Source organism: Coturnix japonica, chromosome 31 (genome assembly GCF_054131305.1).
Source record: "Coturnix japonica strain WE chromosome 31, WE-NBRP24, whole genome shotgun sequence".
Classification (NCBI taxonomy): Eukaryota; Metazoa; Chordata; class Aves; order Galliformes; family Phasianidae; genus Coturnix; species Coturnix japonica.
In genome coordinates this window covers 169,728-241,816 of record NC_140693.1, presented here as the reverse complement: position 1 = coordinate 241,816, position 72,089 = coordinate 169,728, and the positions used below count along the sequence as shown (strand labels likewise).

Sequence of the window (72,089 nt, the reverse complement as noted above, 5' to 3'; positions counted from 1 at the left end):
GGCAAAACACGGCGTCTGGTTGTGGAGCAGCTGGAGAAGAAAGATGCTGGAGAATACATCTGCGAGGCTGCTGGCCAGAAGATGACCTTCAAGTTGGAAACAACTGGTGAGCATTCGCTTTGGGAGCACTAAGCAGCTTTTTATGTGGCTTAGAGGAAGACTGGCTGTCTTCTACCCTGTGGGCATGGAACAGCCACAATTCCCCCCGGAACAACATCAATGACCCACACCACAAGTTGGATTCTCCTTTTTAATGTAGTGGTAGCGAGGTGAAAATCTGGCTGTGGAATATTTTTGACTAAGGAACTTCTACTTTAATTTCTAGATGCGCTGAATTACCCTCTGGAGTGTCTTTCTGAATATATAAGCAACCATGGGTGACTATGATCCTGATTTATATCTAGGTTCAGGCTTACTTTTTCAGTTAGGTTAGATCAATAGCTCCAGAGAAGATAGGGAAATACAGCAGTTCACTGATACCATGTGTCAGAAGAATGCAGCTCAGTGCTGGGCAGTTTGCTGCTTCATTCCCTCTTACAAGTTGCACCCAAGGCTGGAAAAGACCACTGAGATAGCTGAGTCCAACCCAGCCCACCCTCACTGGACTTACTAACCACGTCCCCAGTGCCACATACCCGTGGCTCTTGAGCACCTCCAGTGACTGCGGTATATCAGCGTGGTTGCTTCAGTTGTGGGAGTTTTCAGACACTGGCTGTTGTTCTAGCGAGACAAAAAACCAAAACTGATGGAACAGTGTCTATACAGGAAGCAACTGGCTGTCCTGATGGCTGCCAACAGTTATGCACAAGGTGTGTCATGCAAGCTTGCATGAGTCTGGTTTAAAAACTTGCTGTTCTGATGGAAGGAGAGGATGTTGGTACAGGATAACTGCGGGATTTGTGCTCTCCCGACATCCAGTTGCAATCACAGCTTATTGTTGCTATAGAAAACAGCTTCTCTGTAGACAAATTGAGTTAGTTCCAATAAGTGGCTGAAGCCCTAAGTGATCCAAGGTGAAGCATGATCCAAACTGGAATTTAACTAATTGTAGTAGGGAATCCAAGCCTTAATGAGATGAGTTATTTAAAATATGAGTCCTCCATCTAAAACAGCATTGAACTCTTACTCTGGTTTATGATAGAAGTGAGAGTTTAACAGCAGAAGTCTGAAGTTATGCTCCATATTTCTCATCACTCAAGAGAATATTTGAATATATGAATTCCTTTGGCTATGTTAGAGCTCATAATGAGGTCAGCTGATGTTCTTTAAATGCTCGGAGTCTAGCAATGTGGGGAAGTGGACTGCTATTTGCTGTTGAGCTTTAGGCTAAGAAGCCTGATTTTAGAGGACTGTGGACTTCCCCTTTCCCTTCCCCTCTCCTCCCCTTCTCCCTGGACTGATCCCACATGGTTTGAGAATGATTTCAGATCAAGGTAAATGAGGAATTGCCGTGTGAAAACCTGTTGTTTTACTGCACTATAAGAGACACTTAGTCAAAAGACAAGTGTGTGTTCCAAGCTTGAGATTGCAGGAGATCCTAGAAACAACTCAGCTGCTCAAACCTGTAGTCTGGCTGAATCTTTTATTGTCAGTTTTGGTCAGGAGGAGATGCTTGAGTAAGACAAATAAAAGGTCACGGGTAAGTTGGTCCTTCTTGTGATATACTTCTAGGCTTTCATCAGGGAGAAGCTTAATTAGTCCAAATAATCATAGCAGAAACCACACCAAGAGCATGAGAGTGAAATTTATACTTTCTTGACGTGAAGGAAAATTTTACCTGGTTCTGCCATTCCCCAAATATTTGTTTCCTTATGACAAGAAGAACTTTGCAGAAGTAATTTTTTTTTTCAGTCTTGCGTGCAACACAAAAAGGGGTAAAATCTAGGAGGCCACCTGAAATGTTTTTTCCATCTGGAAGGATCCATTTAACAGCACCCATGGACCTGGTTATGAACAAAACTAAGTTCCCAACTAAATCCACATTCTTCTTTCTCCTTCTCAGAATTGCCTGTGAAAATCAGCAAACCATTGGCAGACAGTAGCGTCATTGAGAAGGACAAGGTCACATTTGAGTGTGAGCTGTCCAGGCCCAACATGGACGTCAAGTGGTTCAAGGTATGGCATGTAATGGTATTTTCCTTTCTGACTTCTCTGGAAATGAATGAGAGCCTTTAATTTCACTTCCAAGGGATGCGAGTCTGAGCTTTTCCTTGATAGCTTTTTCACTGCTCTCTTTTCTTTATGCTCTTTTATTTGCCCAGATCAGCACTCTTTGTTATTATGTCCTGAGTTCATTTATCAAGTTGAAATTGAAGTTTGTTTTGGTTTTATTGTGAACTTTTTAGGTCATGCTGCACAAAATATTGTTGGTTGAACTACAGTACAGTCTTGAGCTTCAAGTCTAACACAGAAATTCTCAGCTGGGATTTTGTAGCCTTGTTGTGAACTGGGTTTTTGGGGTGAAATCTCAGTTTTCTTTGCACCTGACAGTGTGAGAATTTGCTCTGGCACTTTGTGTACCTCCCTGGTGCTCAGCTGTTCCTTCCCTTACTTGGGGATAACGTCATTTATTCAAGGTGATGTCCAAACAGGCTTGTTAACAGTCCTCCGCAGTGCTTTAAGCTGTCATAGGTCAGCCAGAATTTATGCATGTTCTATAGCCATTCCTTCATGTTGAAAACACTGCACTGTGCTTAAGCTTCAGCATATGTTCCAGTAAGCGCAGTTCCATTAATTCTAGGGGAGTGGGTGAATTAAGCATAGATCTGAAGGCTCCCTTTGCTGAGTGCAGAGATGGAAGGACTAATGGAGATCTGACTTGATATTTTCCCTTCTAGGATGGGAAGGAGCTCTGTCAAAGTAAAAAAGTGGGCATTACTTCCCAGGGAAATAAGAGAAGTCTCATTATTCACAAGTGTGAATATGAAGATCAGGGAACATCCACATGCTGAGCAGCCTAAGACAAGACATCAGCTACCCTAAAGGTTCATTTTATGTTTAACTGAAAGAGCAAATAAATCCCCTTGTGGTATTTTGCACCATGGGAAGAAATGCTTCATGGGCAGTTTGGGCATTTCTTGGTTAGTCCTTTTGGATACCTTTCTCTTTCTTCTTTATGCTCAAGACAGATTTTCCCTCCATGTGTTGCATTGGTTAAACCCCAGTTTGTAGCTCATCATTGGGCTCTGAAGCATCAGACTTGTTACTGAACACACGGGTCTGCTGTGCCCTGGTAGATGCCACCTTCCCAAGGGACGTATGAAAGGATGCTTTTTTCTGATTTCCTACTAGATGCTGTCCTCATGTGGCCACTTGGGTTCAGTGTTAGCATGAACATGAACATGTGTCCTGTCCCATGACTTTGGTGAACTCTCATTTTCTCTCTCATTCTGCAACCAGGTTGGGTTGCTGTTTCAGTACTGGCTGTTTTATGTAGCCATTCCATTTGTTCTGGTTTACGTTCTTTTTTATTTTCTTTTTTTCAGGCATCATTTCTATACAGTAGACAAAGCCAGCCTATTACATTTGATTTACAGTTTTTAGCTTTTGCTGGTAAGCATTTCAGCTCTCAGGCAGTTTTACCAACAGCTTTGAAGAGCTGAAATGAACCAGCCTGGACACGATGGTCTGTTTTTGTTGGTGTAATGAATTTATGAAGTTAAACTGATTGACCCCATAAGGTTTTACAGTGTATGACTCACGTCTGGCAGAGTTATCACAGCAATGAGTTTATATATTTAGCATTTCAGGAGGCAAATGGTTGGGGATACTCTTTCATTTGCTTGCGTCTCAGAGTGAATCACTAGTATGTGAACCATCCTTCATCTCCTTTGTATTGCTTTTGTGTGTGTCTGTGTGTGGTTTCCCCTGTGAATTTCATCCTCAAAAGTTCTCTTTTGAGCAGTGAAATTAGATGTTCCATCAGCAGTCATAATGGTAAAGCTGAGTTGCCACGTTATCTGTGTCCTTTCTGTCTGGCGTCTTAATAACTGCTGCCCCACCACAATATCTGTCTAATACTTCAGCTCCATGGATGCCTCCTTGTGCAAACTGAGAGCCTGGATTTGGTGTGCATAGATCTGGGCTTACATCTGTGCTGGTAAATGCACTAGTGCATGGGCTAAGCAGTCCTGCCTCCTGTGCTGTGGGCATTGAGATGGGGCTCCTACAAGCTGCCCATTGCAAGATATTTAGAAACTAATTGCTGCGGAGGTTTCCATCCTCTTTTCAGACTAACTAAAATTTGGTTAGTGGGATCAAAACAGAAGGGGCAGGGAGGGAGAGCTGACCAAGGACTACTGATGGAACAACTATGAATCCTTGGTTCCTCAGGATTCCCTGCATCAGCAGTTGGCAACAGGAGTAAGGGGGCTCAGGAGGACACTGTAGAGTAGTGTGAAAAATGAGCGAAGAGAGTTACTAATTGATGCCTCTTGGAAAGTAGTCCAAGAGTAGTCCTCTTCCTAAACTCTCCTCTTGTGTGTGGTTTTATCTTTATGAGGTGTTCATAACAAGTGATGTGTAGATCTCCCTTATCTCATAATGTCTTTTCCTGCCTGCAGTGAATATGCAGGATACTGGATCATATACCAGCTTCTTTGAATTACTGCTCATGTCAGGAGATAAAATCTGCCTATTCTTTGAACTAACACTGGCGAGGGTTAGTTATTCTGGCTACCGAGAGAATGACACAGCAGATTAAACTCTTTCATTTCCTTCTTTGTCAAATGCCTTTTCATCCAACTGTGTGTCCCATAGAAATTCAGAGCAGTGTTGGCTGAGGGAAGTGGAAATATTTATCTCCTGTGTGTATCTGCCACCCTATTTAGACATGCTGGCAGAGCGCAGAGATTGGAGGAGTTGGATTAGGCAGTAGTTTCCCTATTGCTCACAGAACCACTTTTTCTGTGGTCTCCCAGCTACCCTGTGCCCAGTGGCCTATGCAAGATGGAGCGGAAAAGGCTCATTTTATGAACAAACAGGAACCTTTCTGGTCAGATTAATACCTGTGCTCTTTTAGAGAGATTTAGGTACTAGAGATTTTAGGTACTGGAATAGGCTCCCCAGAAAGGTGGTTGAATCGCCATCCCTGGTTGTGTTTAAGAGCCTTTTGGATGTGGTACTCAGGGATATGATTTAGTGTAGGGTTTTTAGAGTTAGGGTACTGGTTAGGCTGCGATTGGACTTGATGATCTTCAATGTCTTTTCCAACCTGGGTAAATCTATGATTCTATACAGGAACTCTTCTCCTGAGGTTAATCCAAGTTGTATCCAGGCCCTTCAGAAGGAAAGGGATATAGCAGCACAGAAATATGGCCTGATTCTGACATAAATAAATGCAGACCTGGAGAGTTAAAAGGGGTTGTGTGATGTTCAAGGGATTTTGAAGCAAAGATGTCCCCTAGGTAAGATTTGTGGCTGACATTCCCCATACATTGTTTGTGGGCACACAAGCTAAGGAGAGACTAGTGATGAGCATGCAGAGAAGCCAATGGTTCAGATAGGTTTGTAGTGACACGACATTGTAGAGTTCTGTCTATTTCTCCTTGGCATAGTTTGGAAAATAAAGATGAGGTAATTGGTGGTAACCAATATGGCTTCCTCAAAGTCAAGCCATGCCTGACAAACTTGGTGGCCTTTCATGATGGAGTAACAGCATCAGTGGATAATGGGAGAGCAACTGACATCATCTACTGGGACTTGTGCAGAGCATTTGATCCCGTCCTGCATGACATCCTTGTCACCGAACTGGAGAAAAATGGTTTTGATGGATGGACCAGTTGCAGGATAGGGAACTGTCTGGATGGTCACACTCAGAGAGTTGCAGTGAGTAGCTGAGTGTCCAGGTGGAGGGTGGTGTTGGGACCAGTGTTATTTAACATTTTTGTAGGCAACATGGAGAGTGGAATCAAATGAACCCTCAGCAAGTTTGCAGATGACACCAAGCTGAGCGGTGCTGTTGATGTGCTAGAGGGAAGGGATGCTACCCAGAGGGACCTGGACAGGCTGGAGAGGTGGGCCCTTGGCAGCCTCATGAACTTGAGTGAGGCCAAGTACAAGGCCCTGCACCTGGGTCAGGGCAATCCCAAGCACAGGCTTAGAGGAGAATGATTTGAGAGAAGCCTTGACCCTGAGGAGAAGAGATGGTCTGGAGGGAGGTGTCCCTGCCTATAGCAGGGGGACTGGAACTAAATGACCTTAAAGATTCAGTCAGTTCTATTGTTTTTCTACCCTTAATTTTGCTTGAAAGGTTTTAGAATAAATGAGATTCTGGTTTCCATGAAAACTGTTTGCAGGGAGCTCCATTGTAGCTAGTAAGTCTGTCTTTAAGTTCAAGGGCAATAATGCATTGACTGTGTTGAAGAGAGAAATGACTCAGGAACGGATGATGGTTTAGAATAAAACATAATCCTACTTATTTTCTATGCAAATATGTGTAAGGAAAAGATGCTGCACTCAGTTCTGGAAATACCCTGACAAATATGTCTCTACTGTTTCACAGCTGGAGATATCAAGATTGTTAAACCACTGGAAGATGTGGAAGTGAATGAATATGGGAGTGCATCTTTTGTCTGTGAGATTTCACACGATGAGGTTCAGACCCAGTGGTACAAAGAGGACAACAAGCTGAAGGCTGATGACAACATCAGAATGCAACAAGATGGTAGGGTGTAAGCGGGGGATCTTTCTCCTGAGTGGGGGGTGGGTTGGAGATCAAGCATATAAGACATCTGAAATGAAGTGAAGAGGGTTCAGAAGTGAGTTCCCCTTTTGTTTTGGGACTGAGGTTTAGGTGGAACAAGTGACATGGTGGGATGCTTAGTGTGGGAAGTGTGATGCTATCCCACCATCCCACACTGCTGGGAGCAGGTAGGAAATGAGTGCAGTTATTTCCAAAGTGGGGGTGAACAGGGCAGTCAGTTCACCTCTCCAAAGAGGTTTTGTCTGACAGTGAGTGTGATCCTTCTGTATCAGGTACTTTGATGGTGACGACAGCCACATTCGGTCAGTCCTTGTAGAAGCCATGTTTAGATTCTGCTTTGGTCTGCTCCATTTCCAGTTCAAAGTCGTTGGACACTAAATGAGACAGCTGCATCTCAGTAAAAGATGTGTTTGAATAGCTGTGATGTGCTTACTATTCAGATTTACAGAGCTGAGGTTTTGTCCTTGGCTATAGCGAAGAAGTCAAATCAGGTGAAATTAATTGTATTTCTGAACTAGACAAGGTTAAGTTTGGTAGCACCTAAATTTGGTGCGGTTTGTCATTGATTTCATCTGAAAGAAACTTGCAGGCTTTTTATCTGCTGTTGTCCCCAGCGTAAGATTATCCATTCACATCCTAAAGTACTTGTTATATTTTCAACTCACTCTTATTTGAATAAAAGCCTCAACTGGGAGCAATTTAATAAGCACAAAACAAGAGCTGGACCTTGCATTTGGTAGATACTGTACAGTATTACTTCATAGAAATGTAGTCAATGGCATTCCCTATAGACAATCGTTTGTTTTATCTTTAGAGTCGTTCAAAGAACCAATGTGAACATGAAATTAAAGGGAATGGAATACACGCAAGGGACTTTCCTCTTCTTCCAATTGTCCTCATCCTTTCTTCTCTTCCACCCCTGCTTTGCAGATTACCATATAGAAATCACCAGGAAGTTGGAGGACAAGACAGCTTTGGAACGTCATTCTGTCATCCTGTCCTGTGACTTCAGGCCTTCTCCAAAGGTTGTGAAATGGTTCAAGGGCCGCACACCCATCGAGCCCTCTGAGAAGTACAAGATCAAGAGGGATAAGCATTCAGTAGAGCTCAGAATTCTGAAGCTGAAGCCCGATGATGCTGGTGTGTACAAGTGCAAGGCAGGAATTGCAGAGACTGAGGCCACGCTGACAGCTGAAGGTATGAGCAGGGAGGGTGGCCTCTTCCATGTCCTATTTCACCTCAGATTTCTCTTCTTGAGGTTGACTTCTGCCATTCTCTCCTGCTAACTTTATAAATGTATTATCTTCACATAGATGATTACACAAAGATCATCTAGTCCAACCATTCTACCACATCCCAGTATCATTTATAGTAACAGTGGTAACAGTTCACCTTGTTTCCCCACAGCCCGCAATGTAGAAGTAACGAAGCACCTGCAGGATGTAGAAATTGAAGAAGAGAGCTCCGCTGTCTTCTCCTGCGAGCTGTCCCATAATGACGAGGACATGGAATGGTTCCTGAATGGCAACCTCCTTTACACCAACAATTACAATGACATCAAGAACGTTGGCAATTGCTGCACACTGACAATGAAGCAGGTTAAGCCTGAGGATGCTGGCACAGTGACAGTGAAGTCAGACAAGGTGTCAGAAAGCGCACCTGAAGGTGATAGGTGGGTCTGATCACACCCCTCCTGGATGTAAGAGATGCTAAGGAGCCCCAGTTCATTCTATTGTGCAGCAGTCCTGCTTCTAAAGCTGACCTCTCTGGGGTGACAAGTCATCAGAGGCTTTCTTCCAGTGGAAGGTTCCATTGCAGCAGATATCAAGGAAGGAGGATGGTTTTGGTGTCCTGCCAAAGCATTCCATTGCTTTTTATCATCATTTTACTTAACACAAGGAGAGTTACAGGAGCAATTTCTTTTACTGCTTCAGTAACATGCAGTGTCAATGCTGTTGTCTCCAAGGATTTATGACTGAAGGAGAGATCATTCAGTGTGTGTTTTGCCTCTGGGATGACTAATGACCAGGCTGTGAGCAACCTGATCTAGCTGTGAATGTCCCTTTTTATTGCAGGGGAGCTGGGCTAGATGGCCTTTAAGGGTCTCTTCCAATTCTAAGGAACTTGTGCCTGAAGTGCAGAAGTGGATGAATTATACCACTTCTTCATATCCTCCCCATGATTACAGAGGAAATACAACAAAACAACATGCATGGTCTTACTGTTGTCATTTGCTTGAATACGAAGACGTCTCTTTTTTATGGTTGAGATTTTTGTTGATATGGGTCAGGAGGAACTCACACTTTTTAGCTTTCTCAATAGACAAAAGTTCCAGTTGCTGCAAGCCACCGAGGTAACCAATAGAGGGGCCCTGATCCCCCTTGTGCCATCGGGATGCTCTGGCACGGGATGTGCCTCAAATTCAAAGCTCCTTCCCACCTCCCAAGGAAAAGCAAAGCAACTCAAGCATCTCCAGCAAAGCTGCCCAGCAGACAGCAGGGAATGCAAACAGCTTCTGGCTGCTCCCCTGCACTCCTGTCCTAAGTAAGTGACCCCTCGAGGACTGGATGGGAAATCAGTGCATGACACACGTGAGTGTGCACAGCATTGTGCAAAGCAGTGGGGATCCGTGTGTGTGTGTGTGTATTTGTGCATGGATGGTGTTGCACACACATTTGTGTCCATGAGTGTACAAACCAGTGGTGTTGCTCAGGTGTGTGTAGGTCTGTGGGTATGTGTGCAAGGACGAGCATGCACATATATGTACGTGCACAGGGGTGTGCAGAGTGTTGGAGCTGCACAAGGACATTGTGGTACCGGTGTGTGCGTGCACTTTGGGAGTGAAAGGAAGGGGTTACACATGTGTGAGTGTGTGTGCGCACAGGGCTGCACTAAGGGATGTGGTTGTGTGAGTGTGTGTGAGCACATAGTGCGTGGATGCGGTGGCACAAATGTGTGCTTGCACAGGGCTGTGCTGAGGAGTTGGGCTGCACACAGGTGCACACAAAGGGATGTTTGAACCCTTTGCCCCTAAGAACAGTTTTCCAGTGTCCCTCGTCCAAGAATTCTTTGAACAGCCTGCAGCTGACTCTCCTGAAGCTCAGGGTCCTGACTTTGCTTTTTGCCAGGCCCGCATTCCTTGAGATGAGGAACTCTAGGAGGGCATGGTCACTACAGCCCTGATCACCTCCAGTCTTAACCCCTGCTGTGCAGCATGTCCAGTAATGCTTCCCTTCTGCTTGGTGTGCTTAATGCTTGGCCCACAAAGTTATTCCCAGTGCAGTCCAGCAGTCTCTCAGACAGCTTGCAGCCAGCCATGCTGATTTCCCAGCCTGACTGGAATCCCCCATCAAGTTGAGAGTCAGTGAGCGCAGTGCTTCTGGTAGCTGCAGTAAGCAGGGCCCATCAACAGGCTCCCTTGACCAGGCGGCCTGGAGCAGGCCCTCACCTCCAGAAGCCCATTATTGGCTCAGTCCCGAATTTTACCCGCAAGTTCTCAACGTGATCGTGGCTGTTCTTAGTCCTTTGCAGTCAGCTTCTTCATAGAGAGGGCAAATACCTTGCCCTCCGGAATTCCATAGTAACAATCATGTCTCCTTTATGTCAGGTGAGGTGTTTTTTGTTGTTGTTGTTTTTTGTTTGCTTGTTTGTTTGTTTTCCATTTTCTAGGTAGAAAATTTAATTTCTGAGCCAGGAGAAGAAGAAGTGCAACATGTAACAATCTTCCTGGCACTGTGCAGTTTGCATGAGTAGCCAAGTGCTCCTCAGGTAACGTGTGCTGCAGAGTTGACCTTGGTGGCAGGGGTTGTGTCCTCATTTTCTTCCTGTCATGTGGGAACATAAGAAGACTCTTCAGAGCAGGAGCTGCAGAGGAAGATGAACGGCATGAGAAGGTAAGGCTAGGAACCAAGGACACCTCCAGAAAGAACAGAAAAACTAAGTCATTTAAGATGCATGATGGCCGTGTGATACTGTCCGTGACTGGAGGAGAAGCACATGGCTAGGAATGACTGATGGCTCTGGTGGGATGAGTGCCTACGTGCGCCGTAAAGGAGAGTTTGTGGGATGTTCTGTGGACATGTGAAGGCTGTGGGAAAGTTAAGAGAGAAAACGTGTGAATTCACAGAAGTGGTATTAGAACCTGGAATAAACCATTTGGATCACTCACATCTGAGTCCGTGCCAGATTGTCGCACTGTCAGAACCTGAGGCCTGGGATTTTCCTTTAGTAGTGCCAACTGCCTGTTGTAAATGAGAAAAGATATTACTAAACATAGCTTCCCTCCTTGTAGTTTTGATATTTCTGTCTTTGCATTCCTTTAGCACCCAGGGTGTTGATGCAGCTGCACAAATCCGCTGTACTGTCCTCCTGTTTTGCATGGAAGAATGGTAAAATAGCAATCTCTGGGTGAAATTTTGTTCAGGCGTTTTCCTTTCTGTGCTCCTAGGAAGCAATGGCTTGGAAATGGCAGTGCCGCCTGGGAACCCACACAGCAACCCAGTATCTCATTGTCTGGGTCTGTGAAAAACCACAATGATGACAAAAGATGTTTCAATTCTGTCTGTGCTGTCAGTGCAGCCCTGAGGAGCGGTGTGGGCATGGCATGGCAGAGAGAAGGGATTTCCCTTCCAATGGGAATGTGCCTGTTCATGTGTTGGTATGTAACCAACCGCTCCATGGCCTGCCCCACGTGCTTCTGAATGGGCAGCTCAACTTTTGTGTCACTCAGGCACCTGTGGCAGAGGTCAGGATTTCTGCAGGTATGGGATATATCCCATCACTTAGTGCCTTACAAGGAGCTGAGAAGCTTTTCTTGCTCAAGTCCTGCTTAACCACCTACAATGAAGTTGATGTCATTTTTCTAGTGTCCTTCAATTCCGTGTCCGCATTTTCCCAAAAGCAAAAGAATTTGGAGGTAACCAGCTGCAGTGAAGTGAGCGATTTCAGTGCCCATTTCTGATGGTGGCAGTGAGTTCAGAGGTCACACTGAATTGACAGTGCCTGTCTCCATTCTGACAAAGGCTGTAGTTTCAGCTGACTTCCCGAGGCTGCCATACGTGGTGGTGACGCAGCCTTGGGCTTGTGCGTTTGCATGACTCCCACCTTTCCTTTCTGTGAATTGCAGGTCAGCTGGTGCTGGAAGCGGCCGGTATCTGAGTAGGAATGAAGGTGAGCGCAGGAGCAGCTGCTGAGGGGAGGAAGGAAGTCCATGCTAATGAGCTCTGAAACATCTGCGGGTCTGGTACCAGAATAGGCAGCAGTGATGCAGGGGGCTCCCCAGCAGGAAGCTGGCTGATCCAAATGCTTGCTGAGAGTTTGGAAGCCCAAACCCTTATTGTCTCTGTAAGGGTGGCTAATAAAAAGATGTTAACCAAGATGGTGGTAAATAGTCAAAGGTTATTAGCAAAGGGAAACTCACCAATATCGATACCTTGACCAGAAAGCTGAGGCAGTCTCAACTGGGGAGCAATCTCCAAGAGATGCTGCCTCAGTGGTGGTCAGCCTTTAAATGAGGTCTCAGAGGAGGTTGAGTCGAGGTCCACCCCTTCTGGGAGCACAGCTAGATTACTCTCACCTGTGCTCCCGCAGCTGACCCAACACTTGCCTCAGCTGATTAATCAGAGGTTCAAGCTGTGATTTCCCATACAGTCTCTAAGCTGAAGGCAGCATCTCCTTGATCTGATGGTGGTGTGCCTGAGTGAGGGAGTGATCCAAGCTGGATGCAGAAGAGTCGTCTTAATTTCTCTGCTATTTTACTTCAGATGACACCTATTGGGTGTTGGTTTCTTAAAATTTGGATCTAGGAGGTGGCCTCTCCCTTTGCTTCTGGTGAAAGCACAGAAGTGCAGCAGGAGTAGAAGATAAAGAGGTTTTCTTCGTGACAGGAACACCAATTATTTGATTCAAATGTGTAACTGATGTAGATGGTGAAGAACAGATCCGCCTCAAAGACATGCTTGATCACATAAGGAATGAGCATGTGATCCAAGACAGGCAGCGTGGCTTTAGCAGGGGAAGGCCATGCCTAACCAGTCTGGTGGCCTTCTATGATGGAGTGACGGAATTTGTGGACAAAAGGAAGGTAACAGATGTCATTGACCTGGACTTGAGCAAGATCTTTGACATGGCCCTCCACCACATCCTTATCTCTAAACTGCAGGGATGTGGATTTGACAGGTGGACCACCTGGTGGATAAGGGATTGGTTGAAAGGCCACAGACAGAGGGTGGTGATTCATGGTTCGATGTCCAGGTGGAGGCCGATAACAAGTGGTGTCATCCAAGAATCTGTCTTGGGACCAGTGCTTTTTTACATGGTTATCAGTGACACCAATGATGCAATCGTGTGCACCCTCTGCTGTTTGCTGAGTGTTACGGCTGACGCAGTGGAAGGAAGGGATGCCATTCAGAGGGAGCTCAACCGAGAGGTTGGCCTAGGTGAATCTAATGAGGTTCAACACAGCAAAGTGCAAGGACACTTCAGCCGGACAGCCTTTATACTAATGCACGGTGAAGTGCCTTTATACTAATGCACGGAGCCTGAGTAACAAGCAGGAGGAACTGGAAACTGTGATGCACTCTGAAAATTATGACATTGTTGCTATCACAGAAACATGGTGGGATGACTCCCACAATTGGGATACTACCATCGATGGCTATAGGCTCTTTAGGAGAGATAGGCGAGGTAGGAAGGTTGGGGGAGTCGCCCTTTATGTCAGAGATTGGATAAACTGTGAGGAGCTCCCCATGAGAAACAGTCAAGAACAGGTTGAGAGCCTGTGGGTTAGGATTAGAGATGGGACTAATAAAGGTCAGCTGGTATTAGGGGTATACTACAGGCCACCTGATCAAGGGGAGGCTGCTGATGAGGCTTTCTTGCTCCAGATGCGTGAGGCGTCTGGCTCACAGACTCTTGTCCTGGTGGGGGACTTCAACCATCCTGACATCTGTTGGGAAAACAGATGCTCGGTCGGAGGCCAGGCACGAACTGCTGGGCTGAGCTGCTGCGCCCGCGTCAAAGCCGGCGTGGCCTATGGGGTCACAATCCGTTGTTGCCTGGTGATGTCTCCAACCATGGCTTGGCCAAGCTGCTGGGCGTCACCTTCGCTTGACCTTCGCTTGGGTACATCACTGCCTGTCTCACAGCAATGCCGCAGTCCACTGCTGGGTCATCACAGTGAGCCGTCCTCACCCGCAGCACGTGCTCCAGCCCCAGCTCAAGTTTCTGGGCTTTTCCCAGTGCCGCTGCCCTCTCCCTTCCCCACATCTCATGTGCTTGGCATGGGTGTTTCCTACCAGAGTGGGGCCTCAGCCATGTGATCCCATGATCCTCCTCAGGTCTCCCTGGCCATTACACACATGCAAAACACGTATGGCGTGTAGTATTCAGTAAAAGTTCATGTTTGTCTCTGATAGATGGACGTGATGATCTTAGTGGCGATTTAACACGTCATGGACTTTGAGTGTCCTCTGTTTTCACGCACGTCAAGTTCTTTTGTAATTAGTAATTTCTGTCTTTTGTCGCATCCATTTCATTTGTCAAAAGAGTTATTAATCCCATCGGTTCTTCCAGTGGTTATCTTTGATGTCTATGGCGCTCCTTGTGTCATTAGCCCCGTTCTCTCATGAAATTCTTTCATTCCTACGAGCCAACTTCTAATGTTTTGCATGCCATCTGACACTCCAGTTCTTCAGGCATTGTTGCCTGTAGGTAATATGAGAAGTAGTGGTTAGTGGTTGTTGAATTGTTTCATTTTTGAATGAATTCTGATGGCAAACAAGCAGCGTTCCCTTTGATGAGACTGTACACCAGGCTATGACAGCTTGTATTGTGATGTGAGGTGGAATTAGATGGAAGAACATTAGCAGGGGGAAGATTGAGTGAGGGACTGAGTGAGTGTTGGAGCTCAGTATGCTTCATAGGGAGCATGGGAATGACGGTGGAGTTCTTTATTCCGTAGTGAGGCTGGAGAACTTTCTGTTCACCAGATGTGCAGTAAACCAAGGGTACGTACTACCGTGTTTAAGAACTAGCTGTGTTGTCTTAGGAACGTGGTGTGAATAGGCACGGAAAGATTTTTGTCTGGTTTTGTCTTCTGTAGAGACATTTCAAATGCCTGCAAAGAAGGAAGTGTATAGGTCCCTACTTAAGAGCGGTTGTACAGGGATGGGCTGCGGATCTGGAGTGGTAGAAGCGAATGGTCCACTCGTAATGGGAAGAAGTGTGTTGTTATCCCCTGTGCTGGGTAGCCCAGCTGCGGTCCCAGCGCTCCAGCTGTGACCTCCTCAGGGCTGAGCAGAGGGCGGGATAACCGCCCTTCACCCACGGGTGGCACCTGGCCTCACGCAGCCCAGGACAGCGTTCGGCAAGGCAGCCCGGGTGGGTTCCTTGCAGGTTCAGCCTGGTGTCCAGCAGGACTGGTGGTTCTGCTCCATCTGGCTGACCCCAGCTGTAGCACGGCCTGTGGATGTTGGTCCCCAGGAGCAGAGATTTGCCATTGCCCTCTCTGAAGCCCGTGGGGTTCGTGTCTGGAATGCAACAGTGGCAGCAGTTGCACGGCAGTAGGAAAAAGGGGAGAGAGCGTCAAGGATGGGGAAGCGTCAACAGCTGTGCCGTTATCAATACCAACACTCAATACCAACACTTTGTTTTTCAATTGTTTTCAATGTTAATTTATTGTTTGCAGTCTTTCTGTTTTCTATTTGAGGTTGAATTGGACGGTGATGACAATGGTCCGTTGGGGCCAGTGTGTGTCCCAGGTGCTGCCTGGCCCCAGCCTCCTCAGCTGCCCCATGGGCTCTTCTATTGCTGCTGGCGGGGTGGCCTCTTCTTTGATGGTGCTGAGGCCTGTGAGTCGCCGGCCTTCCTCTTCGGGGCTCGCCGGGTCCCCTCAGGTGGGCTGGTGCCGGAGGGCCCTGCCACAGGCTCTCCTGGCTCCTCCTGAGGCGCTGCCAGCTCTGTGGTGACAGTTGCAGGGTTGCCGTGTGGGCGGCTGGGATGCCCACGAACCTCTTGTGTTGCCCTGCCCAGCATTTCGTCCCTGTTGGAGCTGGCAGGGCTGCTGGAGGGTGCTGAGCCAGGGACAGGTGGCTCCTCTGGTGTGGCAGCTCTGGGCTCTGCTGCTGTGGCCTCCTGTGCCCCAAGAGCAGGGGGGATGTTGAGGTCCAGGAAGCGGCCTGCCACCCGGCTGCACCTCCGCACCGCAAAGGCGATGAAGTGCCTCACAAAGGTCACCGTGTGGCCGTGCAGGTCAGGATCCAGCATTTCTATCAGGATCCCCTCTGCCAAGCCTACGAGGAGCAGGGCCCAGATGACACTGTCAACCAGGATATTTGCCTGTGGCCCCTCGGTGCCCAGGATGCGGTGCAGGTTCTGGCGCAGCCAGGACCGCAGGGGCCGCAGCAGGGCCGGGTGCTCCCTGAAGAGGGAAGCCCAGGTGGCAGGGGAGAGGCCGCCCAGAGGATGCGTGGGCACTGCAGGCCATGGCCGGGCTGCGTGGTGGAGTGCGGGTCTCCGTGTAGCAACGGATGCCTGTGCAGCTGGTCTGACCTCCACCTCCTTGTAGTTGTCGTCCGCTTGCACGGAGTGAATGATGGTCTTCACATCCCGTTTGCACAGCGGACACTGGGGCCTGGTGCTTGTCCACCGCTGGATGCAGCGGAAGCAGAACTGGTGGCAGCAAGGCATGGCGTATGCTGCGCTGTCCCAGTTCTCCAGGCACACGGGGCAGCGGGTCTCAAACTCTGCCTCCATCCTTCCACCAGTTGCGGTGGGCCAGTGGGAGCAGGAGATGGTAACGTGCTCCCCAGCACTAACGCTGCAGCAGCAGCAGCAGGTGACACGCTGGAAGAGGACAAGAGACATTAGTCAGACTCCGGCCTGGGAAGGGTCCCTCAAGTTGTGCCCCCCCGCTGCCAGTCTCTGTGCCGCCTACCTGTGCTGCTGCACACGCTTTTTTCTCTAGGATGTCCCGTCTGCCTGCTCCCGGCAGGCTCGGGGAAAGAACAAATGGCTCTGAGAAGGCCGCTGGGAGCTGTGCTAACAGCACCCAGAGCACTTTCCAGCACCAAAGCTCGCCCTGTCCACACTCCAGTCCTCGCACACACGCTCGGTCGGAGGCCAGGCACGAACTGCTGGGCTGAGCTGCTGCGCCCGCGTCAAAGCCGGCGTGGCCTATGGGGTCACAATCCGTTGCCTGGTGATGTCTCCAACCATGGCTTGGCCAAGCTGCTGGGCGTCACCTTCGCTTGACCTTCGCTTGGGTACATCACTGCCCGTCTCACAGCGATGCCGCAGTCCACTGCTGGGTCATCACAGTGAGCCGTCCTCACCCGCAGCACGTGCTCCAGCCCCAGCTCAAGTTTATGGGCTTTTCCCAGTGCCGCTGCCCTCTCCCTTCCCCACATCTCCTGTGCTTGGCATGGGTGTTTCCTACCAGAGCGGGGCCTCAGCCATGTGATCCCATGATCCCCCTCAGGTCTCCCTGGCCATTACACACATGCAAAACACGTATGGCGTGTAGTATTCAATAAAAGTTCATGTTTGTCTCTGATAGATGGACGTGATGATCTTAGTGGCGATTTAACACGTCATGGACTTTGAGTGTCCTCTGTTTTCACGCACGTAATGTTCTTGTGTGATCAGTACTTTCTGTCTTTTGTCGCATCCATTTCATTTGTCAAAAGAATTATTAATCCCTCTGAGCAATCTAAATGATGCATGGATATGCTATTTGAAGTTTTAGGGTGTAATCATTATATTCCTTGTAGAAGGACCATGTATTGAAAAATTTAACTTGAAATCCGTTTTTGCAATTACTGTTAATATACACTGTACCAAGTTCTGATTAGATTTAAATGGAACCAATAGTATATGTGGATATTATTTATGAATACTTTAGATATCACATCAATTGACACTGTGAAGTAGAGCTCATGTATTTGTTGCCCAAGGCATGCATTTGCTGGGTAGTGTTAATATCCATCTTGTACTCCTGAAGAGCTCACTGTTTACAAATGGCACCTGTTCTACTGCTCTTCTGATGGTCTAGAAATGGAATTCAGCTAACTGTAAAGACTGCAAGTACTGCAGTGTTGCAAGGATCGAGTTGCAATGCTTTAATGTAGTAGGTGACTTCTCTCTGACAGCCTTAAAGTATTTTCTTGTATGTATGTGTCATCTTCTTTCCTGAGAGTTTAAGCTCTAGGGTACAATGTTTTGGAGGTCTTGATGCTCTTTGATACAGATTTGAGAGGGTTTTTGACATTTATTGTTTCTGAAATGGTTTGATCTTGTCTTAGAGAGTCGAATGCCACAAATAGGTAAATACTATCTCCTGTTGCTGAATCAGTGCAACATTTATGGCATCCTGCTGGTTTTTTATTTGTTTTTTAATTTCCTGATTGATCTATACATTATTGCTGCATATGAGCTCGCAGATGAGTTAACAGGTGATGAGAACTCTAATGCCGGGCAGGGCATGACTGCTCTTCATCTTGTGTAACAAAACAGGGGCTGCTACTGTGACCTGATTTTTAAAGGATATGTTGAGTGAATAAAAAGATGCCTGAAGTTGAACCCAATAATTGTGAGGAAATAGAATGTATTTTTTTGTTTAATCATCTCTTCCTCTTTTTATGAAGGGTATTGGTTTGCCAGATATTTTCAGATTCATTTCAGATAAATGATTTTGTGCTTCTGTCATTTGGTGGGTTGATCGCACAGTTTGTTTTGGGGCAGTGCCTTTGCTGAGGGATGGTGAGAGAAAGCACCTCTGGTACTATGTGTTCGTGCCACCTGGTGGCTTTGCTGGGCAGCCTGGGCTTCAGATACACAGTTAAAAACACAGGTGTAAAGTGTCTGTAAAATCCTCTACATTCCAGTACTGTAGTTTTTTTCTACTAACCCAGTGAGAGTTAAACTTTTAGTATATGCAGATCGACTTAAGCTGGTTCTTATCTTTGTTAGCAGTTTTTAGCTTGTGGTTCTTTTGATCTGATATCAATGACATAAGTCAGAGCATTTGTAAATACAGATTCTGAGTGGAATGCACAGATGGTTTGTCTCCAGAACAAAACAAGCCTTCAGTAAAAGGATTTTGTAGGTATTTATAGATAACTATTATCCTGTTGCTAATTACATACTGTGAATTTAAAGTGGAAAATATTCTTTCTTGTCTCACTTAGAATACAAAGAGGTGCCTAATGTTGTGCTGTTTCCCAGCTTCATTAATTGACTTTTTTTTTTTTTTTTTCCCCAGGCGTCAGTATAGGGGTAGGTCCTGTTTAATATCTTTATTGATGATCTGGATGGGGGGATTGAGTGTATCCCCAGTGAGTTTGCAGATGACTCCTCGCTGGAAGGAAGTGTTGATTTGCCTGAGAGTAGGAAGGCCTTACAGAGGGATCTGAATTGGCTGGATCAGTGAGCTGAAGGCAATTGTATAAGCATCAACAAAGTCAAGTGCCAGCTACTGCACTTTGATCACAATATCATGCCACTCCATTTTGCAGGCTTGTGGCTAGAATCTAGATTCTGGTGGTGTTCGTTGACAGCCAGATGAATGTGAGCCAGCAGTGTGCCTGGTAGCCTAGAAGGCCTGGCTTGTATCAGAAATAGTGTTGCCAGCAGGACCAGGGAGGTGATAATCTCTCAGTACTTGGCACTGGTGAAGCTGTGACTTGAGTACTGTGTTCATTTTTGGGCCCCCTCACTACAAGAAAGACCCTGGCACATGTTCATAGAATGGTAATGAGGCTGGTGCGGGGTCTGGAGCATAAGTCTTGTGAGGAGCAGCTGAGGAAGCTGGGGGTATTTAGTCCGGCGAAGAGGAGGCTTGGGGGGAGACCTCATTGCTCTCTACAACTTCCTGAAGGGGGGTTGTGGTGAGGTGAGGTTCAACCTCTTTTTGTGTGTAACTAGTGACAGGACAAGAGGGAGTGGCTTAGAGTTGTGCCAGGAGAGGTTCTACTGGATGTTCGGAGAAACAACTTCTCAAAAATAGTCATTAGGTATTGGAAAGGTTTGCCCAGGGTGATGGTGGAATCACCATCCCTGCAGACGTCCAAGAAACGTGTAGATGTGGCTCTGAGGGACATAGTGGGCATGCTGGGAGTGGGTTGATGGTTGAACTAGATGACCTTCAGTGGTCTTTTCCAACCTTAAGTCACAGAATCATAGAACCATAGAGTCATTCGTTCCTCTAAGAACCAGCTACACTCTGAAATGCTATACAGCTTGGTTGGTCCTTCTGATCCTTCTCATTTATGGCTCTGTATTATCTTATCCTCAGTGATCCTGCCGTCCTTCAAGAAAGGTGCTTTAGATATACTTCTGTTATACTTCAGCTTGATTGCTTTAAGTGTATCTCTCAATACCACAGTCCAAGGAAATGTGTGTGTACATTCTTCCGGCTAGATAAATAAATAAAAACACAAAGCATCTCTGAAGCTCGGACTCACTGTGTTTATTAAATGTTTTATTAACTTCATAATGACTCACAGAGAAACATTTTAATTTTGATTGTGTGTTTCTGTCTATGCTCTGATTTCTGTTAAAATCAGCTTTTGGATATGTAGAGGGAGAATTTTTTCGGTGAATAAGTGTGTGTTTAGGGCAGGAATGGATGATCCTTGATTTCACATGGTAGATGTTCTTTACCTGCTCTGTACTCATTTTACAAATCATTTCATGCTGTAACAGTAAACAAATGGTGAATTCTTCATCAGATACGTCTGCTACTGTAAGGTCTTTGTCTGATTTCAAAGTTAAAGTCAGGAGTCAAACTAAAAGAAGAAAAAACTAGTTTGATAAGGACGTATAGAAATTCTGCCTTTCTGTAACACAGCTTTGTTGGAAGTAACCGCGGGAGACAAGTCTCATGCTATCATGGTCAACAAGTCTCGTTTATTAGGTGTTACAGCATCTCATTTATACAATCAGTAATAAGTTCATGCATATTGCAGAAGTAAAGCTCAGGATTGGTGGGTTACACATTACTTCATCTGACCTTTGTGGTTAGTCTTATGGATACTTTTTCTTTGCAGCTCTGTCTACACCTTGCTACACATCTTGCTTTTCCCTCAGGCCGTCCTTGCCTCTAGATACATATTTCGTCTTTAGCTACATACCCTGTCTTTTCACATCCTGATTTCTCCATAGCTGCTTAGCCCGTGATCGGCCCTAGGATAGACCGTCTTTGTCTTTAATCACGTTCATTCTTTTACAATTTAACTAGTGGAATATCTTCATGTCCTTTCTCATGAAGCCATTCTGCATAAACATTCTCCACATAGATCTGACCCACATCAGACACACAGCAGCTCCCGCCCCATAGATCTGACCCACATCAGCCCCAAAGAAGCTCCTGCACCATAGATCAGACCCACATCAGCCAAACAGCAGCTTCTGCCCCATAGATCGGACGCACATCACCCCCACAGCAGCTCCAGCCCCATAGATCTAGCCCCATCAGACCCACAGCAGCTCCAGTCCCATAGATCTGACCCACATCTACACCACAGCAGCTCCTGCCCCATAGATCTGACCAAAATGTGCCCCAGAGCAGCTCCTGTCCAAGAGATCACCCCCACAGCAGCTCCTGCCACATAGATCTGACCCACATCTGCCCCATAGCAGCTCCTGCCCCATAGATCTGACCAACATGTGCCTCACAGCAGCTCCTGCCTTATAGATCTGACCCACATTAGCCCCACAGCATCTCCTGCCCCATAGATCTGACACCCATCAGCCCCACAGCATCTTCTGCCCCATCGATCTGACCCACATTTTCCCCACAGAGCCTTCTGTCCTAAAAATCTGACCTACATCTGCCCCACAGCAGCTCCTGTCTCATAGATCAGAACAACATCAGCACCACAGCAGCTCCTGCCCCATAGATCTGACCCACATCAGCCACACAGCAGCTCCTGCCCCATACATCTGACCCACATGTGCCCCACAGCAGCTCCTGCCCCATACATCTGACCCAAATGCGCCCCACAGAAGCTCCTGCCTTATAGATCAGACCATCAACAGCCTCACAACAGCTCCTGCCCCATAGATCTGACCCTCATCATCCCCACAGCAGCTCCTGCCCCATTGATCTGACTCACATCTGCCCCACTGCAGCTCCTGCCCCATAGATCTGACCAACATCAACCCCACAGCATCTTCTGCCCCATCGATCTGACCCACATCTGCCCCACAGAGCCTTCTGCCCTAAAAATCTGACCCAAATCAGCCACAGAACAGCTCCTGCCCCATAGATCTGATCCCAATCACCACCACAGCAGCTCCTGCCCCATAGATCTGACCCTCATCATCCCCACAGCATCTTCTGCCCCATAGATCTGACCCTCAGCAGCAACAGAGCAGCTCCTGCCCCACAGATATGACCCACATATACCCCACAGCAGCTCCTGCCCCATAGATCTTACCAACATCAGCTCCACAGCAGCACCTAACCCATAGATCTGACACACATCTGCCCCAAAGCAGCTCCTCCCCATAGATCTGACCCACATCTGCCCCACAGCAGCTCCTGCCCATAGATCAGACCAACATCAGCCCCACCGCAGATCCTGCCCCATAGATCTGACCCTCATCAGCCCCACAGCAGCTCCTGACCCATTGATCAGACCCACAGCAGCTCCTGCCTCATAGATCTGTCCCCCCTGAGCCCCACAGCAGCTCCTGTCCCGTAGATTTGAACCTCATCAGCCACACAGCAGCTCCTGCCCCATTGATCTGACCCACATAAACCCACAGCAGCACCTGTTCCATAGATCTGACACACATCATCCCCACAACTGCTCCTGCCCCAAAGATTTGATATACATGTGCCCACAGGAGCTCCTGCCCCATAGATCTGACCCAAATCTGCCCCACAGCAGCTCCTGCCCAGTAGATCTGACCCACAGCAGAACCTGCCCCATAGATCTGACCAACATGTGCCCCAGAGCAGCTCCTGCCCCATTGATCTGACCCACACCAGCCCCACAGCAGCTCCTGCCCCATAGATCTGACACTCAGCACCTCGACAGCAGCTCCTGCCCCATAGATCTGACCCACATCAGCCCCACACCAGATCCTGCCCCATAGATCTGACCCACATCTGCACTACAGTAGCTCCTGCCGCATACATCTGACTCACATATGCCCCACAGATACTCCTGCCCCATAGATCTGACCAACATCTACCCCACAGCAGCTCCTGCCCCATAGATCTGATCCAAATCAGCCCCACACCAGATCCTGCCCCATAGATCTGACCCTCATCAGCCCCACAGCAGCTCCTGCCCCATAGATCTGACCCGCATCAGCCCCACAGCAGCTCCTGCCCCATACATCTGACCCACATGCGCCCCACAGCAGCTCCTGCCTTATATATCAGACCATCATCAGCCTCACAACAGCTCCTGCCCCATAGATCTTCCCCACAGCAGCTCCTGCCCCATAGATCTGACCCTCATCATCCCCACAGCAGCTCCTGCCTCATTGATCTGACTCACATCTGCCCCACTGCAGCTCCTGCCCCATAGATCAGACCCACATCTGCCCCACAGCAGCTTCTGCCCCATATATCTGACACACATCAGCACCACAGCAGTTCCTGCCCCATATATCTGACCCACATCAGCACCACAGCAACGCCTGCCCCATAGATCTCAACCACACGAGCCCCACAGCAGCTCCTGTCCCACAGATCTGACCCACATAGCCCCCACAGCAGCTCCTGCCCCATAGATCTGACCCACATCTGCCCCACTGCAGCTCCTGCCCCATAGATCAGACCCACATCTGCCCCACAGCAGCTCCTGCCCCATAGATCTGACCCACATCAGCCTCTCACCAGCTCCTGCCACATAGATCTGACCCACACCAGCCCCACAGCAGATCCTGCCACATAGATCTGACACACACCTGCCCCACAGCAGCTCCTGCCCCATTGATATGACACACACCTGCCCCACAGCAGCTCCTGTCCCATAGATCTGACACACACCTGCCCCACAGCAGCTCCATCCCTATCAATCTGACCCACATAAGCCCCACAGCAGCACCTGTTCCGTACATCTGACACACATCAGCCCCACAGCAGCTCCTGCCCCTTAGATATGACCCACCTCAGGCCCTGCCTCATAGATCTGACCAACATCTGCCCCTTAGCAGCTCCTGCCCCATAGATCTGACCCACAGCAGCTCCTAACTCATAGATCTGACCCTCATATGACCCACAGCAGATCCTGCCCCATAGATCTGACCCACAGCAGCTCCTGCCCTATAGATCAGACCCACATCAGCCCCACTGCAGATCCTGCCCCATAGATCTGACCCACAGCAGCTCCTGCCCCATAGATCAGACCCACATCAGCCCCACCGCAGATTCCTCCCCATAGATCTGACCCTCATCAGCCCCACAGCAGCTCCTGACCCATAGATCAGACCCACAGCAGCTCCTGCCTCATAGTTCTGTCCCCCCTGAGCCCCACAGCAGCTCCTGTCCCGTAGATTTGAACCTCATCAGCCACACAGCAGCTCCTGTCCCGTAGATCAGCCACACAGCGGCTCCTGCCCCATTGATCTGACCCACATAAACCCACAGCAGCACCTGTTCCATAGATCTGACACACATCATCCCCACAACTGCTCCTGCCCCAAAGATTTGATATACATGTGCCCCAGAGGAGCTCCTGCCCCATAGATCTGACCCACATCTGCCCCACAGCAACTCCTACCCAGTAGATCTGACCCACAGCAGCTCCTGCCACATAGATCTGACTAACATGTGCCCCAGAGCAGCTCCTGCCCCATTGATCTGACCCACACCAGCCCCACAGCAGCTCCTGCCCCATAGATCTGACCCGCATCAGCCTCACAACAGCTCCTGCCCCATAGATCTACCCCACAGCAACTCCTGCCCCATAGATCTGACCCACATGTGCCCCACAGCAGCTCCTGCCCCATACATCTGACCCACATGTGCACCACAGCAGCTCCTGCCCCATACATCTGACCCACATGCGCCCCACAGCAGCTCCTGCCCCATACATCTGACCCACATGCGCCCCACAGCAGCTCCTGCCTTATAGATCAGACCATCATCAGCCTCACAGCAGCTCCTGCCCCATAGATCTGACCCACATCTGCACTACAGTAGCTCCTGCCGCATACATCTGGATCACATATGCCCCACAGATACTCCTGCCCCATAGATCTGACCAACATCTACCCCACAGCAGCTCCTGCCCCATAGATCTGATCCAAATCAGCCCCACACCAGATCCTGCCCCATAGATCAGACCATCATCAGCCTCACAACAGCTCCTGCCCCCTAGATCTTCCCCACAGCAGCTCTTGCCCCATAGATCTGACCCTCATCATCCCCACAGCAGCTCCTGCCCCATTGATCTGACTCACATCTGCCCCACTGCAGCTCCTGCCCCATAGATCAGACCCACATCTGCCCCACAGCAGCTTCTGCCCCATATATCTGACACACATCAGCACCACAGCAGTTCCTGCCCCATATATCTGACCCACATCAGCACCACAGCAACGCCTGCCCCATAGATCTCAACCACATGAGCCCCACAGCAGCTCCTGTCCCACAGATCTGACCCACATAGCCCCCACAGCAGCTCCTGCCCCATAGATCTGACCCACATCTGCCCCACTGCAGCTCCTGCCCCATAGATCAGACCCACATCTGCCCCACAGCAGCTCCTGCCCCATAGATCTGACCCACATCAGCCCCTCACCAGCTCCTGCCCCATAGATCTGACCCACACCAGCCCCACAGCAGATCCTGCCCCATAGATCTGACACACACCTGCCCCACAGCAGCTCCTGCCCCATTGATATGACACACACCTGCCCCACAGCAGCTCCTGTCCCATAGATCTGACACACACCTGCCCCACAGCAGCTCCTGCCCCATAGATCTGACACACATCTGCCCCACAGCAGCTCCTGCCCCATAGATCTGACACACACCTGCCCCACAGCAACTCCTGCCCAGTAGATCTGACCCACAGCAGCTCCTGCCCCATAGATCTGACCAACATGTGCCCCAGAGCAGCTCCTGCCCCATTGATCTGACCCACATGCGCCCCACAGCAGCTCCTGCCTTATAGATCAGACCATCATCAGCCTCACAGCAGCTCCTGCCCCATAGATCTGACCCTCATCATCCCCACAGCAGCTCCTGCCCCATTGATCTGACTCACATCTGCCCCACTGCAGCTCCTGCCCCATAGATCAGACCCACATCAGCCCCTCACCAGCTCCTGCCCCATTGATCTGACCCACACCAGCCCCACAGCAGCTCCTGCCCCATAGATCTGACAAACACCTGCCCCACAGCAGCTCTTGCCCCATAGATATGACACACACCTGCCCCACAGCAGCCCCTGCCCCATAGATCTGACACACACCTGCCCCACAGCAGCTCCTGCCCCATAGATCTGACACACATCTGCCCCACAGCAGCTCCTGCCCCATAGATCTGACCCACATCAGCCACACAGCAGCACCTGTTCTGTAGATCTGACACACACCTGCCCCACAGCAGCTCCTGCCCCATAGATCTGACCCACATCAGCCACACAGCAGCTCCTGCCCCATACATCTGACCCACATGCGCCCCACAGCAGCTCCTGCCTTATAGATCAGACCATCATCAGCCTCACAACAGCTCCTGCCCCATAGATCTACTCCACAGCAGCTCCTGCACCATAGATCTGACTCACATCTGCCCCACTGCAGCTCCTGCCCTATAGATCTGACCCACATCTGCCCCAAAGCTGCTCCTGCCCCATATATCTGACCCATATCAGATCCACAGCAACGCCTGCCCCATAAATCTCAACAACATGAGCTCCACAGCAGCTCCTGTCCCACAGATCTGACCCACATAGGCCCCACAGCAGCTCCTGCCCCATAGATCTGACCCTCAGCAGCAAAACAGAAGCTCCCGCCCCACAGATCTGACCAACACCAGCCCCAAAGAAGCTCCTGCTCCATAGATCAGACCCACATCTACCCCACAGCAGCTCCTGCCCCATATATCTTACCAACATCAGCGCCATAGCATCTCCTGCCCCATAGATCTGACACACATCACCCCCACAGCAGCTCCTGCCCCATAGATCTAGCCCCCATCAGACCCACAGCAGCTCCAGTCCCATAGATCTGACCCACATCTACCCCACAGAAGCTCCTGCCCCATAGATCTGACACACAGCACCCCCACAGCAGCTCCTGCCCCATTGATCTGACCCACGTCTTCCCCACAGCAGCTCCTGCCCCATAGATCTCAACCACATGAGCCACACAGCAGCTCCTGTCCCACAGATCTGACCCACAGCACCCCCACAGCTACTCCTGCCCCATAGATCTGACCAACATCTACCCCACAGCAGCTCCTGCCCCATAGATCTCACTCACATGTGCCCCAGAGCAGATCCTGCCCCATAGATCTTACCCACAACTACCCCACAGCAGCTGCTGCCCCATAGATCTGACCCACCTCAGCCCCTGCCTCATAGATCTGACCCACATGTGCCCCTTTGCAGGGGGGCTCCTCTGCCTGGTGGTCATGGCGGGCCCCATCCTCCTTCTCACTCCTAGGGCCCCCAGCTCCATCCTCCCGCCTGAAACAGGGAAAACTTCTACCCTCGCCCTCTTAGCTGCCGACATGGCTGCTAACTGCCACAGCTGTCAGAGTCGAGTGTGTTGCGCGCGGCAGCGGTGACCAAGGTGACGTGGAGAGGGTTCTAAAATGGCGGCCGCACTGCTGGCACTGGTGTTCCACATAGGATGAGGAGGGGGCTGGTAACAGCAGGACAAGGGGAAACTGATTTAAGTTGAAAGAGGAAAGATTTAGGTTGGATGTTAGAGGGAAAGTTGTTTACTAGGAGAGTGGTTAGGCCCTGGAACAGGCTGCCCAGGGAGGTTGTGGATGCCCCGTCCTTGGAGGTATTCAGGGCCAGGTTGGACAGGGCCCTGGGCAACCTGATCTAGTAAAGGTGTATGTTTGGTGGCCCTGCCAGGCAGGGGGGTTTGTTCTTCATGATCCATGAGGTCCCTTCCAACCTGGGTCATTCTGTGACTCTGTGATACTGGTGTGTGGCTGTTTGTCCCAGCGCGCTGACCTTTTGTCTTCAGGTTCACCAACAAGACTGTAACTGATTTATGGAGGAGGCAAGTGATGGGTGCTACTGTGTGACAATCAACATCACTTTGTGGACATTTGAAAGCACCTTCCTCCAGAGCTGTTCACCTCCAGAAGAGGGTGCTCAGAAGTGTTTACTGGCAGAAGATCTGGCTCCAGCTTGGTATGGGAAAACTGGGGAATGATACCATCGTGTCCTGTGAAGAACAAGAAGCAGGTGGGCATCCCTGCTCCCTCTTGTCTGCTGGCAAGGTCCAGATGAGTTCCCAGAGCCAGAAGCTGCCATTCCAAGGGGAGCTGACTCAACCATTTTGGATTTGAGCTGTCACACCAAGGAGAGCTGACTGAACCACGTTGGACTTATTTGTAAGTTTATACTATCATTGGAAACTGTTGCCGTGGTCACAGTCATCGTCAGCGGAACAACAACTCCTGATGACCCACCACTACTGAAGATCAATGACTGAACTACTAAACACGTCAGATCCATGGTGGCGACTCTCTCTCCCTCTTGCTTCCTATAAAGACTCCTTGATTCTTTTTCCTTTCTTTTCTATTGCCCGCCTTCCCTTCCTAATCACCCTAAATCGTAATAGCGTCCGTCCTCCAACATTTGAACCATGCTCAGGCATACACGTATGGACCTCCTCTCCTTCCTATAAATTGGAGCAGGACAGAGAACCACAAGGATTGTCAGCTCCCAAGTCATACAAGTATTGCACACAACACAGATAACTTCATCTGTTGGCCCCGCTGTCTCTGCATACCACCAAGCGAGGACCTGCAGTGCCCAGGCGAGACGATGTGCCTGGCAGTGCAAAGCCAGCCCACGTGTGTGCAGATGGCAAGGAGCGTGTGGCACTGTGCACCGACAGCCCTTGCCTGCCCAGGACTGCGTGTGGAGGGCGTTCTCCACTGCAGCCCTGCCCAACAGTCAGTAGGGGTGTGCGGCCATGATGGCAGTAATGAACAAACTGCTGCTTCACAAAGATCTTGGCCCGATTAGAAATCTTTGAGTAGTGCTGTTACAGCAGACAGAATGTGATAAGCGCAAGTGGTCTCCTACACTTCACATCCTTGCTACTTCATTCTGGGTGTTGTCACTGAGCAGCATCTAACACAAGTTCTGCCCTGGTCAGCTGGCTGCCTTAGCTTGAGCCCTGATGGCAACGCTGTGACGTGATGTTAGTATTGCTGTTTTCTCCTCGTCAGAATACTCTGCCTTTTGAAGGAAGCAGCTTCTTGGTTATTTTGTTTTGTTGTTGAACTTTATTGAATTAATTTACAATATCTATATTCCATATAGTTATAGATGTTTTGAATATGATCATCTGTGGTGCTGAGAATTTTTGTAGAAAAGGTATACTCAGTTCGGAAGGTGTAATAAGGATGTTAAAGAAAGAAGCCCCTGTTGTGTTGACCAGTGATGATGCTCCCACCCCCTGACCAATGGTGGAGAGGAGCATGAAGAGAGAGGTGGTGCTGGGGGGATCTTGGGGCTGCTGGGCCTGTCATACTTTTTCCAGGCAGAGGTTTTACAGGTGTTGCCCCCATGCCGACCCTGTGGGGGGGGGCCACTCCCACATCCTGAAGGATGGAGGAGAGGAGCGGGAGGGCAGAGTTGGTGCTGTGGGGGGCTGGGAGCTGTGGGGCCTGGTATGCTTTCCCCTGGCTGTGGTTTTCTGGGTGTCGGATGATGCCCTCAAACTGCCACCCTGTGGGGGCTGCTCCAACCTCCTGAAGGATGGTGAAGGAAAGTTGGTGACAGTTCCTGGGGGGGACAGGGGGCAGCTGGGCCAGTTGGCTTCCCCCAGGCAATGGTCGTCCGTCTGTTGGATGATGTCCCCAGGTCTATACTCTGCTGGGGTCGCTTCCATCCCCTGATGGATGGTGGAGGGGAGGGTGAGGGCAGAGATGGTGCTGGAGGCTGACAGGCCTCTCAGGCTTCTCTGAGGCAGTGGCTGCCTGCGGGTGACACTTTGAGGGAGCCACTGCCAACCCCTGAAGGATGGTGGTGGGGGACGGGAGGGTGGTGTTGATGCCAGGGTGCTGCTGTTTGGGTGCTAGCCGATGACTGCAAGCTTCCAAACCAGGTGGGTCCCTCCTGTCCCCTGAAAGAGGTGTTGATGCCCAAGGTGGATAGGGGCCACTGGGCCTGATGTACTTCCCAGGGGCCACGGAGCCTGGGCTGGTGGGCTACGGGGGCTGCACTGGGAGCAGCTGAGCCCGACAGCCATCAGGCCTGGCAGGGGCCGCTCTGGTGGTGCTCTGCGGCTGGTGGGCAGATTGTCACTGCACAGGCACCGGTTGTTTGTGCCACGTCTTTTCTGTGCGGCGCACTGAGGCGAGCAAGCTGTTTGTCCAAGCGTGAGGTTGCTGCGGGCAATATGCTGGACTGCAGCATCTTCAGCAAGGCGCCTGCAGGGAGAGAAACGTGCTGAGGGCACAGGAGAACCCCCTGCTCTCCTTCCTCACAGTGCATGATAGAGTCACTCTCAGCTCTGGGCCTGTCTCAGGCCCAGCAGTAAGAACATGCAGCAGGAATGGCGAGGCCAGTTAAATGTCTGACAGTGTCAATCTCAGACAGTGTTAGGCAACAACTAACTGGCTTCTCTATGCTGCTTTAACTAGAAATGCCTCCTTGCTCACAGGATCCCTATAGTAAAGAGAGGGGGCAGGATGGGCTTGGGGGTGAACAAGAACTCACTGGTTTATCTGCCTCCGTTGTCAGACAAGACGATAGCACGAAAACATTGCCATCAGCATGGTAACGAAGATAGCTGCACCGAATCCCAGGCAGTACTTCTCGATAAAATTATTGTCTGCGGCATTTGTGTGTTCCTCACCATCCGCACCTGGAAAAACAATGTGGATCTGTTTCACCAGCTGCTGTTTTGAGTGACATGGACAAGAGCAACCACAGGAAGGATCCCGCTCTGGGCTGCTGTTGTGCCTGGTGGCTCAGGGGAAGCACAGCAAGCTCTGGAATGCAGGGTCTGTGCACAGGAGGTACTATGGAGGGTCCTGTTTCCTCTCCTTATCTGCTGAATGTGGTTCTGGTGGCCTAGTTCCCAAAAGGACAAAGTCCCTAAGTCCCTGGGAACTGGCTGCAGTGGGAGGGGAGCAACCTCTAACCACGGCCACGGAGCTCTATGAGCGGCCCTTACCTGGAGTGACAGTTGTTGTGTGCATGGCCTCTATTACTCTCAGGGGGACAGTCAGTGTGCGAACTCTGCCGTTCCAAAATGCAAGCCAGCGCATAGGTGCTCCACCTGTCTCTTTAGAAAGGAGGTAAGGGAGTGGGACTGTAAGTAACTGCTTCTCATCAGGAAGATGGTGCAGTTTCTCCACATGTATTTCTAGAAATTCAGTTTCACAAGCCTTTCAGGGAACAGACGGAAATACACCTACCACGTGCTTTGTCCTTCATGATTTTCATTAGCAGAGGGGGCAGTGTCTGCAGATATTTTCCTGTTTCCAGGGCCTCTTTCTGTTTCTCAGGACCTAAACAGAAAGCATTAAGATAACTTTCAGACAAACAAGGTATTAAACTGAACGGTCTTTTCAGTGAAGTCAGTAACGACAACAGCCACCCCTGGGATGCCTGTGGGGTTCCAGCACAACTAAGGATTTAGCACGGCCTTCCCTGGAGGCACTTTTGCAACCAAAGAATGAGAACTTTTCACCACACACTGCAGCTTACCTAAACGCATAACGGCATCACTGAATGGGACCAGGGCATTGTGCGAGGGCAGGGCACACACACACAGGTGTGCATTCTCACTCACACCTGCAGACGCGCCTGGCTGACATTAGGACTGTGAGCTGGCATCTCTCAAAGGAAGTAAAATCTCATGACATGGTATGCTGTAATTTCTCTCTTCCTTAGGGACCTGCAGTGACTGGAAGGGGCTCAGGTGATGACATGGCACTCAGACCTGGGTCAAAAGTTGCAAAGCTGCAGAGAAGCCAGGTGGGCAGTTGGCTGGCACTCAGCAGCTTTCCAGATACTCTCTCCAGGCCATGTAAAACAATCTTCAGAGAAGGCATAGAAGAACATTTGGCCCCTCAAGGTTTTTTTAGTGGGGAGATCTCTGATGTATGGAGACAAAGTCAACGGGATGCTGGGAGCATGCAGCACCCAAGAAACAGTGACTACCCAAGCTTCTCATGGAGAAGAAATCACCAGGCAGTGAAAAGATGAACCCCTCCTGAACTTCCACAACCAAATATGAGCAAAGATCATGAGATGAAGACTGGTGACTTACGTCTGGCATCCACCCCAGGCTCAGGGACGCGACTTTGCTTTCGAAATGCACCAAAGGGGCCTGCAGGCACAAGAGTGATCAGACACAGGTGAGGAGAGCTTCCACTGCGCACTGGGGTCTGCCTTGTTTTTTTTCCTGCAGTGACCTGTGAGGACTGGCTGCAGGTCAGGGAATGACATGGCCCAAACAGCAAAGGAATAGGAGCAAAGACTGGCAAGGGCCGCCTTCCCACTGAAATGTGACAATTCTCCAAGTAAAGAAATACTAATGACTGATCTGTGTACGACCTTCAAAGCACAAAGAGACTTGAAAGACCTTTGGAGAGCCTTACGTACCCAAATAAGCTATTATAGCACTAATTTTTCGACTTCCAAGGAAACAGACACTCACAACTTACCTCGGAGTTTCCCCTGAGGCACAAAAGCAGTCTCCTTCCAGTCATCTGAGGAAGGAGTACCAATGTCATCATCTAGAAGAAAGAACAGAAGAGGGTTGTTCCCATTGCATGCTGTGATCTTCCTCTCCCTTAGTGACAGGGAAGGGGCCAGGGAAGGGGACAGGTAACAGGATGGGAGACTCAGGCCTTGATCGCCAAAGCTATAGAGGGGCCAGGGTGACCTGGAGCCTAGCACTCGGCAGCTTTACAAATGCTCCCTCCTGGCCACATGCAGCACCCCTCTGGGACCGCGTGGAAGAGCATACAAAGAAAAGGTGTCTGAAACACACTGGGCTACAGCTGGGGGTCTCTGTTGGGAACCAGGATTTTTCTATGGGGAGCATCAGGCAGCTGGAGCAGAAATGCTCATGCTTTTCCCAGCACACACCTTCCACGTTCTCCCCTGGGACACCCCCAGGATGAAGAGCATGCTCCACCCAGCCAGCGGCAGAGCCGTGGGAGCACAGGGCTTCCTCATGCCCTTGCCCAGCTCCTGTGGTGCTGCCTGTCCCCCTTTTCCAATACCCCCCCGCCCCCATCGAAGGCAGCCTTAGGGCTATAAGGCACAGAGCCACTGGAACCAGAACCTGGGCTTCTCACTCTCATTTCTGCTTATTTTTTACCCCATCTCTGCCCACCCACCTGCTCCTGCTGCTCGCCCTGGAGCAGCACAAGTCTCCTGACAACACATGGCTATCAGTAGGAGGACGGCAAGGCAGGTGGGGGCCGTGGCCCCCAGTACTCGTGCCATGCTGCTACCACCACTGCTACAGCCACAACGAGTGCTGCTATTGGGGCACAGAACACCTAGAGCACGCAGCTGGGCATTGTGATCTTGTGGCACAAGGCAGCAATGTGGCAGGGCATAGTGACCTCACATCCCCAGGCTGCTGGCTGGGCCTCCCCACGGGCTGCTCCTCCTGTGCAGCAGGGCTGCATAGAGTGGGTGCTTGTGGCAACCCTTAGTGGGTGAGTGCCAGGCTGCTGGGGAAGAATTACTGGGAGCGTGTCCCACTGGGTAGATCTGTTCCACCGCAAGGACCAGGCTCCCCCTGGGCTTGTTATGGACGTTGAGGATTCCCAGTCATCTAGAGCAGCAGGAGACCATGGCAGATATTTTCACATTTACACTGTGGAAATATATTATTGTGGAATGGTTTGGGTGGGAAGGGACATTAAAGACCCAGAGACTCTGTCAAAGGATAAAGAAAATCGCTCCAGTGTTGTTTTTACTGCTTTGTGCAAATCAAAAGATTGCATTTTGTCTTTTAATGGCCAAAAAAGCCATTTCTTCAGGGACATTGTATTTGTTGTCACAGACTCTAACAAAAATGCAAACTGAGCTTTATCTGTAGCATCAATACTTTAGTATTTCGTATCTTGTATTTGACAGTTCCCTCCCAGCCAGTTGCCCGTGCCTTTCTCTCAGCCCATGAGAGCACCACTTACTGCCTCTGGGAACTTGGAAACTGGCAGCATGATGGCCAGCACACACACAAGGTGCTCGTGACACAGCTCCAGACGGCTCTCCTGAGGCCCAGCTTCATTTCACGGCCACTCACGCTCTGCTGCTGGACATTCTGCAACGGAAAAGCCACCGGATGCAAATCCCATCCCTCACAGATGGTATCAGACCCCTGCTCTCATGGCAGTCACCACCGCCCGGCATTGGACAGCGCTTCCACTGCCCTTGCTCCTGCCACAAGACACCAAAGTCTGCTTCTAGTTCGGCTCCACCATGGGATCCTGTTTGCAACAGAAAAACACACGGAGGCTGCCAGCCACTGCAACACGCGCTGTGAAACCCCTGGCACTGCTGAGTCCCATGAGCAGAGGAGAGAAGCGTCTGCCTGCCATGGACGGGCTGCGGCGGGATTGAATCCTGCCTTCCAATCGGGACACCCCCAGGGAGAGCCTCCCTGGGGACCCAAAGACTTACGGCAGCGCCAACACAGCAGGCAGAAACGCGACGTGCTCCTGACTGCCCGCACTGTTCAAAGCTCCCTGACTTGCGGAATCAAACTCTATAATCCAGAGATGGGTTATAAAGCAGGTATGTTTTATTCCAGCGCTGGGTGCAAGGGGGATAGCTCCTCCAAACTTGCACACCAACTTGTAAAACCGTGATACAGATATAGGTACACCTCATGCATAGTCAATGATTTCCCGTAATTCTAACATGCATCCCTTAATTCTAATACACATTCTTTATCATGCAGACCCCCTCTTGTTATCGCCCGTCTTGTCACGGAGATGCAAATATCAAAAGAGGAGTTGCAACACCTAATCCCCTTCTCGCCAGGTGTCTCAGGGAGTTCTCACTCCTTAATCTTCATCCTTCCTGCTCTTCCAGACCCACTGTCTCCATTCCTTGTTATTCTAACTAAATCATTTTCTGTAAACTACCTTTAACTATCCCCCTTTTAGCCCCCCTTTATTCTGAATTCCAGCAGAGCATCTGTTTTCTGCTTCCCTGTTCATCCCTCCCTCTCCCTCTCCCTCCCTCCGCCCTATGATGGCAGCCCTTCAAAGCAACCAACACAACCACGCCAAACCGCAGCCCGGACTCGTCCCGCTCACTGCAATTCAGACCCACTCCATCCGTACAAACCTTCATCCACGCCGTTTCTTAACCGGGCCTCGGCGCCACCCAGATCTTACAGCCAGCGAGCGGCCGGCAAACGAATGGCCGTCTTCCTCTTGGTGCCGCACAGCCCAGCACGGCCGGAGCCGCACCACACGATCCGGGCCGGGGCCGGCTCAGGCTCTGCCTCCAGGCTTTTGGGGCCGGCCGGGTGACTCCGCAGCACAGCGAGACCGTGGAGCCACCCGGGAGCCGCCTCTGGGTGCCGGCAGCGCTGCGAGCTCCTCCCCCGACAGCCCCTCCGTGCCCCCGCACCGAGGCCCGACCCCGTTCGCAGCACAGAGCCCGCTCCTCCCGGCCCTGCTCATGGCCACCATGGCCCGGAAGTGCTCTCCGCCGCCTGCAGGAAGCACTTCCTGTCACTGTCACGTGGCTCAGGCCGGGCTGGGGCCTGTTGGGGTGGGGGCAGCTGCCAGATCTTCTGCCAGTAAACACTTCTGAGCACCCTCTTCTGGAGGTGAACAGCTCTGGAGGAAGGTGCTTTCAAATGTCCACAAAGTGATGTTGATTGTCACACAGTAGCACCCATCACTTGCCTCCTCCATAAATCAGTTACAGTCTTGTTGGTGAACCTGAAGACAAAAGGTCAGCGCGCTGGGACAAACAGCCACACACCAGTATCACAGAATCACAGAATGACCCAGGTTGGAAGGGACCTCATGGATCATGAAGAACAAACCCCCCTGCCTGGCAGGGCCACCAAACATACACCTTTACTAGATCAGGTTGCCCAGGGCCCTGTCCAACCTGGCCCTGAACACCCCCAAGGACGGGGCATCCACAACCTCCCTGGGCAGCCCGTTCCAGGGCCTAACCACTCTCCTAGTAAACAACTTTCCCCCTAACATCCAACCTAAATCTTCCCTCTTTCAACTTCAATCAGTTTCCCCTTGTCCTGCTATTACCAGCCCCCTCCTCATCCTATGTGGAACACCAGTGCCAGCAGTGCGGCCGCCATTTTAGAACCCTCTCCACGTCACCTTGGTCACCGCTGCCGCGCGCAACGCACTCGCCTCTGACAGCTGTGGCAGTTAGCAGCCATGTCGGCAGCTAAGAGGGCGAGGGTAGAAGTTTTCCCTGTTTCAGGCGGGAGGATGGAGCTGGGGGCCCTAGGAGTGAGAAGGAGGAGGGGGCCCGCCATGACCACCAGGCAGAGGATGGGTAAGAGAGCCATATTCCATCATGCCTGGACCAGCCCCGTGACCACCACCCATGTGGAGCCTATGGAGGTGGATCCACCTCCAGATGAGCGAATGGAGGTGGATCCACCTGCAGAGGAGCCCATGGAGGCGGATCCACCTGCAGAGGAGCCCATGGAGGTGGATCCGCCCGCGGCATAGCTGGCCTGGCACCACACCACCGTGCCAGGCCCCGCGCTGGCATGGTCACAGCTCCACCGTGGCTGGTCCAGGCGCTGAGCTCCTTACCCGCTGCACGGCCCCCGCCCCCTGCATTAGCTGGGTGGCATTTTTGTAACATCTGTTCCTCCTTTGGGCCTATTCTGCAGCCACATTCTGTGGGCCCCCAGTCCCATCTTTACCCTGTTTGTTCCAGTCCCTGTTTCTATAGTTGGTTTTTGGGTTTAGTTTAGTTTTAGAGTTAGGTGTAGGTTGTTGTTAGTGTTTTTGAGTTAGGCATAGGTTATTGTTTGTGTTTTCGAGTTAGGCATTTCTTATTGTTCATTTTTTAGTGTTAGGAGTAGGTTAGGAGTAGGTTTAGTGTTAGTAGTTGGTGTTTTCCTGTTAGGAGTTTGTTCCTCTTCATTCTTTAGTGTTAGGAGTAGATTGTTGTTCCCATAGTAGAGTTAGGCATAGGTTACTGTTGGTACTGTAGGGTTGGGCGTGGGTTCCTACCAGCAGCTGGCAGCAAACAGCGCTCGCTCAGTAAGCACACGTCTGCTTTCTCCCCCGGAGCCGTGAGTGCAACTGCCATGAGAGCAGAGGTCTGATACCATCTGCGAGGGATGGGATTTGCATCCGGTGGCTTTTCCGTTGCAGAATGTCCAGCAGCAGAGCGTGAGTGGCCGTGAAATGAAGCTGGGCCTCAGGAGAGCCGTCTGGAGCTGCGTCACGAGCTTCCTGCATGGCCAGCGCAAGGTAGGTGTGCCTTACTTTAAGCATGCACTGAAGCAGTGTTGGTTAAGCACGGCTCACTCCTCTGTCTGCAACAGATGGGCTTTCTGCGCGCTTTATTGCTGTGGCCAGCGTTGAACAGCACAGCAGCAGCGAGGCCTCGAACATGTCCACAACCAGGTACGTGAATGTGAGTAAATTTAGCTGTGTGAATGATGTTATTGTTCATATTAGTAAGGCAGTATTCACATGTGTGTGATGGAGCTCAGGGATAGGTTTATTCTTGCCTGGTAAATTTTCCCTTCTTTGACACCCACCCGTCCTCTTGCTTCTCTTCCCCTCACCTGTAAGTGCAGCAGTACTGAAGGCTGAGGGCTCTTCTCCGAGGCAGGCGCTAAAGGGCAATTGAAATGCAAGTTTGTTGTCCCTCTTTGTTCTTGGGTCGGTAGCCCAAGGTGACCAAGCTTCAGAGCACTTCTCTAAGTCAGCCTGGAAATGTTTCTATCAGGAAGTAACTCCATCACAGTGCCTGAGAGTAATAATAGTAATAGTAATAGTAATAGTCTCGTGCGGGTTGGAAGGGACCTTAGAGATCATCGAGTCCAACCCCCGGGATTCCAGCCTCTGTGCTACAGGGTGGCACTTCTACCACTTGCACCACAGGGGGATTCGAACACCCGGGCCCCGGTGTTGCAATGCAGCATTCCTACCACCTGCGCCACGGGGGCACACAAAAAGATGCCTCTTTTTCCCCCCTCACAGCAGGCAGCCTCCGTGAGAGCAGTAGAGCAGCAGGCTGTCTGTGCTATGGCTGCTGAACTGCATTTCTGGCCACCTGAGATCCCTGAGCCCATGCTAATGAAGAACATGCTGCGCCACAGACTCTTCTACGGAGCCGTTTTGCAGCTTCTCTGTGCTGGCCATCATGCTGCAAGTTTCCAAGTTCCCAAAGGCAGTAAGTGGTGCTCTCATGGGATAGGAGAAAGGCACGGGCAACTGGGTGGGAGGGAACCATCTGTAACTGTTGCCAGCAGCCTGGAGGTGCCAGCTCAGTCTTATCCTGTGGCTACTGCTGCTCCCTATGAGCTGCCAGGCAGAGGGTCCTCCCGCCCGTGCAGGGACCGCCTTGCAGGAAAGGGCTTTAGGCTCTGGTTTGTGTGGGATTTGGGGAACGAGACAGGGGTGGAGTTTCTTGTGTGCCCGACTGTCAGGAAGGTGGTTCCCAGTTCTGGCAGCCCAACGTGCCCAGCAGGGTGACTTGAGCTCCCAAAGCGAGCCGCCAACCAGTTGTTAGCTGAGAAGGTTCCCTGAGCGTTTCCGAATTGATTCTTGTAGGACTCGGAGAGTTTGGGGACTGAGACTTGGGAGAGAGTGAAGAAAGCTGAGGCAAGGCAAGCGCTGCTCAGCTGAGGAAGAAAGCCGAGAAGGAAAGCAGAAAGCAACGATGATGGCCTGAGCAAGAAGCTACAAAGGACAGCAGAACCACCTGCAGCGCTTTCTCGAAGGTGGCACCAAAAGCTGCTGACTCAACGGTCCAGTTTACCGGCACAGCTGTGCTTTCCCTGTCATGGACGGTGGAGATGATGGAAGTGAACTGGACAGGAAGGACTTGTGCTGCGTTAGAAGCAAAGAGGGCTTCACCTGTGCAGGACTTGGTGTACGGCAAGAGCTGGAGACGCTGCGTTCCTTCAGGGTGTGTCTCTTGAGGTCCAGGCCCAGTGTAGGGTTAGGTTGAAATAGGGCTGGCTGGGACTGGAGAGGGAGGAGGTGACGTAGCCCTGGGGTTTGGCTTCTCCTTGGGTCTGACTGGAGGCTGAGTGACTGATTGCTAAGCGGAAATCCTGGGCACTGGGGCTTCATTTTGGGGTGTGGGCGGGGTAATAAATAGAAGCCGAGTCCTTTTGTACGCAATAAAATTGAAGCGAACTTTCTAAACCTGGTGCTGCCTCTTTCAGTAGCTGGTCAGAACGTCCCTCGCTCGGGCTGGCAATCACAGGGTGATGAAGCGGTCGGCTTCACGTCTCTCCCTTGACATGGTGCAGGTTTTCCCCCGTTTCCTTGTTGGTCTTCCCAACCTGTGGCCTTTCAGCCAACCCGTAAGTGCTGGTGACAGGCTGTGAGCATCTCCTTGCTCTCTGAGGACTGACAGAAAGAAACCAGAGGAGGGGAAGCAGCCTGGCAGGAAGAAGGGTGTCCCGTGCTCAGCCCCTTGAGTTGGCCTCTCTTCCCTGAGGGTTCTTTCAGCTTCTGATGCACCGTGTGCTGCTGTTTGCCCTGGGAAGCCCAGCTGCACGCTGGCAGCCGTGGCCTGTGCATCATCCTCCCCTTGAGGCCCAAGGAGTTGTTTGTTTTTATGTATTCAGTATTGGTGTGGCATTTTGTTGTTTTGTTCAGCTTTGAGATCAAGGGGTAATTTAACACCGTTGGAAGTAATTGGGGTTCAGGAGTAGCACATGCAGAATTTTGATCATGCAGCAAGTTGTGATTTCTACTGTGTTAAAGAACTGGCACACACATATACGCCTGCAGCCGGAGTTTGATTGACTCTCGTCAATACGGCCTTCCAAATCCCGGCCCTGGGGAGCTGTCCAACATTTTGTATTACCTAAGTTTATTTTAAACAGCCAAGGAGGAGTAATCTCTTAAAGGCTTTTTTAAAGGCATTGGACTAGGTTTTGATTATCACGTCTCAGGAAGCTTCTGCATTCCACCTAGTGCTAATGGGATAAATCAAGAGCAGATTACACAAGAGATTCAGGCCTTGCTGCCAGTCTTTTATGAATCAGAACTTTGTTTCATGTTGTCAGATATTCTGGTTTCCTTTTCAGGAGATTCCTTTGCTGTATATTAAGAAGGCCAAGGGCATCCTGGCCTGCATCAGAAACAGTGTTGCCAGCAGGAGCAGAGAGGTGATTGTCCCCCTGTTCTCAGCACTGATGAGGCCGCAGCTCGAGTGCTGTGTTCAGTTTTGGGCCCCTCAGTGCAAGGAAGACATGGAGGCCCCGGAACGCGTTCAGAGGAGGGCAACAAAGCTGGTGAGGGGTCTGGAGCACAGGCCATATGAGGAGCGGCTGAGGGAGCTGGGATTGTTCATCCTGGAGAAGAGGAGGCTCAGGGGAGACCTCATTGCTCTCTCTAACTTCCTGAAGGGAGGCTGTAGTGAGATCCGGATGTAGTGTGTAGGTCAGATCTATGAGGCAGGAGCTGCTGTGGGGCAGATGTGGGTCAGATCTATGGGGCAGGAGCTGTTGTGGGGATGATGAGGGTCAGATCTATGTGTCAGAAGCTGTTGTGGGACAGATCTAAGGGGCAGGAGCTGCTGTGGGGCACATGTGGGTCAGATCTATAAGGCAGGAGCTGCTGTGGGGCACATGTGGGTCAGATCTATGAGGCAGGAGTTGCTGTGGGGCAGATGTGGGTCTGATCTATGGGGCAGGAGCTGCTGAGGGTCAGATCTATGGGGCAGGAGTTGCTGTGGGGCACATATGGGTCAGATCTATGGGACATAAGCTGCTGTGGGGCTGCTGTGGGTCATATCTATGGGGCAGGAGCTGCTGTGGGGATGATGTGGCTCAGATCTATGAGGCAGGAGCTGCTATGGGGCAGATATGGGTGAGACATATTGAACAGGAGCTGCTGTGGAGCTTAATGTGGATCAGATCTATAGGGCAGGAGCTCCTGTGGGGCAGATGTGGGTCAGATCTATGAAGCAGAAGCTGCTGTGGGGCACAAGTATATCAGATCTATGGGGCAGGAGCTGCTGTGGATATGATTTGGGTCAGATCTCTGGGGCAGGAGCTTCAGAGGGGCTTATGTGGGTCAGATCTATGGGGCAGGAGCTGCTGTGAGGCTGATGAGGGTCACATCTATGGGCCAGGAATTGCTGTGGGGTAGATATGGCTCATATCAATGGAGCAGGAGATGCTGTGGGGCAGATCTATGGGGCAGAAGCTGCTGTTGGGTATATTTGAGTCAGATGTATGGGGCAGGAGCTGCTATGGGGAGATGTGAATCTGATCTATGGGGCAGGAGCTGCTGTGGGACAGATCTATGGGACAGGAGCTGATGTGGGGCTGATATGGGTCAGATCTATGGGGAAGGAGCTGCTGTGGGGCAGATGTGGGTCAGATCTATGGGGCAGGAGCTGCTGTGGGGCTGAAGTGGGTCAGATCTATGGGGCAGGAGCTACTGTGGGGTAGATGTGGGTCTGATCTATGGGGCAGGAGCTGCTGTGTGGCTGATGTGTGTCAGATCTATGGGGCAGGAGCTGCTGTGGCGCTGATGTGTGTCAGATCTATGGGTCAGGAGCTGCTGTGGGGCAGATGTGGGTCAGATCTATGGGTCAGGAGCTGCTGTGGGGCAGATGTGGTTCAGATCTATGGGGCAGGAGCTGCTGTGGAGATGATTTGGTTCAGAACTATGGGTCAGGAACTGCTATGTGACAGATGTGGGTGAGAGATTTTGAACAGGAGCTGCTGTGGGGCTTCAGTGAATCAGATCTATAGAGCAGGAGCTCATGTGGGGCAGATGTGGGTCAGATCTATGGAAAGGAGCTACTGTGGGTCTGATGAGGGTCAGATCTATGGGGCAGGAGCTGCTGTGGTGCTGATGTGGTTAAGATCTATGAGACAGGAGCTGCTGTGGGGCAGATGTGGGTCAGATCTATGGGGTAGGTGCTGCTGTGGAGCTGATGTTGGTCAGATCTATGGGGCAGGAGCTGCTGTGGGTCAGATCTATGGGGCAGGATCTGCTGTGGGTGATATGTGGGTCAGATCTATGAGTTAGGAGCTGCTGTGGGTCAGATCTATGGGGCAGGAGCTGCTAAGGGGCACATGTGGGTCAGATCTCTGAGGCAGGGGCTGAGGTGGGTCATACCTATGGGGCAGGAGCTGCTGTGGGGCTGATGTGGGTCAGATCTACGGAACAGTTGCTGCTGTGGGGCTTATGTGGGTCAGATCGATAGGGAAGGAGCTGCTGTGGGGCAGGTGTGTGTCATATCTATGGGGCAGGAGCTGCTGTGGGGCTGGTGTGGGTCAGATCAATGGGGCAGGTGCTGGTGTGGGGCTGATGTGGGTCAGATCTATGGGGCAGGAGCTGGTGTGGGGCTGATTTGTGTCAGATCTATGGGGCAGGAGCTGCTGTGGGGTAGTTGTGGGTCAGATCTATGGGGCAGGATCTGCTCTGGGGCACATGTGAGTGAGATCTATGGGGCAGGAGCTGCTGTGGGGTAGATGTTGGTCAGATCTATGGGGCAGGAGTAGCGGTGGGGCATATGTGAGTCAGATGTATGGGGCAGGAGCTGCTGTGGGGTAGTTGTGGGTCAGATCTATCGGGCAGTATCTGCTCTGGGGCACATGTGAGTGAGATCTATGGGGCAGGAGCTGCTGTAGTGCAGATGTGGGTCAGATCTATGGGACAGGAGGTGTGGTGGTGCACATGTGGGTCAGATCTATAGACCAGGAGCTGCTGTGCGGCTGATGTGGGTAAGGTCTATGGGGCAGGAGCTGCTCTGGGGCACATGTTGGTCAGATCTATGGGGCAGGAGCTGCTGTGGGTCAGATCTACTGGGCAGGAGCTGCTGTGGGGCAGATGTGGGTCAGATCTATGGGGCAGGAGCTCCTGTGGGGCACATGTATATCAGATCTTTGGGGCAGGAGCAGTTGTGGGGATGATGTGTGTCAGATCTACGGAACAGGTGCTGCTGTGGGTTTATGTGGGACAGATCTATAGGGAAGGAGCTTCTGTGGAGCTGATGTTGGTTAGATCTATGGGGCAGGAGCTGCTGTGGGGCCTATGTGGGCCAGATCTGTGGGACAGGAGCTGCTGTGTGGCTCATGTGGTTGAGATCTATGGGGCAGGAGCTGCTGTGGGGGTAATGTGTGTCAGATTTATGGGGCTGGAGCTTCTGTGGGGTAGATGTGGGTCAGTTCTATGGGACTGGAGCTGCTGTGGGTCTGATGGGGGCTAGATCTATGGGGCAGGAGCTGCTGTGGGGGTGATGTGTGTCAGATCTATGGGGCAGGAGATGCTATGGCGCTGATGTTGGTAAGATCTATGGGGCAGGAGCTGCTGTGGGGTAGATGTGGGTCTGATCTATGGGGCAGGAGCTGTTGTGGGTCCGATGTGGGTCAGATCTATGGGGCGGGAGCTGTTCTGGGGCAGATGTGGGTCAGATCTATGTGGCAGGAGCAGCTGTCGGTCAGATCTATGGGGTTCGAGCTCCTAAGGGGCAGATGTGGGTCAGATCTATGGGGCAGGAGATGCTGTGGGGATGATGTGGGTCAGATCTATGGGGCAGGAGCTGTTGTGTGGCTGATGAGGGTCAGATCTATTGGGCAGGAGCTGCTGTGGTGCTGATGTGGTTAAGATCTATGAGACAGGAGCTGCTGTGGGGCAGATGTGGGTCAGATCTATGGGGCAGTTGCTGCTGTGGGGCAGTCGTTGGTCAGATCTATGGGAGAGGTGCTGCTGTCGTGCTGATGTGGGTCAGATCAATTTGGCAGGAGCTGCTGTGTGTCAGATGTGGGTCAGATCTATGGGGCAGGAACAGCTGTGGTGCTGATATGGGTCAGATCTATGGGGCTGGAGCTGCTGTGGGGCAGATCTGTGGGACAGGAGCTGCTCTGGGGTAGATGTGGGTCGGATCTATGGGGCTGGAGCTGCTGTGGTGCTGATATGGGTCAGATCTATGGGGCTGGAGCTGCTGTGTGGCTGATGGGGATGAGATCACAGAATCACAGAATCGCAGAATCACAGAATGACCCAGGTTGGAAGGGACCTCATGGATCATGAAGAACAAACCCCCCTGCCTGGCAGGGCCACCAAACATACACCTTTACTAGATCAGGTTGCCCAGGGCCCTGTCCAACCTGGCCCTGAACACCCCCAAGGACGGGGCATCCACAACCTCCCTGGGCAGCCCGTTCCAGGGCCTAACCACTCTCCTAGTAAACAACTTTTCCCCTAACATCCAACCTAAATCTTCCCTCTTTCAACTTAAATCAGTTTCCCCTAGTCCTGCTATTATCAGCCCTTTCCAAGAGTTTACTCCCCTCCTGGGAGTAAGTTCCCTTCAGGTACTGAAAGGCTGCAATGAGGTCACCCCGCAACCTTCTCTTCTCCAGGCTGAACAAACCCAACTCCCTCAGCCTGTCCTCATAGGGGAGGTGCTCCAGCCCCCTGATCATCTTTGTGGCCCTCCTCTGGACCCTTTCCAAAATCTCCATGTCTTTTTTGTACTGAGGGCTCCACACCTGGACACGGTACAACAGATGGGGCCTCACAAGAGCAGAGTAGAGAGGGACGATCACCTCCCTATCCCTGCTGACCACCCCTCTCCTGATGGAGCCCAGGATCCCATTTGCTTTCCGGGCTGCCAGAGCGCACTGCTGGCTCATGTTGAGTTTCTCATCCATCAGGACCCCCAGGTCCTTCTCTGCTGAGCTGCTCTCAAGGACCACTCCTCCCAGCCTGTACAGGTGCCTGGGGTTCTTCCAACCTAAGTGCAAAACCTTGCACTTTGCCGTGTTGAACCTCATTAGGTTCACTCAGGCCCACCTTTCAAGCCTGTCAAGGTCCCTCTGAATGGCATTCCGTCAACTGCACCACTCAGCTTAGTGTCATCATGCACACACAGCCATGTGGACAAATTCTGTATAATCATCTCCTCACTTTGGTGATAAAATCTCCCCGAAGAAGGATCCTGCAGCTCCACCATGGAACCTTCTAACTGAGGAAGAGGACCTTTGGTGAAGAAAAGAGCACTTGGGCAGTATGAGTCTCCAAGCACATGTGCTTCGTGTCTCCAGGCTGCTGCTGAGACCCAAAGGTGCTGTAAATCCATATAACTACCTTCACTTTTGCAGTATGACTGAATTAGGCACAGAAATATGGATAAAAGAGGCATTAAAATCAGAGCAGTTGGCCTTCAAGGCACACAGCTTTCAAAATGGCTTGGAGAGCAGAGCAAACTCTTTGCAAGTAACTATTACCACACAGTTCCATTTGGCTAAGTCAAAACATGTGTATTCTATTCGAGTATGATGATCTTTACATGCAGTTTATAACTGTAAAAAGGTATGTTTCAACTTGGGGAGAGGGGAGCTGTGGTGAGAGCCATGGTTTGGAATCCTTCAGGGTCAGCATGCTTATCTGTGAGTCTGAGGGAGACGCCTCCAGGCCAAAGCAGGTGCTACAGAGAGAAAGGTTTGACACAAATGGTTTTATTTGACTGCTAGAGACAAATGAGTAGGAAGAAGCTATGATTTCTTTGCTGACTGCTGGTAAATCAGAACTGCAGACTGTAGGAGAGCTTAAAGGAGCAGTAGTAGGAGTGTGAATGAATGCTCTCTGTTCTGCACTAGGATGGATGTGTGACCAGCATGACATACCAATCTTCCACTCCCAAATCATGCTTTCCTGGAGGGCCTTCAAAACACTCTCACTGAGCCAAAAAAGACACTTTCTGGGCAGGGAAGGTCCTCAGAATGCCCATAGCCCCACCTGAGCACCTGACACTGGCACTCTGTGCCTGCCTCACTGAGCCTCTTTGTATTTTCACCTCTGCCCAGCATCATGTAGAAGGGCTGCCAAGGGCTGTGTGCCTGCATGCTCCCCTTGTGACAGCATTGTGTTGTAGGTGCCAACAAAGGGAAAGCACGGACAGTGCAAAGTAGCTGATAATTGCATTAAATGGGACTGTTTTGGCAGCACTTTGATTGTGTGCTGAACATACTTACACGGATCTTCATTAATTTAGGGGCTGAAGAGAGGCTGCAGCTCATTGCACAACATTCAGAGGTTCCCTCCCACATGCAAACGCATCTTTTGAAAAGCCAAGCCTTGATCTCGTTTGAGGTACCTTAGAAAATGTAACTGCAGTGGATCTGCTGAAGCTGAATTACTTGTGGAGAGAACATATTACATGTCTTCCCTTAGATCTAGTCACTAGTTATCTCACATGTGCTGTTGTATTAGACAGAAAAAGCACAAAATGGTGTACTTCCTCTTGTTCCAAAGGAAGTGACAGTCGTTATTCTTTCCAGCAAATGTAATTGCATCAATTGTTTCTCACACAATACTCACAATTAAGGTTTCCAAAAGAACAGCTAAACTATAAAGCAGAGGGGAGCTGTTATTCACAGGTGTTGGATTAGATCTAATTTATGAGTGTAGCAGAAGCTACTTAGATGCGGGTGCTTAAAGCACATTCCTTCCTCCTATATTCTGAAAGAATACTTAGACCACTCAAAGATATTTCAGTACCCTGAGCTTTTCCTGGAAATGCTTGAATATGGCGTAGGCAAACGAGAGATAAAGGAGAATCTTATAGCACAGGCAGATGACTAATGATGGTGCAAGCCATAAAAAAACACAGGACTACTAACAAGGGAATGGAGATCAGCTGAGTAACCAAAAGAACAGGGTTTCAAATATTCATTTTTACACAAATGCAATTGTGATAGAGTAGGTGCATTATTCCGAGGGAAGGCAGAAAGTGAGATAGAGTAAAAGCTCTGCACTGTGCTGGTCACAGCACATTCAGCATTTTGCAAGCACCTCCCAGCTGCATAGAATTGAGCAACACACCCATGAGCAGCCCACAGCACTGCAGGTGCTGCTGCCCTGCTGTCACCTACAGGTTGTGCTTAACAGTACAACTATATGTGAATACTTATGCTGCAGCTCTCTCCAGCTCCTCCAGATCTGAGCAAGACTGGATCAAAGAAGGGTAAGGTGCCCTGTTTTTTGAGGCAGCAAGGTTTTTTATTCACAGGGGAAAAGAGGTGTAGTCCAACATGAACATGTGCCTCTAAAATCTTTGTCAGTCTTCAAGGGAGGGAGCTGGAATTTCATCTGATTAATTTTTCCCCACTCTCAGTTCTCAGGAGGGTCACCGGCTGAGGAACTGGCAAAACTCTTTTCCCATTTTGTTTTCAACCTTTACCTTTTGTCAGCTCACTCTGCATCTTCTAGATCCCAGCCACCCCCAGTTTCCAAACACACCACCTTCTCACCCATCCTCTGCTCATACATGAGGTACCGCCAGCTGATGTTTATTCAGCTCAGAGAACAGCAGCGTATCTAACGGTCTTTAGTTATTAACACAAAAATCTTACCATGTGCTCACACCAAGACAATCTGGTACCATCACCCTTTCAGGTCATGCAGCAAAGCACTTGTTTGACTGCTTTTGAAAGATTCTTTTTCTTGCACTATCCCCTCAATACTCTTCATCTTATCTAGATGAGAACAAGCCACATCTGCTTACATCTCCTTCCAGATGTAACAGCCCTGGCAATCCTAAGGCATACTTCCTGATTGCACTGCTGCAACCAGCATTACACATACAGTATTGCATAATGTAGCCAAGTGTGGGAACAACCACACAGCCACAGGCAAGCTGTCACCTCAAAAGGAAAGTTCCTTCATGTTTTTCATGGCGCTGGGACTGCAGAGTGCATAAGTGAATTCAACATTCTCTGTATTATTACCAGAATTCAACAGGGATGGAACCTTTACAGCACAAATAATTTTGTTTGAGCCCAGGCTTTGAAGACTATAAACTATTTGACCATTGCACGAGTTAGAAAATAAATTCTAAGTCTTGAAATATTCTCTACATACTTAGGAGTAAAATGCCCTACATTTTGAGCAGTTCTGTTGGCAACACTGTGAGGTTGCTACCTCTGGCTTTGCACGTGCTCTTGAACCAGGAGGAGGATCTGTGCTCTTGTCCACTTAGAGAGCATTTGTGCTTTTTCTCATGAGTTTCCATTCTTTCCATGCTAAAGAGGGAAGGTGATGTGCCTGTAAACATGTTGTAGTTTAAACCTTCTGGTGCTGCACGCAGGTGCTGTGGGAGGGATTACCTTGTTTGTGGCAGTCTGGGCTGGGGGTGTGTTTGTGTGAAGATCTGCAAGGTGATATTTGCTCCTCCCAGACTTCTTATGGGACATGCACGCATGCAAGCAAATATGTAAAAGAAAACCCACTTCAGGTGTGTTGCATTGCTCCAAAGGAGTGTAAGAAAGGAAAACACCACTTACATAATAGAAGTATTCTCAAGAAGAAATTGTTTAATCACAAACACCTTTCAGTCTTAATAAAACTAAATTAGATCTTCTCTAACAGATCAGCATTTTATCCACAGTTGTTATACACACAAATAAAGAGAAAAAAGTAGATTATCGTTTTAAAATGTAGCATTGCTATTATAAAAGAAAGGCTGGATGTTCTGCTGGTACAGCTTCTCCCTCACAGTTTAGCATTAAACTGTGTCAGCATCTTCTCTAGCTTCAATGCTAGTGCCATGTTACCTTTAATCCTTAATTTTCCTGACATGAAGGCCATGGTTGGCTTTAGTTTACCTAAAAAGAAGACACAGAATCATCAGGAAAAGGAAAGGAACTGGAGATTGCGATATCATATAGTAGTTACTTTGCTACCAAGTTCTACTGTAAAAGCATCAGAAAAGAGGTTCAACAGATTGACTGGATGCTTTCTGAAGCTACGCTCTGAAAAGTTCAATAGCTACTGAACAAAGCAGTAGATATTTTTATTATAAAATCATGGACTCACAGAGTGACTTACGTTGGAAGGGAATTTAAAGGCCATGCACTTCCAGCTACAGCTCATCCAATTCCAAGACCACAAAGAGAGGTGAGCCTGTCAGCTCATCCATCAGCAAGATGTTTCCTGCCACCAGTAGCTGCCTCAGTTCTGCCAAACCCGTTTGTTACTCACCAGTGAACATCTTCACAAAGTCGCCACTCGACATGCTCATCACAACATCAGCTGCTGCAGGAGGCTTCCCAAACCCAGCACTCCCACTGCTGGTTTTCAGGTCAAGGTACCAAGTGCCTCCTTCATCACCTGAGTGGAACAGGGAGAACCTGTGGCAGCACCACAAGGACTGATGTGCCCTGCCCTTTGCTACCCCCGCCTGCTTTTCTCTCCCATCTTCGTGCTAGACGTGCTGGAGGTGCTGTGCCAGAAGCTGCCCCGCGCTCTCTGTGCAGACAAGGTCAGCCCCAGCAGATGCCCCACAGTGCCACAGTGTCAGGGGACAAGGCAGTGGCTGCTGGTGGAGCTGGAGGCAGCAGGGGTTTGGAACAGAACTACCATGCTAGCAAACAGAACTACGGCCAGCAGGGTGACACAGCAGAAATGAAACACCAGGAAAACACACCACAGTCCCCAAAAGAGCAGCACATGCTGCTGATGCAGAAAGCATCTCCCTGTGACAACAGCAGCAGGGTAAATCCCACATGTGCTGAAGTTGGCTCTGAAAGGCAGCATCTTATAGAGCACACCCAAAGATGTCCCTGTTCCTAGACCAGTTATAAAAGACAAGTATTTACATGTGAAAATACAGACTGACTCTTGCTAGAAAAGTGAGCATTTGAGAATTTTACAAGTGATGGTCTTACCTGACAATTCAAACTGAAAGACGCCCTGCGTGGATTTCACTATTTCTTTATTGAGTTCTCCCTGAATAACTCTGAATGTTTCTGCAACAGGCCCCGCTGAAGCTGATTCTTTATTAAGCTTGGCTCCACCTGATGCCTGTGAAGCACCTAAAAGAAACAGATGGATTCTCTGTAAAATGCTGGAACGCTCTATCTCACTTATCTTTCTAAGAATATATATGTTTTCAGCAGTTCTTCTGCAAAAGCTTCTAAGGTGTGAATCAATTCACTACTTTAATCAGCAACTTTCTACACTGCAGTGAATGTGCTCATTTAACATTAAGAAAGAGCATTTGCAATTTATAAGGCATGTAATGCTTAGCAGCCCCTAAAAGCCATGCAGAAGGTCAGTGTATCAGGAAATAATTATTCTACTCAGTGAATTGCTACTGTGTTGGAGATCTGGGCAGTTGGCAGTATCAGTTCCTGGCAGAAAAGTCTAAGTGCGCACTCACAAATAGTATTTTCAAGGGAACTGGGCTCTTTTCAAACTTAGCCTCTTTCTTTCCTATATTTGTTTTGGCACTCCTATAAAACATATTCAGTATTACTATTTGCCCTCCAATAGAAACATCACTATTCTGAAAAAGTGAACCTGATGCTTTTGTAAAAAAACAACTTCTCTATTTCATCTTGTAGACATTCACATCATGTACGACTGTGAGAACTTCATGTAGGAATAGAAGCTTCTCAAGTTCTCACACTGCAAGAAAGATGTAACACTCCTGCAAAATATGCTGATTGCTTGTGATTTTTTTACAGCAATATTTACTCATAATCTTCATACCACTTAACTCTGGTGGTAAAAAGCAAAAAGGTTGTTCAAAACAAGGTGCTGATTATGAACTGTGAAAGTTGCAGACACTAAAGTCACTTCCATAAATCAAACAGCCCAAATACAAGAGATTTTGCCACATAGCTTGAATGTAGTCCAAAAGTAACTTGAAATAGAGGAGGCATTCATTATCATCACAAATAATCGACATGTACATGCAGAGGTTGCCCTTCCACGGCCTTCTGATTATGTGGCTGTCATGTCAGTTTCAGCATCCAAGAAGAAGTCAGGCATCAGGGGGTGACCTAAAGGGGAGTTGAACAATAACAGTAAGCCCAAGTAAGGGTGAACAGCACAAACAGGAATCCATTCTGAAGGCAACAGCACCTCAATTTACCAGTAAATGAACTACAGGTTGAAAGAAGACGAGGTGACATGTTTAGGTTCTGGTACATTTAAAATCAGACCCAGAAGCCTCTTACAAATCCAGTCAGAAACATCTGAAGATGAAGAAACACTATCTCACTATTCGGTAAATAGTAATACATGCGCTTGTGGTGCAGGTCTATTTTCTTTTTGCTAATGGGTTTAAAATGTATATATATATATATATATTTATATAGGCATTGATTATTAGAGCCTCAGTGGACTATTATGTGCTTTCCCAGAATCCACATTCTCAAACGTGAGGCAAAGCATCTTTTGACTGAGTCAAAGGAATATATCCATATTTCCCAAATGGCCTTCCTTCCTTCGCAAACTTCTCATTTTAAAGATCTCTTTTACCTGGTGCAATTGCATAGACATCAAAATCCTTAACGCCTTCTTCTCTCAGTAGAACTTCATCAATAATGAAGTTTCCAGTGAAAGTTTTCGGCTTTGTTAAAATGCAATATGCAGCATCTGCAATTATGTCAGTTTTTCTGCACTGCTTCTCTATTCCGGATCCTCCCAGCATATCCATAGCAGCTGTATGTATGGCTGGAAAATTCAGAGGACAGGAAATTACAAGTTTAACACTAATGACATCACATACTCATCTCTTTGGCAAATGCATAAACTTTATTCTCCTCTCACATGAAAGTAAATCATGAGAAGACTAAACTGTGAAATACCATCAACCAGCGAAGAATGGTCAACCAGCAAACAATCCTCAAAGTGTAAAGATTCCCTTACTTGAAAAGTATTAAAGGAACCAAAAGAGGAATAAAGGGAAGAACTCCTTGTAATATTCATATTATTCAATGCTTCTATCAATACTTTCCACACAAAGACTTCCTCTGGCTTTATTCAGGACATGAAAAACTAACAGGACAACTATCTTTCTCAAAGTGAACGTGCATCAGCAATTAACATTTTCTGCAGCCATTACCATACTGAAAATCTCAATTTTAGCCCCACAATAACTTGTGAGATAACAAAGTGACTCTAAGTTAAAGATGAGAAACCCAATAGCACAAACTCAAACTTTTCCTGGCTTATGCTCCTCTACTTTCACATTACAGCCAATATTATTGTTCTAAATATAGCAAAACTATGGGCAAAGACTGATATGAAAAACCATCTACTGTCCTGCAATCTGCACATCCTTCCATTTCATATTTCATATTTCATACAAAGTGCTGCTGGTTTTCCATTAATTCATACATACAGCATCTTCCACTTTGACCCTGAAGTACCTCTACTACTCATTCACACTCTTACATCCTTTTGGCAGGCTACCTCTTTCACTTTTAGTTAAATCGAGAGCTCGTAACATCTCACTATCAGCATATTTTCTTGTTTCAAGGAGCTGGATGAACCAATAGAACCATACTAGCACAGTGTTAATCTCCAGCATTGAAGCTGATCACATATATATGATGTTCTTTAAATTAGAAACTTTGTAATTGTAATGTAGATACTACAGAAGTCACCTCTCTCACTCTCTAAAGTAGTTAACTTTTGTTTTGGCAGATAAACCTTTCAAAACAACATTTTTCTTCCTAGACTGAACATTACAAACTTTTATACTTCAGAACATGAAGAGTTTTCATCAAGGAAACACTGATACATACAAATTTTGAAAGCTCACTTGCTGCTTCTAATGCTTTCAAGACACTGGTCTCTTTGTTCATCAGCTACCAAACCTTCAACAGCAGCCCTGGTCCTCACTGACCCATGGACAATAAACTGGAGCTAGTATAAGATGGGCACACCAAGTTATTTTTCTGCTATGCGGCCCTTCAGTGTGCTGTGACTTGCAAGAAGTGTTGGATGGTTGAGTGAAAAAGCAATTGATTTCCCACTCAGCCAAAACTTTTTTTTTTTTTACATCTACAGAGGTACATATCTTGTCAGCTTCATCTATTTCCTGGCAATCTAACTAGCTGGGGATTCTAAATATTGACATAAATGTCCAATACTACTCAGGGATGGTGTGCAAACCAAAGTTTGAGTCATGTTGAAAGGAGCAGTGACAAGACAGGAGAAAAAGCAGAATGTGCTCAGGCTGAAGGCAAGTTTAAGTGAAAACAGGAAGGCAACAGTGAGAACTAGGAAAGAAAGCCAATACCCACACAACATCTTTGATCACAAAAAAATACACAGAAGTGCTCGGTGTTCTGAATCAGTCCTAAATAAGACCACCTGTATAGGACAAAACACAACAATTCAAAATAATCACCTGTTTTAGGCCATAAAGCATTGACAGCAACTTCTCCTTTAAATTCTTCTGCCATTCACAAGACACACATGGACATGCCATATTTACAAATTGTGTAGGCTACAAAAAGCACACAAAAATCCCATATTTAGTAGGATACATATTTAGTCTACACATAGAATTTTATTTTTGAAGGATGTAAGTCATGGAAAAATCAACTTTCTGGGGTCAAAGCATCATCTTCCTAGAGTACAGAAACTCTCCCAGCTCCTACCACCCCCTTCAGATACAAACTGACCCTTTTACATGAGTATTGAATTGGGGAGGGAAAAAAAAAGGAAAAAAGCACGTTGTAAATCCTTTTTGTATACTCTGAGAAGGGGATGTTGCAGAGAAGGAACATGGACCTGCAAGAGGAGTTTAACCATGTTCCAAGTGTTGAAGTTTAAAAGATAATCCACAGGTTTAAGATGAGCAACATATGTTCTAGCCCAAAGACGCAATTGGGGCCTCCTTCACTCCTCAAAGATAATTTCTATTTAAAAAGACAGCAATGAGCTTTATCGCTATCAAATCAAATGTGGAAGCATAGAGAAAAAAAGATTTTGCCTTCCTATCTCTATTGGGAATAGAAAACATGGTGTAGTATTAAGAAATCCTATGAAAAACTCTTAACTCTTACCTGCAGAACCTTCTTGGAAATATAAGCCTTTCACCACCACTGAAGACTTTTTGTACAATAATCCAAGGCTGCCCACAACAGAACTGCTGCATTCTCCAAAAGCAGAAAAGGAGTGACTTCTAAAAACAACAAAACCAACCAATTCTAACGTTTTGATACTCAGTGCAGCTCTCTGTAATTTAATTCTTTTGGCCCTCTGAACACAGAGGACCAGTAGCTCAACACGCTGTAAAGGCAAAGTCCAGGATCACAATCCCAATGCAGGGTGCCAAAGACAAGAGCCAAAAATCAGATTTTCAAAAATGACCATGATTTTCCTTAAGGCTTTCACAGTAAAACTCAGTTTGCAAGTAACTGCATTTAACCCAATAAATCCCCACAAGTCTGTCCAACCAACCAGCAGGCTGACACAGCTGTGCAAACGACTTGTGACTGAGCCCCTGTGTACAAAGGTGTCACACAGAGTGGAAGCACCAGTGAGATAAAAAGGAACTGGGAATATTGCATGAGCATTTCAGCACAGTGTGAGGAGAACCAAAGTTCACCTGCAGCTGAGACTTGCAAGGGAAGCCAGTGGCAACTTGTTTATCTGCTATAATGTGGGTAGGAAGAGCATGAACAAGGGAAAGGCGTTGCTGAGTGGCATGGGTGATTCAGTGAGAGCAGACACTGGTAGTGCCTTGCTTAGGAACATGGTTTACCAGGACATGAGAAACTAGCCATAGATGAGAGGTAATCTTAGAACTTGGAAGGTTGGAAAAGACAATATAGTCCAACCTTCAACCCATCCCCACTATGGCCACTAAACCATGTCCTTCAGTGCCACATCTAAACCCTTCCTGAACGTCACCAGGGATGGTGACTTCACCACTTCCCTGGGCAGCATGTTCCAATGCATCATCAATCTCAGTAGGTAAAATCAAGCCTGGTGAACCTGATTGACTTCTGTGATAGAATGAAAGGATTTGAGGCCAAAGTGATAACAGCTGACACCATTCACATTAGCAAGGCTTTCATTACCATCTCTCAAAATACTTTTGTATCCAAGTAAATACATAATAGTCTGGATGGTTGAACAGCCTAAGGGGTAAGAGAAATGTTAACTGGACAGGTTCAGGGAGTTAGAATCATGCAGGTGGGCTCCTTTTGCAGCAGGCACGGCCGCAACCAGGGCAGCCCACAGGCTGCACCGTGGGCGCTTTCTGCACTCGTACAGGATCTCATGACTACTGCTTGCAACACACGGGAACGAATAAGGTCAACGTATGTCCCCGTTCATTAGCAGCGCAGAAATAACGCCGCAGCAGTCACTCAATTCAGATTCCACAGCACACCCACAGCCGCACTTTGCCCTCCGGACGTGCACACAGCTCGGCCCGTGAGCAAACAGCACCGAGCGGGACTCCGGGTCCAACCCAGCCGCTCCGGGGCCACCGTGCCTGGCCGCGGCCTCCACCCCGCGTCCCATCGCCCTCAAGGGGCTGCGGAGCACGCGTCTGTCCCTCCGCCCGGCCCCGGCCCCGGCCCCGGCCCCGGCCCCGGCCCCGGCCCCAGCTCTGCCCTGGCAGCTCCTGTGGCTCGGAGCTCGCGGCCCCGCCGAAGGAAGGAGGAAAGCCCAGGTCGCCTTACCCAGTGTTGGGCAGCATGGCGGCACGGCCATGGGGCGGCTGTCGGCTCGGCACGGGACGCGCTCCCCGCTCACACCGCCCTCTGCGCAGCCGCGGCCCGGGGAGCCGGGCGGAGCCAGGGCCGAGCGGGGCGGGATGAGGGGCGGGTGATGGAAGTATCGGGATGAGTTCCCTGCGGGAGTACACCTCGTTCAACCAAGCCAAAGCCTTGCACGTTTTCACTGACAAAATTAAAATCGCATCTGAGATCTCGCCCTCAAGGAAAGGACTGAATGACCAAACTGAAGTGACAACTGAAACGATTTATTATTGAAACAACCTGTCCTTATAACTATCGGTCTATCCACTACCACCTCGGGCCACTATGTGGGCGCCGACATGACCCCACTGCAGGGTGCTCACTCGTCATCTTCATCACTGTCATCTTCATCGGTGCGCAGCCAGCAGCCTTCCTCTACCCAGACAGAGCTGGTGAAAGGTGGGCGCTGCGGGTCCTCCCAAGGCTCCCACTCCTCTGGCATCACCGTGACTTCATGCTGTATGTTCACCGTGAGCGATAAGGAGTGGAAAAGCAGGCCAGCCTCAGGAGCACGCTGCTCTTGCTCTCTTGGGCGCCAGGGAAGTTCCTGCAGTGCTGGGTTGCGTGGCAAGCTGTCTCCCATGTAAGATGAAGCGGTGAACGACAAGGAAGTAGAAATGTCTCCAGGGCTCCAGCCGCTGTTTGGTGGCAGCAGGGACGGGTCCAGAGGCTGGTTCATTCCCCAAGCTGCTGCAGCACGCATTGGCCGGCTGTAAGAGGCTCGAGCTCGGCGTCGGCTGCGGTTTCTCCTTCGGTGCTTGGGAGGCCGGGGTCCCCTGGCTGCAGCCGCCTGGGTGCCGGCTGCCGGACCCGCTGCCTGCAGGCAGCCCCTGCGGGAGCAGGAGCAGCAGCAGCAGCAGGAGCAGCAGCAGGGGCCTGTCTCGGCTCTCCTTCTCCGGGCAGATCTCGGCCTGCGCTGCTCGAGGAGCCGAGAGCTCTCTCCTCCAAAGTCTGGGTTCCAGTTGACGAGAGGCTGCAAAAGGCAAAGGAGAAGAGTCAGTTGTTATCACCTTGCGCTTGAAAGACAGCAAGGTACAGGAGATTTTCAATTGCTAAAGACGGACATGGGAGTGAGCAGCATCACGAGCCGATCCTTGACCACCTCTTGCAGGGTGGGAGCGTCTTTGCTCAGTCCAATTGAAGTTTGTCCTTGCAGACATTTCTGCAACAAAGCGGTTTTCGCTGTGCCACTCGGCAAGTGAAATCCTTCTGAACACCCTGGGGGTTCTGATGGGGTGTCATTGTGATGGCACGTGTTTGTGATGGGGGCTTCGGCCACTCCCAACATGGAGTCACAATGATCACCCCAAGGTGATGCTCGGCCCTTTTCACCAGAGCTGTGCTCTGTCCTTTCATCCCCATCTTGTCTCAATGCAGTGCTGCTTATAAATCAGATTATAAATCAGATATAATTCCATGGGCTTTTCTGAACTCTCATGATCTGCAAACAAGAAGAGAGCAAGAGTTTCTACTGCTTTGTCCAGTATTTAATGAAATGTTCATCTCTGATCTGTGGTTTCATCTCAGTTTAAAGCTGGTTCTTTTTTTGCCTGTTTAAATGTACAAAGTATTTGTTGAGCGAGGGTCAAATCGCAGCTTTTACAATGTTGAGTTCTGGCCATGTTTTGGGTCTGTGATATCCACATTTACTGCCATTCAAATCATTCCTCAGTTCCCTTCAGCAAAACTTTGAAACAGAGCAATTAAACATGAGGCAAAGTGACAAAAAGCAAAACATAAAACACATACATAAAAATGTTATTCAACAAGTAAAGTAACTGTTATGGGTTAGCCCTCAGCTGTACCTTCAGAAATGGCCTGGAAAAGCACATTCTTTTTCAGTCAGTCAGCCTCCTTGATGATGATTCTCTTTCTTCTTATTTAGAGACTTAAAGCCATCCCTGTCTTTCCTCACATGGCTTCCTAACATTGCATCTGTGTTAGGAAAGCTGGGATTTAAATGTGATGCAGTATTTGAAATGAGGCTGGAAAAGGTGCTGCCTTCAAACCTTGGGAGGAAAGCATTACTAACAGAATATTGGCCTCTCATACCACGCATCTACAAAATGCCCGTCCTCATTTTGACTTGACATGGTGTAAGCATGAATAAGATGTGGATCTCTAAGAGAAGACGTAACTAAATCCTGCTGCAGTGCCCAGCAAGGAGAACATTTTTTCTGTAATGACTGTGTATAATGACTCAAAGAGAAGACATATAACAGTATTTCTTTATGTTTTGTGAATAATACTTCTTTTGGTTTTCACCTTTTCTGCAGATAGCAAACTGCCCTCTGTTACTGTGAGATGTATGCCACCTAACTGAACGTGATTTTGCTGGAGATGCATCCAGAGCAGAACAAAGCTGTCTCTGGCTGCCCCCTGTGTTTTCCCCTCTCCATTAAAGCAGTAGTTCATCCTGTGGGATGAAAGCTTACTGTGCTGCCCTGGGGGATAGTGATTGTGAATGGCAACTGTGTCAGGGCTGTGTCTGGCTGCTTGTGTGGTTGTACACATGTTTAGAGGGGAGAGAGGACAGGACTGTCATATCCATATATAAGCCATTATGGATTCGAGCCCAATGGAACAAGAAATTCAGTAGCAATAGACAAGGAAAAACAGAAAGATGGAATCTTTGTTTTCTGATGATGTGTTTATGCTATACTGCTTATCCAGGGATGAGCATGTGTCCAAGAGGCAGCATCATGGGAACATAGACAGGTATCCCACCACCTTCCACTCAGGTCCTCAGTGCTGTGCTGTGGGATATTGTGGGAGCTGATGGTGCTGACTATGAGGGGTACTTGATCCTTGCATTACAAATTTTCATGTGGTGCCATTCTTGGACTTTATGCTCTAAACAGACAAGGCTGAACAATGTGCCAGTCTGCTCTGCACTGTAAGGACAAACCCCACAGTGGGTGCTAAAATTCTTCTGGACATTTGCATTCCACAGGATTTTTACATGAGTGTAGAAATGCTCTGCTTATAAATCCGTTCCTCAGGTCACAGCTTTTGTAAAAAAGAAGTGACTAAACAAACTTGTTGCCCTGTTATCAGAAACTGAAGAAAAACTTCAGATTCTTTTAGTGGCCGTTCCAGTTAATAAGTGAAAGAAAACCAGCTCTAAGGCCTGTGTAAAATACAGGCACTATCTGCATGGTGCTGAAGGTAATGAACGACGCTGATCGCTAACTGTACCAAGAAGAAAAGGTAAGCTCAGCCTTCAAGTCCCCACGGGCTCTGTTTCGATGACCTCTTTCATTTCATCAGCTCCACTGGCACGTTTTTTTCCCAGCCTGAGTAGGGAAAAATCCAGCTATGTGTGTGTGCCAGCAGAGGGAGCGCTCAGCACACGAGATTGAATCACGGAATATCCCGATTTGGAAGGGGCTCTCAAGGATCATAGAACCACAGAATAGTTGGGTTGGAAGGGACCTCAGGGCCCACCCAACCCCTGCCATGGGAGCGCTGCTACCCAGCAGGTCAGGTTAGAACAGGGCCATCCAACCTGGCTGACCCCTTTACTTTAACCCTTTGAGGCTGATCTGTCAGCCCATGGTTCACCCATATTTTGCCTGGATTTTATTTATTGTGGTGGTGGCCCAAATGTGGTTTGACTCCCCACCCCCAGTTTCTTTTAAGGCTAGGGCCCCTACTTGTTCTTAGGCTCGTGGCTGGATTCTCTGACACATGCTGAGAGAGCTTGACATGCATTTACTACATATTTCCTACATTTAAAGTCAATGATTGACGGGATTAACAGACTACAAGCTGTGAAAGCTGAAAGGAATGAGGGTTTATTTAAAGCAATCAGTAGATAAAGCTTATCTTTGTTATAGGTAACATTCCTTTTCCATCAGTAACTCAGTGGTGCAAATGTAAGCTGAAAAGTAGAGAAACAAAATCTGTCCCTCTCAAAGAACTAGCATAGATTTCTCACAACTTATAAGCCAATATAATAAACTGAAAAGGCCAGATTTTTTATTTCTCTACTCATTGGTGTTTCTGCACATCTCATTATTTAAAGGGACTCTTCCTTGCTCAAGTATGATGGTCTTCTGAGTTCCCAACCTGAAGTCATGGCTGTGTGGTACCCTCCTGCACCAGCTCTGCTTTGGGGTCTGGCAGTTCCTTCTGTAACTGCCTCCTGCCATTCCCACCTGGAGATTATGCTAAAGAATGGAGAGGGAACTTTGCAAATGAGTGAGGACAGTAGCACAGCACCTCCTGAGAAAGGCTTACTTCCACAGACTTTTATTGGTGGGCTGCACACATCAGCTTGATGTTACCTTAAGGAAATGAGAAAGTGAAGAGAAGGGACAACTGCACAGTAGACAGCCAAGAAACAAAGCCATGTAGTCCCCAGAGGATTTTCTTCTCCAGTGTCAGCAAGTAGTAAGGATGAGGAAGGTGACAATAACTCTTCTTGTCAGACTTTTCCCTCTGTTAGCAAGGGAAAATGAGGAAGAAAAGTGTATGCATTTCCTCCATAGCAGAATAAAGCTTAAGCAAGGCAAACTCTGTGCAGGAAAACAAAAAAATCTTCTCTTGTATTTCCTTAATGTGAACAGTACCTTCTAGCTTTCCCCCTTACTTTCTCCCACTGATAGGAACCACATGGCATGAGCACTAGTTTGTGGAACACACCTTTTTCATCAATGGATGAAGTTTTATCAGGGTGGAGGATAACTGCCACATCATTATTTCCAGTTGTAATCTTTGTCCTAAGGGTGTGTTAGCATGTGTGGGATGTGGTACTGGGAGACTACAGAGCACAAAGTTCTGGATCTTTTTTCCCTATAAATATGAACTGTACTCCATAAAAACGCTTTGTCCAGAAGGTTGTTGTCAGCTATTTCTTCATAAGCTGAGAGCTTGCTTTTTTATTATTATTAATTTTTGTTTTTATTTATTTATTTATTTATTGGGAGGGGGGAGGGGGAAAGAAAGCATTAATGTGATATGGGGGAATGCAGAGATTCAGACTTTGGAGTAAAAGGAGAATACTGAAGGCCACATCTATTCACCAAAAACCACATCTCTCAGAACTCCAAGTTTACCAGGCCCAAAATGGAGGGAATAAAAGATTAATGCTGTTGCCTCATTCAAAACTGGGAAGAGACAAGCCCAGATGGCTCGTTTTCTTATTTTCTTTGCCTGAGGAATAAGTGTTACACTGCTGTTGACTGTTAAACACATCCTAACTAAGCAATGTCCTATGTTTGTGTTTATCATTTTGATTGCTGTCATTTTCCTTTCTTCGTAGAAAGGGAGAGACCCAAACAGAGTGAGGTTTTCTCCATAGGAAATGAACCCTGCTCCAAGAATTCTGCAGCCTGAACAGATGTGACGCACAAGACAAGTTTGTCAGCCTATTACAAATGGGCAGTTGCCTGAAGGACTGCAAATGGCCCTGGGATTTCTGTGACAGAACTGAAAATCAGCCCCTCAGCAGCCCAGCTTTGTCACCACAGACTTTCAGCCCTTCCCTCTGCCTTTCTGTGGGTGCAGCAACTGGCTAAGCCTGAGCTCTCTAAAGCATCTTATAGAACAGTACATCTGCGCTCACAGGTCAGCAGTAGGAGGGCAGAAGTGGAAGGACTGTGGGTCTGCCATAGCATCTGTGCATCACTCATTGATAGCTAATCCAATTCTGAACAGAGGATCTCACACTTAGCAACGCAAGAGGGCTAAGAGAATGATCCAGTTCCACATTCTTAGTGTTGTGAAGCACACTAGGGAATAACTTGGGGAGACAGCCTGGAGACCCAAGTGTCAGGGTTTCTTAAACATAGAAAACAGCCTATTGTACTTATCTGACACATAAAAATTACACATTGCACATTCTTACTGACGTCAGCCAAATATCCATTCTATAATTAACATATATTCACACTGCCAGATCCCCTGCTTTCTTTCAAGTGGTTTTCTTGTTGAGCTGTTATTACACAGTTTTTAATCATATTCATTGTACAGGCTCTCGTTTAATTTACCCTGCATTACCTGTGTATGTCTGCCTTGTGACAGCTGACACATACCTGCTGTGACCACAGATATTTCATGTCCCACCAAAACCCAGGGGTCTCTCCCATCATTATTTACCTTCCCAGCACAAAGAGGGAGCTGCCATCAAACTAAGAAGGGAATGATGAACCATACTCCTGCCCTTGTTACCCATTCCTGTAGGGTAATAAAGAAGATGGTTACCCTAAGGAAACTCTGCCATACTCTTCATGTGCAGCTCATCAGGAACTTTTCTGACTCCTATTTCATATTTTCCAGATTAGTATTTTTTGCCTGTAAGACATTCATGTTATTCATCTAAAGCAGAAGTCATTTTCAGTCCTGAAAGGGGCTCGTTCTTCACACTTTAGAACATTTTTCTATGAGCTTTGTCTTCCAGACAAATACTGAAGAAATCAGAAATATTTTCTGCATAGCAGCAGTTTATATTCTGACTTATGGTGCACTGTCAATCTCCTTTGTCCTTCCACAAGAGAAAGCAACTGGAACAGGTTACTTTGTGTGGTAAAAGCGTAAGGAGAGCTGAAAATGAGACTTCTTGGACTTTAAGGAGCCACAAGAAGAGCCTAGAAAGTGAATGACATTCATGACTCTGAACATTTAGGTGGACACCAGGGGAGCAAAATCCTTCCTACTGTAAGAGACGAGCAAGTCCAAGACCTCCTCATAAGACTGGATATGTCCAAGTCCATGGGGCAGGATGACGTGCTTCCCAGAGTCATGAGGGAGCTGGTTGATACGCTCACCCAGCCATTCTCCACCGTATTTGAAAAGTCATGGCTGTCAGAAGAAGGCAGGAGAAGTCCCTGGGGTCTGGAAAAGGGAAACATCACTCCCAGTTTTTAGAAAGGCAGGAAGGAAATCACATGGGAAACTACAGGCCAGTGAGCCTTACCTCTGTGCCTGGGAAGATCATGGAGCTGTTCCTCATGGAAGAAATGTGGAGAACGATTTGGAGGTTCTGGTGGACAAAAAGATGGACATGAACCAGCAGTGTGTGCTTGCAGTCTGGAAGACCAACTGTATCCACAGAGAAGTGGCAGCATGGAGAAGTACGCTCTTGCTCCCCTCCATTCTGCCTTCATGAGTCCCCATCTGCAGTACTGTGTCCAGATCTGGAGCCCACAGCACAAGAAAGGTGCAGAGCTTCTGGATTAGCTCTAGAGGAAGGTCAGAATGATAATTAGAGGTCTAGAGCACATCTCCTGTGAATAAAGAGAGGAGAATTAGGCTACATGTTAGGTTAGATACTAGGGGGAAACTTTTTCAGACAGAGGGTGGTGAGGCAATGGCACAGGCTGCCCAGAGAGGCTGTAGATGTGAGTTACCAACAGTGGAGTCTGGGAAGGACAAGAATCTTCCATTAATCGGTGACTGCTGGAAGGCGACAAAAATAGTGCTCTGCATTACAGTAGTTGAATTCCTGTTCCTCAAATTGTCCCACACTGCCTTCTATTTAGGAAACAAGCTCAGGGCACTCCTTGCCTCATTGCTCCTTTTAATTCAGACCTGCTGCTTCCTACAGGACCAGAAAGACGTCTGCTTAAACACTTGCGTAAGCCTGCCCTGCCCCAGTCAGGCAGAGTAGTATTTGCAATGCCAAACCATAGCAACCTTAATGCAGATGGCTGCACCCTCAAGCTTCTCTGCCTGAATCTGGCTTCTTGTGGTCTTGTGTCCTCCATTGCTGTTCCAGCAGGGAAGACGCCCCAGACCCTTGTGGATCCCTTATACTTTCTGTGCCTTGGTTTCTAGCCTGTGTAGGAGGGATGTAGGACAGAGTGTTGAGCAGGAGACAACCAGATGCTGCGGCGATCGACTGGCAGAGAAGGACCAAAGTACTTCAAAGGTGGGTAGATGTGGATCAGATCTATGGGGCAGGAGGTGCTGTGGTGCTGAGGGGGGTCAGATCTATGGTGCTGGAGCTGCTGTGGGGCTGATGGGGGATAGATCAATTGGGCAGGATCTGCTGTGGGGCAGATGTCGGTCTGATCTCTGGGGCAGGATCTGTTGTGGGTCAGATGTATGGGGCAGGAGATGCAGTGGGGCACATGTGGATCAGATATTTGGGGCAGGAGCTGCTCTGGTGCACATGTGAGTCAGATCTATGGGGCAGGAGCTTCTGTGGGGCAGATGTGGGTCTGATCTATGGGGCATGAGCAGCTGTGGGGCAGATGTGGGTCAGATCTATGGGGCATGAGCTGCTGTGGGGCACATGTGGATCAGATATATGGGGCAGGAGTTGCTGTGGGGCAGATGTGGGTCTGATCTATGGGGCATGAGCAGCTGTGGGGCAGATGTGGGTCAGATCTATGGGGCATGAGCTGCTGTGGGGCACATGTGGATCAGATCTATGGGGCAGGAGTTGCTGTGGAGCTGCTGTGGGTAAGATATATGGGGTAGGAGCTGCTGTAGGGCTGATTGGGGTCAGATCTATTGTGCAGGACCAGCTCGGGGGTATATGTGTGTCAGATCTATGGGGCAGGAAATGCTGTGGGGCTGATTGCAGTAAGATCTATAGGGCAGGAGCTGCTGTGAGGCAGATGTGGGTCAGATCTATTGGGAAGGATCTGCTGTGGGGTAGAGGTGGGACTGATCTATTGGGCAGGAGCTGCTGTGGGGCTGATGAGGGTCAGATCTATGGAGCAGGAGCAGCTGTGGGGCACATGTGGGTCAGGTCTATGGGACAGGTTCTGCTGTGGGGCTAATTGGGGTATGATCTATTGAGGCAGGAGCTGCTGTGGGTCAGATCTACGGGGCAGGAGCTGCTGTGGGGTTGCTGTGGGTCAGATCTATGGGGCAGGAGCTGCTATGGGGCACATGTGTATCAGATCTATGGGGCAGGAGCTGTTGTGGGGCACATGTGGGTCAGATCGATGGGGCAGGAGATGCTGTGGTGCACATGTGGGTCAGATCTATGGGGCAGGAGCTGCTGTGGGGCAGATACGGTTCATATCTATGGGGCGGGAGCTGCTGTGGCTCAGATCTATGTGGCAGGAGCTGCTGTGGGGCACATGTGGATCAGATCTGTGGGGCAGGAGCTGCTGTGGGGCAGATCTATGGGACAGGAGATGCTCTGGGGCACATGTGGGTCAGATTAATGGGGAAACGCTGCTGTGGGGATGATGTTGCTCAGATCTATGGGGCAGGAGCTGCTCTGGGTCAGATGTGGGTCAGATATATGGGGAAGGAGCTGCTGTGGGGCTCATGTATGGGACAGGAGCTGCTCTGGGGCACATGTGGGTCAGATCTGTAGGGCAGGAGCTGCTGTGAAGCAGATGTGGGTCTGATCTATAGGGCAGGAGCTGCAGTTGGGCAGATGTGGTTCAGATCTATGGGGCAGGAGCTGCTGTAGGGCTGATTGGGGTCAGATCTATTGGGCAGAAGGTGCTCTGGGGATGATGTGGTTCAGATCTATGGGACAGGATCTGCTATGGGGCAGATGTTGGTCATATATATGGGGCAGGAGATGCTGTGTGTCTGATGAGGGTCATATCAATGGGGCAGGAGATGCTGTGGGTTAGATCTTTGGGTCAGGATCAGCTGTAAGGCTGTGGGGGGTCAGATCTATGGGGCAGTAGCTTCTCTGGGGCTGATGTGGGTCAGATCTAAGAGGCAAATCAGCTGTGGGGCAGGCGTGAGTCAGATCTATGGGGCAGGAGCTTCTTTGGGGCTCTTGTGGGTCAGATCTATGGGGCAGGAGTTTCTGTGGGGCAGATGTGGGTCTGATCTATGGGGCAGGAGCTGCTGTGGGTCAGATCTATGGGGCAGGAGTTGCTGTGGGGCACATGTGGGTCAGATCTATGGGGCTGGAGCAGCTGTGGGTCTGATGAGGGTCATATCAATGGGGAAGGAGATGCTGTGGGTTAGATCTATGGGGCAGAAGCTGCTGTCGGTCATATGTGAGTCGGATCTATGGGGCAGGAGCTGCTGTTGGTCAGATGTGGGTCAGATCTATCTAGCAGGAGCTGCTGTGGGGCTGATGTTGGTCAGATCTATGGGGCAGGAGCTGCTGTGAGGCTGATGAGGGTCACATCTATGGGCCAGGTATTGCTATACATCTGACTCACATATGCCCGAAAGCAGCTTCTGCCCCATAGATCTAACCCACAGCAACAGCTACCCCATTGATATGACCCACATCTGCCCCACAGCAGCTGCTTCCCAATAGATATGAACCACATGTGCCCCACAGCTTCTCCTGCCCCATAGATCTGACACACAGCAGCTCCTGCCCCATAGATCAGACCCACATCTGCCCCACAGCAGCTCCTGCCCCATAGATCTGACCCACATCAGCCCGACAGCAGCTCCTGCCCCATAGATCTTACCCACGTCTACACCACAGCAGCTCCTGCCCTACAGATCTGACCCATATCAGCCCCACAGCAGCTCCTGACACATAGATCTGACCCAGATCAGCTCCAGCCTTAGAGGTCTGACCCCCATCAGTCCCACAAGAGCTCCTGCCCCATAGATCTGACCTACATCTGCCCCACAGCAGCTCCTGCCCCATAGATCTGACCCACATCTACCCCACAGCAGCTCCTGCCCCATAGATCTTACCCAGATGTGCCCCAGAGCAGAGCCTGTCCCATAGATCTGCCCCACAGCAGCTCCTGCCCCATAGATCTGACCCAAATCAGCCCCACACCAGCTCCTGCCCCATAGATCTGACCCACATCAGCCCCACAGCAGCTCCTGCCCCATTGATCTGAACCATATCAGCCACACAGCAGCTCCTGCCCCATAGATCTGACCCACATGAGCCCCACAGCTACACCTACCCATAAATCTGAACCACATGTGTCCCACAGCAGCTCGTGCCCCATAGATCTGACCCACAGCAGCTCGTGCCCCATAGATCTGACCCACCTCTGCCTCACAGCAGATCCTGCCCCATAGTTCTGACCGACAGCAGCTCCTGCTCAATTGATCTAAACCCCATCAGTCCCACAGCTGCTCCCTCCCCATAGATCTGACCCACATGTGCCACAGAGAAGCTCCTGACAAATAGATCTGACCCACATCAGTCCCACAGCAGCTCCTGCCCCATAGATCTTACACCAATGAGACCAACAGCACCACCTGCCCCATAGATCTGACCCACATCAGCCCCAAAGCAGCACCTTTCCCAAAAAACTGACCCAAATCAGCCCCAGAGCAGCTTCTGCCCCATAGATCTGCCCCACAGCAGCTCCTGTCCCATAGATCTGACTCATATTTGCCTGACAGCAGCATCTGCCCCATAGATCTGACCCACATAATCTCCACAGTAGCTCCTGCCCCATTGTTCGGACCCACATCTGCCCCACATCAGCTACTGCCCCATATATATGACCCACGTCAGCCCCACAGCAGCTCCTGCCCCATAGATCTGAATCACATCAGCCCCACAGCAGCTCCTGCCCCATAGATCTGAATCACATCTGCCCCACAGAAGCTCCTGCCCCATAGATCTTACCCACATCAGCCCCACAGCAGCTCCTTCCCCATAGATCTGAACCACAGCATCTCCTGCCCCAAATATCTGACCCACATCATCTCCACAGCATCTCCTGCCCCATAGATTTGAACCACAGCATCTCCTGCCCCAAATATCTGACCCACATGTTCCCCACAGCAGCTCCTGCCCCATAGATCTGACCTACATCAGCCCCACAGCAGCTCCTGCCCATAGATCTGATACATATGTGCCCCATAGCAGCACATGGCCCATAGATCTGACCCACATGTGCCTCACAGCAGCTCCTGCTCCATAGATGTGACCCACATCAGCCCCACAGCAGCACCTTCCCTATAGATCTGACCCACATTAGCCCCACAGCAGCTCCTGCCCAATAGATCAGTCCAACCTCTGCCCCACCTCAGCTCCTGCCCCAAAGATGTGACCCACATCTGACCCACAGCAGCTCCTGCCTGATACATCTGGCTCACATATGCCCGACAGCAGCTTCTGCCCCATAGACCTACACCCACAGCATCTCCTGCCCCATTGATAAGACCAACATCAGCCCCACAGCAGCTCCTGCCCCATAGATCTGACACACATATGCCCCACAACAGCTCCTGCCCCATAGATCCCACCCCCCTCAGCCCCACAGCAGCTCCTTCCCCATAATTCTGACCCTCATCTGCCCCACAGCTACTCCTGCCCCATAGATCAGACCCACATCTTTCCCAAAGCAGCTCCTGCCTCATAGATCTGACCCACATCAGCCCCACAGCAGCTCGTCCCCCATAGATTTGACCCACATGTACCCACAGCAGCTCCTGCCCCATAGATCTGAACAACATGAGACCCACTGCAGCTCCTGCCCCATAGATCTGAACAACATGAGACCCACTGCAGCTCCTGCCAAATAGATCTGCCCCATGGCAGCTCCTGCCCCATATATCTGACCCATATCAGACACACAGCAGCGCCTGCCCCATAGATCTGATCCACATCTACCCCACTGCATATCCTGCCCCATAGATCTGACCCACAGCAGCTCCTGCCCTAAAGATACGACCCACATCAGCCCCACAGCAGCTCCTGCCGCATAGATGAGACCCCCATCAGCCCGAAACCATCTTCTCCCATATAGATGTGACGAAAATCTGCCCCACAGCAGAACCTGCCCCATTGTTCTGACCCACATCTGCCCCACAGCAGCTCCTGCCCCATAGATCTGACCCACATCTGCCCCACAGCAGCTCCTGCCCCATAGATCTGACCCACATCTGCCCCACAGCAGCTCCTGCCCCATAGAACTGACCCACATCAGTTCCACAGCAGCTCCTGCCCTATATATCTGACCCACATGTGCCCCACAGCAACTCCTGCCCCATAGATCTGACCCAAATCAGCCCCACAGCAGCTCCTGCCCCATAGTTCTGACCCACATCAGCCCCACAGCAGCTCCTGCCCCATAGATCTGACACACATCAGCCCCACAGCAGCACCTGACCCATAGATCTGACCCACATCATCTCCAAGTAGCTCCTGCCCCATAGATGTGACCCACATGAGCCCCACTGCAGCTCCTGCCCAATTGATCTAAACCCCATCAGCCCCACTGCAGATTCTACCCAGTAGATCTGACCCACATCTGCGCACAGCATCTCCTGCCCCATTGATCTGACCCACATATGCCCCAGAGCAGCTCCTGCCACATAGATCTGACACCAATCAGCCCCACAGCAGCTACTGCCCCATAGATCTGACCCACATCAGCCCCACAGCAGCTCCTGCCCTATACATCGTACGCACATGTGCCCCACAGCAGCTCCTGCCCCATAGATCTGACCCACAGCATCACCTGCCCCATAGATTTGACCCACAGCATCTCCAGACCCATAGATCTGATCCATATCTTCCCCACAGCATCTACTGCCCCATAGATCTGACCCACATCTGCACCACAGCAGCTCCTGGCCCATAGATCTGACCCATATCTGCCCCACAGCAGCTCCTGCCCCATAGATCTTACCAACATCAGCCCCACAGCAGCTACTGCCCCATAGATCTGACCCACATCTGCCCCACAGTAGCTACTGCCCCATAGATCTGACCCACATCTGCACCACAGCAGCTCCTGGCCCATCAAGATGACCCATATCTGCCCCACATCAGCTCCTGCCCCATAGATCTGACCAACATCAGCCCCACAGCAGCGACTGCCCCATAGATCTGACCCAAATCATCAGCCACACAGCAGCTCCTGCCCCATAGATCTGACCCTCCTCAGCCACACAGCAGCTCCTGCCCCATAGAACTGACCCACATCAGCCCCACAGCAACTCCTGCCCCATAGATCAGACCGACATCTGCCCCACAGCAGCTCCTGCCCCATATATCTGACCCACATCTGCCCCATAGCAGCTCCTGCCCCATAGATCTGACCCAAATCATCCCCACAGCATCTCCTGCCCCATATATCTGACCCACATGTGATCCAGAGCAGCTCCTCCCCATAGATCAGACCCACATCAGCCCCACAGCAGCTACTGCCCATAGATGTGACCCACATCTGCCCCACAGCAGCTCCTGCACCATAGATCTGACCCACATCTGCCCCACAGCAGCTCCTGCCCCATAGATCTGACGCACATGTGACCCACAGCATATCCTGCCCCATAGAACTGTCCCACATCAGCCCCATAGAAGCTCCTGCCCAATAGATCAGATCCACATCTCCCCCACAGCAGTTCCTGCCCCATAGATCTGACCCATATCTACCCGACAGCAGATCCTGCCCCATAGATCTGGCCAACATCAGCCCCATAGAAGCTCCTGCCACATAGATCTGATCCACATGTGCCCCACAGCAGCTACTGCCCCATAGATCTGACCCACAGCATCACCTGCCCCATAGATCTGACCCACAGCATCTCCAGCCCCATAGATCTGACCCACATCTGCCCCACAGCAGCTACTGCCCCATAGATCTGACCCACATCTGCACCACAGCAGCTCCTGGCCCATCAAGATGACCCATATCTGCCCCACAGCAGCTCCTGCCCCATAGATCTTACCAACATCAGCCCCACAGCAGCTACTGCCCCATAGATCTGACCCAAATCATCAGCCACACAGCAGCTCCTGCCCCATAGATCTGACCCACATCAGACCCACAGCAGCTCCTGCCCCATAGATCAGACCGACATCTGCCCCACAGCAGCTCCTGCCCCATACATCAGACCCACATCTGCCCCATAGCAGCTCCTGCCCCATAGATCTGACCCAAATCATCCCCACAGCAGCTCCTGCCCCATATATCTGAACCACATGTGATCCAGAGCAGCTCCTGCCCCATAGATCAGACCCACATCTGCCCCACAGCAGCTACTGCCCATAGATCTGACCCACATCAGCCCCATAGAAGCTCCTGCCCCATAGATCTGACCCACATCTGCCCCACAGAAGCTCCTGCCCCATAGGTCTGATCCACATGTGCCCCACAGCAGCTCCTGCCTCATAGATCTGACCCACAGCAGCTTCTGCCCCTTAGATCAGACCCACATCTGCCCACAGCAGCTCCTGCCTCATTGATGTGACCCACCTCTACCCCACAGCAGATCCTTCCCAATAGATCTGAGCCACATCTGCCTCACAGCAGCTCCTGCCCCATAGATCTGACCCAAATCATCACCACAGCATCTCCTGCCCCATATATCTGACCCACATGTGATCCAGAGCAGCTCCTGCCCCATAGATCAGACCCACATCAGCCCCACAGCAGCTACTGCCCATAGATGTGACCCACATCTGCCCCACAGCAGCTCCTGCACCATAGATCTGACCCACATCTGCCCCACAGCAGCTCCTGCCCCATAGATCTGACGCACATGTGACCCACAGCATATCCTGCCCCATAGAAATGTCCCACATCAGCCCCATAGAAGCTCCTGCCCAATAGATCAGATCCACATCTCCCCCACAGCAGTTCCTGCCCCATAGATCTGACCCATATCTACCCGACAGCAGATCCTGCCCCATAGATCTGGCCAACATCAGCCCCATAGAAGCTCCTGCCACATAGATCTGATCCACATGTGCCCCACAGCAGCTCCTGCCCCATAGATCTGACCCACAGCATCACCTGCCCCATAGATCTGACCCACAGCATCTCCAGCCCCATAGATCTGACCCACATCTGCCCCACAGCAGCTACTGCCCCATAGATCTGACCCACATCTGCACCACAGCAGCTCCTGGCCCATCAAGATGACCCATATCTGCCCCACAGCAGCTCCTGCCCCATAGATCTTACCAACATCAGCCCCACAGCAGCTACTGCCCCATAGATCTGACCCAAATCATCAGCCACACAGCAGCTCCTGCCCCATAGATCTGACCCACATCAGACCCACAGCAGCTCCTGCCCCATAGATCAGACCGACATCTGCCCCACAGCAGCTCCTGCCCCATAGATCAGACCCACATCTGCCCCATAGCAGCTCCTGCCCCATAGATCTGACCCAAATCATCCCCACAGCAGCTCCTGCCCCATATATCTGAACCACATGTGATCCAGAGCAGCTCCTGCCCCATAGATCAGACCCACATCTGCCCCACAGCAGCTACTGCCCATAGATCTGACCCACATCTGCCCCATAGCAGCTCCTGCCCCATAGATCTGAGCCACATCATCCACACAGCAATTCCTGCCCCATAGATCTGACCCACATCTACCCCACAGCAGCGCGTGCCACATAGATCTGACCCATATCAGCCACACAGCATCTCCTCCCCCATAGATCTGACCCACATGTGCACCAAAGCAGCTCCTGTCCATAGATCTGACGCCAAGCAGCACCACAGCAGCTCCTGCCCCATAGATCTGACCCACATCAGCTCCACAGCAGCTCCTGCCCCATAGATCTGATACACATGTGCCCCATAGCAGCTCCTGCCCCGCAGATCTGACCCACATCAGCTCCTGCCCCATAGATCTGACCCACATCTTCCCCACAGCAGCACCTGCCCCATAGACCTGAACCA

General features: G+C 49.8%; 1 long non-coding RNA gene across 1 annotated transcript; it reads right to left on the bottom strand.

The window, feature by feature from the left end:
- Positions 1 to 48,356: 48,356 nt before the first annotated feature.
- LOC146755611 (uncharacterized) lies at positions 48,357 to 49,176 on the bottom strand. Its single transcript, XR_014937958.1, has 2 exons — positions 49,044 to 49,176; positions 48,357 to 48,667 (listed from the first exon to the last, which is right to left on the bottom strand). It is a non-coding gene; the product is annotated as an uncharacterized LOC146755611 (long non-coding RNA).
- Positions 49,177 to 72,089: the final 22,913 nt, after the last annotated feature.